This window comes from Vitis riparia, chromosome 16 (assembly GCF_004353265.1).
Source record: "Vitis riparia cultivar Riparia Gloire de Montpellier isolate 1030 chromosome 16, EGFV_Vit.rip_1.0, whole genome shotgun sequence".
Lineage (NCBI taxonomy): Eukaryota > Viridiplantae > Streptophyta > Magnoliopsida > Vitales > Vitaceae > Vitis > Vitis riparia.
The window spans coordinates 15,320,762-15,392,850 of NC_048446.1; the positions used below are offsets into that span (position 1 = coordinate 15,320,762).

Sequence of the window (72,089 nt, forward strand, 5' to 3'; positions counted from 1 at the left end):
TCATATTTATATTATAATTGTGTCAATTATATAATGAGTTTAATAAGTTAGAATCATCTTGATAGTTTATCACTATGAATTCATATTAATTCAACTTAATTTATTGATAAATGGTTGAACTGTGTTGTGTTGTTGGTGAAATAAACAAGTAATGTTTATTTTAAAGGCTTTTATAGACATGATATGTGTTGTATAAGTATGCTAGAGTACTCTTGTTGGATTCACTAATTGATGTTAGCTTTGAACATTTTTCATGGTCTCGACTTTGATATATCCCAATTCGACTTTAACAATTCGTTGTGCATCTACATTAAAGACCTTTATAGTCATACATCATCTTTCCCTATGTTTTTAGAATTGGACTGGTCATTGAATTAAAAAAATTACATATTTTACGGTTCATTGGTCGGACCGACGGTTGAACCGTGGTTGAACCGGTAATGTAATAAATAATTAAATATATAATTTATATATTATATAAAATTAAAAATAATTATAAAAATTAAAAAATATATAAAATTACAAATTTTAATAATGTTTGATTTTTATATTTGGTATATTAAATTAAATGATAAAGTTTAATATTTTAAATTTTATTAAATAGAAATATGTAATATTTAAGAATGAAGATATATTTAGGATGAAAAAATTTATAATATTTAATTTTATCTTTTTGTCTTTGTATTTTATTGTTTTAAAATTATTCTATTAATTAATTTATATTATTTTTTATAATTATTGTTATAAAAATAAATATGAATTTAAATATTTACATTTTTTAAAGATTTTATATGATAAAAATTTGAAATAAAAACATTAATATTAGATTTTTATTATATATATATATATATATATATATATATATATATATATATATATATATATATATATATATATATATATATATTTTAACAACATTATGGTGCAATGCTCAATGGTTCAAGAGGCAATGTTTTACCTCTTAACAATCTCATTCCCAATCATTGGAAGCACATGAATTTTATGTGCTCCATGTATTGTATAAATACCTTGCAACATGAATTTAAATATTTACATTTTTTAAAGATTTTATATGATAAAAATTTGAAATAAAAACATTAATCTTAGATTCCTATTATATATATATATATATATAACAACATTATGGTGCAATGCTCAATGGTTCAAGTGACAATGTTTTACCTCTTAACAATCTCATTCCCAATCCCACATTGGAAGCACATGAATTTTATGTGCTCCATGTATTGTATAAATACCTTGCAACATGCCTTTAAGCCAAACAAGCCAGCAAATTGGGCCTAGAGGCATGACCCAAATAAAAGTGTTATATTTAAGCCAAACATGCCAGCATATTAGGCCTGGAGGCATGGCCCAAATTAAAGTGTTATAAGCTTTCTTGTCATTGGATTGGGCCTAGTGGCTTGAACCAAAGATGGCTTTATAATTAGTTTCAATTTTGAAAGTATTGGACATGAAATGAGCCTGGTGGATAGATAATGGGCCTCTTAAATAGTAAACAAATATTTTTAGGATTAAGGTATGGCCGATTTGCAAAAAAACAGACGGTTTGTCTGGTTCGACGGTTCAACCGTCGGTTTGAACGGTTTAATGCCGGTTTGATCACAAAATGGTTCATTGAGATGGATTGAACCGGAAAGTTCATCGGTCGATCCGATTCGGTTTTTTAAACCATGATCTCTCATTTATATATATATATATATTTCTCCTTGATTAAAGACTTGGTCAGGCATTAGCCACGAAAAAAGTAGTCATGGTTGTCTTATTCCATACCATTATGAGCATGAAATCATCCTTTTTGTTTTAGTTTTATCATCTTTGAAATTGTTCATCACTAGGCCTGAGGGTATGTATTGGTTTCTATCTTCCACAATTTCTTTAATGTAGCCATAGGTATGATATTCACAATCTCCCCATTCTCTGTTATAACTCGATTAATTATTCACCTCTTCCCCATGCACCTAATATACAATGGCTTTAAATGTGAAGTCATCTGCTTTGTATAGTTTTGGGATAATTCAACCTCCTCTGCTCTTCTATAATTTATACTGGGGTCTTGTGTTACTCAACTATCTCACTAGACTCTCTTTCCTACTGAAAAGTATTTGGTAACGCCATAGCCATATTGCAAATCATCTTCTACTACTCGTGCCTTGTCTTGCCCCTAAGTTCTATGACACTTTCCTCCTCCATCTTTTCTTTACTTTACACCATGTTGTTTTGCTCTCCCTCTCCTCTCTCTCTCTCTCTCTCTCTTGTCCCTAAGTTTCTATGACACTTTCCTCCATCTTTTGTTTACTTTACACCATGTTGTTTTGCTCTCTTTCTCTCTCCCTCTCCCTCTCTCCCTCTCTCCCTCTTTGTGTAGGAGATAAATGCAATTGATTAGATATTATGTGCAATCAAGTACATTAATAGGAGATAAATGCGGTTGAAATCAAGTACCTTAAAGCATACCATCTCACTAAAGGGATTAAATGCTACTTAATCATTCTAACCATCTCTTTATTGAGGTTTCACACTTGCCCATGACATGACATGAATGCCATCATGTGAAATTGGGTTGGTCCCACTAAAGGGATTAAATGCTACCTAATCATTCTATCTCTTTATTGAGGTTTCACACTTGCCCATGACATGACACGACTACATTCATGTGAAATTGGGTTGATTGTTCTATATCTTAAAGTTATATTTGGTTCTTGAAAAATTAAAGAAAAAGTACGAAAAAAAAAAATAGAGAGAAAAAATATAAATAAAGAAAAAAAAGGAAAATAAAAAATAGAGTTAAAATCAATAAATTACTTTTATACATTACTTCAAATTTATTCAACTTATTTTTTATCTCTATATAAAGATTAAATAATTTTAAAAACATATATTTTTAACTAATTTTAATGATACTCGATTTGATTTCGTGTTTCTTTTTATGATGAAATCAAATATGAGAAAATCATTTTTTTGACATTTTTTTCCTCAATAATTTCAAGTAACCAAACAAAACCTAAATATTTTTCGTGTCTCCTCTATGTTCGTGGTTACCACAACTAGAAATGGGTTTATATCAATCTTAATTTATGTCTTTCTTTTTTCCAAAGAACTTGAAGTGGGCTTTGTCTATGTTACTTTGAATCTCATTTAGAACACCATGAATCAATCATACCGATCCAATTATTTATTCCTTCCCTTTTAGCTTAAAGTGAAGGAATTTTGAGACCAACTAACCTTTGTCACCTTTATATAAGGAATTTTGAGGCCTTTACGAAGCTTTAAAAAAGATCAAACCTGTATAGACCAATTTCCCTTTTTTTCTTCTTCAATCCAAGCTTAGATTGTCATCCATACCTTATGGTCTATGAAGTGGGAATTAAAGCAAAATAAACATACTCTTCTCTGATGATCTCAAACATGCTAACCTTTATTTGTTTTTTATGTTCAATTTCTATTGTGAATACGTTGGGATTGGAATCTTTATAGTAACTACCTTGTGATGAGATTTTTCTCACTTGAAAACATATTTGATAATTTTAAAACAATTTTTTGATAACATTTTTTGAAATAAAAAAAAATAAGGTGTTTTCTGATAATATATTTTAATTATTTTCAGTTATTTTCTAAGACCATTTTTAAAAAGTAATTATAAATTTTATAGAAATGATTAAAAATAAAACACTATAAATAAAAAATATTTTTTTAAAATATTGAAAAACACCAAAAACAAGTTTCCAAAGGATTTTTATTTTAGAAAACATTAGAAAATTATCTTTGGAAACCGTTCTTAAAAGTTATTTTTTAGAATTAAAAAATATTTTTTGATAATAGATTTTTAAAACATTCCCAAATAGAATTATGTTATAAAATTGTTCACCTATAAACATTCTAACATGGTCTAATTAATTTAAGTGAAATATTGTACTAAAGTTTTCAGTTATTTGATATTGGTCATATTTTTTTTATTTATTTTTGTAATTTATATAAATTAAACGTAGACAAATAAATAATATTATATAAATTTGAATAGATCAAATATCTCCTATTTTTTTGTGGGGTTTGGCATGGTGGTTGTTAATGAATTATTAGATAAATGATGATGACTTTTTCTTCTTCACAAGTTTTCCTTCGTTATAAATAATTCCTTAAGCTAATTGGTTGTTTTAACACGCCACTAAGCCTCATAACTCATGGAAGGGACTGGTTGGACTGGTACTACCAACGTGGGAAAAGAATCCCATGAGTATTTTTGTTGTCGTTTTTGCGAGACGGGCATTGCTTGGAAGCATCATGTCAAGACGCCGATAACCCTCACTCTACAAGAACAGGTCCGCATGCTTGCTTGTATATTATACTTGCATATCTTTTTAAAGTCGTAGTTTTGAAAATGATTTAATAGGGATTTTAATAATAGATTATTTATCTGCACATATAAATATTCAAGTTATGTTTGAATTTATAAAAATTTGAGGGAACATGTACAGAAAATAAAATCGAAAGAAAAAAGAAGATGAAAAGAAAAAGTGAAGAAAAAAAATTTTAATTTAAGAAAATGTTTTTATACGTTTCTTTAAACTCATTTTACTTCTTTTTATCTATTATAATAAGATTAAATAATTTAAAAAATATATAAATTCTAAATTAATTTTAATTATATTTACTTTTTTTTATAGTAAAACCAAGTATAAAAAAAAATTCATTTTCTTTAATATTTTTTTCTTTTCCTAATATTTTTCGGAACCAAACATAATCATATAAATCCTTTTAAAATATGATTTTTATTTTTTAAATGGTCACCTCTTCATTCTAGTCTTGATCTTGTTTTGATTTTGTTTTTGCAGACAAAGATGGGACTAATTAATCATGTTGGAAGCTTCTTCATCACAGACATCATGTGAGATAATTATACGTTCTTCATATGATGAAATGTTGTATGTTTTTTTTTCATCCTTTAAAGAGATTTGGATATCATTTGCATCTTAGAGGTTAGATTCCTCGTTTGTTTTGTTTTGTTTTGTTACAATGAAAATAGTCTTAAATTGTATTTGTCTTTGACATTTTGAGTGAGGGGCATGATAATTTTTATTTTTTATTTTTAAAAAAGCAAGAAAAAGAAAAGAAAAGGATCCTTAGCTAATGAGGAACTTTTGAAAATAAAAAGTATAAAAGAAATTGTTGCCCTCTTTACAAATATAACTTTAATTTAAAATTTTAAAATAAATATAGTAAAAATAAAAAAATAAAATTACTCTCAAATATTCCTAATGAAGTTTTAATATTTGATGATTCAAAGTCATATTCTTTTAATGATATATTTGAATTTAAATGAAATCATTTTTATATATCTTAGATAAACTTAAAAAACAAAACAAACTAAATATTTTGTAAAACTATTTAATATTGATACTTAATTTTCATTTTTTTTTCATATTAACATTATCATAATCTATTTTTCAATTTTTTTTTAAAGTACTCAAACTATCTTTTTTCAAAATCTCATATATTTGGACAAAAAAATTTACTTTTTCATTTATTTACATGAAATTATTTTATAATTTTGTATTCTATATTTTATCAAGAAACCTTTTTAATGGTTCATTCTCTTTAGCTAGATTTTTGGGATTGAATTTTATAATTTAAGTATATAATTTTAACTATAAGAGATGATATGGTTTTTTTTTTTTTTTTTTTTTTTTTTTTTGCAAGTTATTCTAATAAACCTACTTTAACTAGGATTGGCAATTTTGATAAAGAACCATCAACCAACTTGAAAATTACATGAATTTTAATACGTTCTAGTCGTGTTAACTTATATAACTTATTTAATAAACACATTGAATTTGGGTAGTTTAATTCATCTAACTCGTTTAATTTGTATACTTAATTATGTCAAAATGACTTGTTTAATCCATCTAAATTTATTAATTTTATATATTTAAAAATTATACAAATTCAAACTATTTTTTATTTGTAAATATCATGTAGTTAAAAAAATAAATAAATAAGTAAAATTGTATATATTTCATTACAAAGATTAAAAATATTTTATAATTTAAATATTAAATAAAATGACAAAAAGTATAAAATTGAATTTTAAATTTATCTTTTGTATAAATATATGCTATAGTTAAAATTAACTAATAAAATTAATTAATTTTAAAAAATAAAATTTAAAAGTTAAAGTAACAAAAAAATACTTAAAAAATAACATTTTTCTTACTTTAAATATTTTAATAGGTTAAATAAATTATATAATGGATTAAAATAGTGTTCATGAGGTTAACAAGTTAGAATCATGTTAACATGTTATCACTAAAAACTTATATATAATTCAATATAATCTATTAATAAACGGGTTAAATGTGTTATGATGTTCATGTATTAAACGCATAATGTTTATTTTTAAGATCTTTATAGTCATGATATGTGTTGTATAGGTGTACTAGAGGAGGGATCTTTCTTGTCTGATGGTCACTTCAAAATACATTTGTATTTAGTGATTTTTTAAGAGAAAACAATTTTTTTTTTTAAAAAAAGGCACTTCTCAAAAACATATTTTAATTAGTGTTTAATTGTTTTCACTTATTTTCTAGATTTTTTTAAAATAATTATAAAAATGTGGATAATGACCGTAAATAAAGCATTATAAATATTTAAGAAATGTTTAGAAACATAGAAAACGGGTCAGATAAACTTCTATTTTAAAAAACATTAGAAAATTTTTGTATTATTTTTTTAGAACTCAAAAACTGTTCTTTGATAATAGTTTTTTAAAACATTCTCAAACGGGGTCTTATTTTTCAACTTTAAGAAAGTGGAGAAATAAAATAAGAACTCGTTCCCTCTCTTTGCTTCCTAGCAATCTAAACATTGGAATAGAAATTTAGGATAAATTAGAAACAAAAAAAAGACATTTTTGAATCTCCCACTTGAACTAACCAAAGGAGGTGTCTACGCAGTCCACAGTTACGGCTTCGAGAACCAGAACTAGAGCCTAATAGAATGATTGTCCATGACCACGGACACTTTCAAGCTGCCAAGATCACCTATATCTATTGTAGCAACTGCTTCTCTCAACTTGGCTGGAAAGTTGTAAGAATTGATATTTCTCTCTTGTCAATTTCTATTCTATCTTGTTACTTGAAGCTTATCGTATTTCATTTTCATATTACCTTTTCAGGTTGCAGTGGAAGCAGGCAGTGACTACCATCCATTTCAAGAAGGCCAATTCGTATTACCATTGTAAATTTCTTAATCATCAACTTACAGAATGCTTTGTTGGATGTTAGGTCTTATGGCACATGATTAATGACCTGCAAGTATGTGTGCAGGGAGAATATCCTGCTATGGAATGGGTATAACTTTCAACTACCGCAGGCACCAGCCTTCATGTTGCATTGAACAAGGATCATCCTATGAAATAACAGGGCTCGCTCTTAGCATAATATGATTGTTCTTTCTTCCATAAGAAATGGGTATACATTTAGAGCAACGTACCAGTAATTGCTACCAGCCACTTAATTTTATTAGAAGCACTATAACTGGATTGATCTAGGTTTTATTTCTTGGTGTAGACTCTCTTTGTTTATATTTCTTCCTTCTATAGTTTGCATATTGGCATGGGCAACCTTATGCGAAAATAAGCTTTGATTGATTGCACTTCAATTAAACAAAAGTGCTTTTTTTTTTTCTCTCTATGTTAATGTGTACAAATGGTTAAAAAAAATCGCAAGAGTGATTAGGGCTTGCCGTTGTCTTTATTAGAAAGTGATTAATTTGAAGAACTCTTGAATCTATGATGGACAGTACAACTGTTCTTTTAGAAATTGAACCAGATTGAGAGGAGTTAGTTCTATCTTGAGATATTTTTTGTGTTAGAATTTCTTTTTGATAGGATATTCAGGGTGTAGGAAAACATTTTGAAAATTTTGGTATTGTTGATGTATTAGGTTTAGTTAGCAACTTTGTTTCATCTCTTATTGGCTAGATGCCACATACCATAAATATCTGATCATGCATTTAGTGTAAAGCTGATTGACCAGTACCCATAAGTCAAAAGGCATTTTGAACTTTTGTACAAAAGCTGAAATCCATTGGCAAGCGAACCATGTGGATAAGCTGAAAACATGTATAAATAGTAAAAGCCATGTAAATACTACAAACACACTTGAATGAATCTTCACACATATTCAATGCCTATGAGATGATTCTTTGATCAAAGATGTTGTAAAATGCGACATGATTTCGACATGCTCCACCATTGTGGAACTTATCAACATATATATTCAAGACCACTCTCAACTAAATATGATAGCTGAAACATCTTGCCCTTTCTCTCTAATGCATGAAAAGGTTTATATTCTCATTACATAACTCTTATACTATAATATTGAATCATTTGGACATGGACATCTATATCCAAATATATTCTTAGGTTATCTAGGTGCTCATGAACATAAATGAACATGTGTGGCTGCTATGAGAATCTCTCCTACTTTACCTCTTGGTGAAGGTAACACCATGCATGTGCAATTGACATGGTTGTTTCATTATTGTCATAGGAAGGGGTGCATATTTTCTTCAAAATAGTTGTGACAAAATGATATCTTATTTGCTCCCACACACCCTACACCCCACCCCCTCCCTTTGAAGTTGTCCTCCGTGACATAGCACCCCTAATGTTAATGCACTTGCTCAAGTTAGAAATAATGTTGAAGGGGCTTATTAGAGCCAAAATATGTGTTCCAAAGGCACATATATGGTATGAGTTATGCAATATGAATGACTCAAATAACTCATTTTAGTAAGAATTGGTGCCAAGACCTTAGATATAACGCTAACAATTATTTTGAGCTTAATTACAAAACAAAGAGATAAAAAAAATGTAAAGAAGATATTCACTTTGACCAAGGTAGAGAAAGGAGATCAAACCGTTAACAAGAGTAGATTTGAGATTTGTGGAGGAAGATGAGGGCCAAGAAAAACCAAAAAAGGAAAAATATGAGCATGAAAAATGTGAATCGAAGGCTATAGAGATGGTTGGAAAGAATGAAATCTTGTGAAAAATGAGTTGAAGCAAAAAATCAAGTGAAGAAGTAAGGTGAGTTAAATTGATCAAGAAAATCAACCCTAACTTTGCATTAAATTCTAGGCAACCTCTCATAATTTTTATAAAGCAAGCTACATATGATTTTGAAGCTCAAGAAGTCAAGAATTCAAAGTTTTAAACAATTCACAAATCAAATTTGAAACAAGAAAGATATAATAAGTTGAACTAAGTCCACAGAAGAGACTATCCATTTCGAAATGAACATAGCTATTTTGAAATGAGAAGCAATTTTGAAATAGTAAGTTGTGCATCTCAAAATGCAATGGCCTATTTTGAATTCTCCTTATTTTTTAATTGAACACAATCAATGCCTATTGTCCATTTTGAATTCTTTGTTGGATATTTTGAAATTTGGCTATATTTTGAATTCAAGTTTTGTATAAAATGTGGTTATTTCAAAACCTTACCGTTTCAAAGTCAAATATCAAATCCAAATCAACCATTGTACCTTGTTTTTCCATTTTCAAATTAATAATTTGGTGATTTCGAAATTTTCTTTATTTTTGAAATCAACCTCTAGACCTCAATTGTTCATTTTCTAAAACACCAATTGTACGTGGTTTTGAAATTATCTCACTGGACCTTGCTTTGCCATTTCGAAAACACAAAAGGCCATTTTGAAGTTGCCTCCATTCTCAAAATCAAGCACTGGATCTCAATTTGAAATGTGTCGTTTAGGTTCTTAATGTCATGTAATTTTTTAATTTAAGCACTATTATTCATCTACTAGCAAGTTTTTCATTTCAAGAAGTGGTGATCATGTCTCAATAATTTCTAAGTCAATTTTCCTCAACTTCTAGATTTTTAAGGTGCATGATGCATCCACCTTAAAATTTTCAAAACTCAATTGAGTTGTAAAGTTGAAAAAAAAAAAAAAAATTGATGCATTTTACAATGAAAATTTTAAAGCTCAAGTCACTCGCACTATAAAATACATAAATAGATCTCATGTGGAAATTGGGAAATCGAGGACCTTACTATGAGGGTAACATACATGCATGAGTTTTACCATCACGGACACACATATCAGTCTTACCCTTTCATTTACTTGAAGTCCATATGCCCTTTTATCACCAGAGATGATTCAAACTAGGTGGCCACAATTCAAGACCTTCTTAGAAAGTTAAAAGACTTAACTAACTCCCTAAACAAACTTGAAATAACTAGATATAAATGCAAGAAAAAAAAAAAGAAAAGAAAGGAAAAAGAAAACAAAAAACAACCTAAATCTAAGGGTCTATTTGGTTGTTGTTTTTTAAATTTGTTCTTAAAAACAATCTTTGAGAACAATTTTTTGTGTTTTTCAGAAAAAATAAAAATAAAAATTGTATTTGGGAACTAAATTTTGGAAAACAGTTTATGTTCTCAAAAAAAAAAAAAAAAAAAAAAAACATGTTTGGTTGAGTTAATAAAAAAGTTTTTTAGAACAAGTAAAACAAAAAATATGTTTGAAAGTTGTTTTTTTTTTTTCAATTAATAAAGTGTTTTCTTCAAGTAACTTGATATTATAAATATATAAATAATTTTTATATACACAGTTCCTTTAAATTTTAAAAATTATTTCATTTTAAAATTTTTATATTAGTTATAATTTTCTTAAATAAATGATAACTTTGTAACCATGTGTAACTATATTAATTTCAATAATATTTATATTTGTACATATGGTAAACTCCATAATCATTTTAAAAACATTTATTTTAATCATAAATGGATTATACTAATACTTGTTTTCATTAAAAAAATCATTCAAATTATATGTATACTAACATAGTAAATATTAACACAAATAAATACTATAAGTATTATGATACCAACATCATATTTTAATATAATATATTAAAGTTCTAGAGTTTATAGATGATAATTTTTTAGATAACATATACATTCACTTAACAACAATTAAAATAAGAAGAAGAAATATGATAAATAATAATAAAAAAAAAAAAAAAACACATGACAATGCTACAACCATGACAACCAATAAGAAGAAGATGATTTTGAGGATTTGTGCAAGCATTGGGTATCGTAAGTTGACAACTAGTTGAGGTTGTTGTGGATTATACTTGTCAACCCATATAAAGCAATGAAGATGTTTCTACAATACATAAATTATTAAAAATAAAATAAAACATGACGTATATATTTCACTAATATCAATATGTTTTTATGTGATAATTAAATATATTTACATGATATAATGGACAACGATAAAACCAACGACCATTGTTCTTCTGTGTTTTCAACATGAAAATATGCATCCGTCCACACCCACAATAACACATGGATCTTTTGTCCATCCTACTTATACAATTATATATTAAATTTATGAACAATATTTAATCATTAGAAATTACAACAAACATCACATAACACTAATGAGAACTAGTTAAGTTAACAAATATATATAAATTCTAACAAAACACTAAAGTATTGAAAAATATTTAAAATTAAAAATAGGATAAGTCATGGATTGACATTGATATAATTTGCCCACATCACTTGAGCAATTTGATCTCTACAAGCTGCCATAACTATTGCACTCTCATCTAATAAATCAATTGAATGGTTTGTGCTACTTGTGCTCTCTTTTTCACCTTGGACTAAAAGGTCTTCTACCTCATATTCTCTAAACAATTGATCATTCCGGGTTGATAGTCGAATCCAATTATGAAAGGTACATCATGCAACAATAATTGATGGTTGCCTACTTGGCTTATAACAAGGCATCATCCTTAATATTGGAAATCAGGTCTTCAAAACACCAAAACATCTTTCAATAATATTCTGAAGAGATAAATGTCTATAGTTAAAAAGTTCTTTATACCTGATAAGTTGATTATGTCTACCCTAGTATTCTTGTAAATGATATCACTCACCTCGATATGGTAGCAAAAATCCAGATATACAAGGATAACCAGAATCAACTAAATAATATTTTCTTTCACTTGGCCAAGGAAAATTGACTTTTGGTCTAGTCAATACATCCAAAAAGACACGTGCATCGTTTGTTGTTCCTTCCTAACCAGTATAAACAAATGTAAACATCATGTCAAAATCACATGCACACATAACATTTTGTGTTATAACTATTTTTCTACCCCTAAAACTGGTTTGTCTATTAGCTAGAACCCATGCACTAATATGAGTGCCATCAATTGTAGTAATGCAGTCCTACAACAACAAACATTTATTATTATTAAGGAAATAAATTAAATAATGGTCATGAAAACTATTTATATACATGAAATTCACATTTATAAACATTTTTTATAAACTCTTACCTTAAACCATGGAAAATATTTAGGATTACTAGCAACATATGAAGACACCTCATTGGTCATATTGGTAGAATGTATGAGAATTTTTCCTAGTTGACATAATGCACGTCTAACTTCTTTAAAATGTCGAGCGACAGTCTCTATGGAGTATTGCAAACAGTCTGCTACAACCCTCATTCTCACATTATGTCCTATGATTAGTAAGAACATAGAAACTACCTTTTCAATTGTGACTAATCGTGTATTCTATAAGTTTTCATGTCTCTTAAGATGATCACAAAGGTTCATAAATGTTTCTTTATCCACTCGAAATAGTTCATAACATGTCTGAGGATGACCTTCTATCATATCTCTTACAAATTGTGCACCACTTAACATTGATGTCCTTTGAGGTGTCTTGCATAAAAATATTTCCTCATACTCATTCATTATATGAGCAATAAAAATTTCATCTAAATCATTGTCCTCTTTAGAAGATGAAGTTGACTTATATAGTGAACCATTGCTTATGTTATTATCATCCATTGGTTACCACACAAAACAAATTAACTCACAATATAAAATAACATGAAATGTACGTTAAAGTAATTATAATATAAGTTTCATAACCATAAATAACATTCATACAATGACAAACTAAAGAGCATGGTAAAAGATTCTAACCAAAAGAGAAATAGTACATATTACAATGTCATCATAATAGTTATTCATCCAAACATTCACCTTCAAAGCCTATCAAGTCATGTCATTTTCCTCTCATCAGGCATATTCATAAATGTCTATTTCCACTTCGACATTGTGAATTTCTCAACAGCTTTTAAATATTTTTCATTTTCCAGAAATTCAATGGTTTGTAAGGCTGTCATGCACCTTGTTATGCTAAAATCATTAGTTCTAGCTTATATCTTTCCACTAGTAGCTTCATAAATAAAGTCATTATCCAGCACTAGTAGCTTCACTACTAGTTCCACTCTTATATCTTTCCACTCTAGCCAACAATGCCTTAGTTCTAGCTCGAGATGTTTCTGTTCTAGCCTTTGATGTCTCAGCCCAAGCTTTCAAAGCATCACCCATTTGACTTAATCTGGACTCTTTCTTACCTCTACGCTCTAATAGAGAATCAGGTGCACGCTGTTCAGAATGGGTGGTCACTCTTCCTACCATCTCTGGTTGTAGATGATCATCAGGGATCTCAATATCCACATCCACATGCACTCCACCATGTTCCAAATTGTCATCCATCTCATCCTCATCATCAGTGTTTGGTGGATCTTAGGTGGAAGAGTAGTGGAGGGCACCGGTTGCTGTTGATGGATTAAAGATCAATCCTAACAAGTTGTAGTTTGGGCATCCCTTTGAGCAGAATCTTTTTGCATTTGGGTGTGCCTAATAGAGGGAAAAAAACTCACTCTTAGTGTATACCAAATATTTAAATTAAAAAGTAACAAGTTTAAAATTGTTTTTACCGAATGTAATTTTGTCAGGTTTTCTCTAGAGCATGCACCGTGTTAGTTTCAACATCCTAACCAAATCCAGTTTGCTATAAAAGATTAGAGAACTCACAGTGCATTGCACGTAATCTATTAAACTTTTGTTTAAGCTGCTTCAAATTGAAATTTCTTTTCCCTTGATTATTGACCTCAAGTAAGATGCTTCTCCATGTGTTGATACTAAATGTATCACTATCCATGTCACCTTTATTAACTTCATTTACCATGATGTCAATAAAAATTTTCTCTATATTACCTCTCCATATTCCTGCATCCTTAACATCTATTATCTCAATTGTCATCTGTACAATCCCATCACAAATAAGAACCCTATGAAGAAACAACTTTTAGAATCAGTGATAGAATTTAAGGGTATGTTTGAATGAGAATTAAGATTGTTGACGTATAGTGTATAAAAATATGAAAGAAAAATAAATAAAAATAAAAATAGATTTGATATAAATTAGATCATAGATACTTTTTTTTTTTTTTTTTAGTTTTTATAAAATTTGAAACAAAAATTGAGGAAAAAAAATGAAAGAAAAGTAAATAGAAATGATAATAGTTTGATTAATTTTAAAATAAAAATATATTTTTATATTTTTTTAAAATAAATCAAACAGATAAAATAATTTTTATTAATAGTTTTTTCTTGATTTAATCTTTAATTTTATTAAAAATTATAGTATATTCTATTAAGATGAGATAAAAAGCTTTAAAAACAATTAATTTAATTTTTATAACTAATTTTCACCCAACAAGCTTGTAAATAAAATATATAGGACATGAAAATAAATGCAAATATATCCATTTGAGATGTAGAAAAAAGAATGCAAAGAAACCATCAAAATAAGTTTTCGTTTTCATATAAAAAAAAATATTCTAAATTTTATTTTTGGTAATTAATCTAAATATAATTTTTATTAATTTGGATGATTGAAGTCAAAGCAGTTAAGTTGTTATTTTAATAAATTTGCTTTAACCAATAATTGTTTACATTAACACTTTGTTCATTACTATTTAAGTTATGAATTAGGTGAAGTTTGAAGATGGTGTTACTTTCCAAGGGATTCCAACGCTTGGCTGAAGATGGTGTTCTTATTTGTGAAGTTTAAAGTTTGAAGATGTTTTGACCAATATATGTATTTTCTCTTTATTTATGAAATTTTATTTTACCAACCAATTTTATCCATACAAATGACCCTCATGTCCCTTAAATTTTATATGATTTGACCAATCTTTAATTTTATTAAAAATTATAGTATATTCTATTAAGATGAGATAAAAAGCTTTAAAAAGAATTAATTTAATTTTTACAACTAATTCTCACCCAACAAGCTTGGAAATAGAATATATAGGACATGAAAATAAATGCAAATATGTCCATTTGAGATGTAGAAAAAAGAATGCAAAGAAACCATCAAAATAAGTTTTAGTTTTCATATAAACAAAAATTTTATTCTAAATTTTATTTTTAGTAATTAATCTAAATATAATTTTTATTTGGATAATTGAAGTCAAAGCAGCCAAGTTGTTATTTTAATAAATTTGCTTTGACCAATAATTGTTTACATGGACACTTTGTTCATTATTGTTTGAGTTATGTATTAGGTGAAGTTTGAAGATTGTGTCACTTTCCAAAGGATTCCAACACTTGGCTGAAGATGGTGTTCTTATTTGTGAAGTTTGAAGTTTGAAGATGCTTTGACCAATATATGTATTTTCTCTTTATTTATGAAATTTTATTTTACCAACCAATTTTATTCATACAAATGGCCCTCATGTCCCTTAAAAATATCTCTGAATGAGGGTTAGCGTTCCAATCTTGAAAAAAGTCTTACCCAAGATTACCTTCTTATTTACATGTTACTACCCTCTCTCTCGTCTCTCCTCTTCTTGAAAATTGAAAAGAAATTTCACCTGCAAAACCCTCTCATTAAAGATGAATTTCCCAACAACTCGTTTTCATTCTCTTCCATGTTCTTAAGCTGGTTTTTTGTTTTTCTTGAACAAAACAACTTAAGAAACGGGAAAAATGATTTTTTTTTTTTCTTTCTCATTCCCTACTTTTCTCAGCATCCAAATGGGGAAATACAAACGAGAAAAATCAGAAAACTAAAAACACATGATAGAAAAAAAAAAAAAAAAAACTAAGATCTCATTCAAATAATAGAATTCAGAAACAATCTCATTCCAAACAAAAATAAGATTTCAAAACAAACAAAATAGCTTCTACAATACCAAAAAAAAAAATCTCTTTACCCAGATCTAATATTTTTCTCAACAAATGTTACCAAAATAAGCCTATTTTACTAAATCTACCAAAAATAACTTCAACACGTGCGGAAATAAAAGGAAAGCATAGATGTGTTGGTGGAATTATCTTCGTTTCGTGCTACTGGAGATGCCACCACTGTGATGGTGGAAAGGAAATATGAGAATGGGGAGAGAAAAAAAACACGAAGAACAACTATTCTCTTATGCCTTTTTTTTTTTTTTTTTTTTTTATGTAAACAATAAAAAAAACGAGGAAAACAATATTTTTTTGTTCTCTAAAAGGTGTCATTTTGAGAACACAGAGAACAAGAAAAACAAAAACAACTTTCTTTGTCAAACAAGTTTTTAGTATTTTTTTGTTTTTAAGAACAGAAAACAGTTCTTAAAAACAACAACCACGCTCTAACTTCACCTATTAGTTAGGAAAACCAATGCTTCAACACGTACCAAGATCTCCATTACGAAAATAGAAAGTCACCTCTTAAGGCTGGATTCTCTCTATGAAATACTTCAAATGATGACCAATGACTTTGAATTCATTATCAATCCTTGGATTTTGAATGGTCACTATGTCCTAGGGAAAAATTTCTTTGACCACATATAGGCTATTCCATCTCCATCTAAGCTTTCCGAAGGTATATGAAGTTTGAAATCATACAATAGTGCCCTCTTGTGCTGTTTAAACTCCTTCCAACAGATAAGGTTATTGCCATGATAGAATTTGCTTCTTTCCCTTATATTTCTTAAGCATAAAATGCATAACTTTTACGAGGGTATGCCTCAAGCTAATTAAGATCATATGTTCATTTAGCTCTAAGTTGATTTTTTTTTTATAGCCTAATAAACATGATGTTCAAGCTCCACAAGCAAGTGACAAGTCCTGCCATACACAACCCAAAATGGAGACATGCCAAGGGCAGTCTTGTAGGTTGTCCAATATGATCAAAGTGCATCACTCAACCTAATAAACCAATCTTTTCTTGCTGTATCGACCACATTGATGATGAGAATGCACTTAATCTCCCAATTTACTAGCTCAGTTTAACAATTAGTCTAAGGATGAAATGAGGTAGATACTTTATGTTGCACTCCATATTTTTGCAAAAGATTGACAAATAGTCTACTCGTATATTTTAAAAAGAAAAAGAAAAAAGAAAGAAAGCAAGAAAGAAAAGGGGAAAAAAAAACTAACCTCTTCACGATCAATTGGTAAAAGTCGGTAGCTTATTATTATTTGGATATTATAGCATTACCCGTTTAGAAAATAAATGCATCCTGATTCTTAAATGGACAAAATCCATGGCAACTACTTTGTCACTTCGCCATCAAGTAAAAAGCCAACCACTCAACCAACTGTTACCAAAGAAGAGTAAAAGACTACCCTTTACTCCAGTCAATAACCTGTGCTCTTGATACCGCCGGGGACACTTGGTCCCCCGAGAAGCACCACAAACTTTGACCAACTGATTCTTTACTTAATAACTAAGGTATCTCTGCATCAACGACGGAGCAGAGAAGCAACCCCAATACATTCACACTACGACAATAATTTCAGGGCCATGTAATTATTAATGCACCACCCAAAACCATGCTGTACAAAAATAATTAAAATTTTATACCAAAAACATGGACATTTTCAATCCATCTTGATACAAAAATTCTTGAATATCTTGTTAATGTGTTATTTTACGGAGAAGCAGATAGAGAAAAACTTGAAGTTGGTTGAAGTATTATTACCAGTCCATTCTTCAGGACTTATATTAAGATAGCAGTAATAGTTAGCAGATGAATAAACACATCCAAGATGTTTCTTTCATAAATGTTAATGATAAGACATTATTTATAAGTTAAAGTTGGAAATATAAATAAATTAAAAACCTTCTAGATGGTAGGAGTAGTGTATATCCCCTGCCAGCACAGGAATCATATGTATGTGGATACTAGTGATGCCCATGCTGCTTCTACAACGTAACTTTTCTCAGCAGTTACTACTTGACATTGAGTTGCCCACCTGCCAACTGCAAACCACACTGCAGTTTTCCAGACACCATGCAGAGACTCATTTACACCCTCCATTAATTTCTCTCCGAATATCAAGGTGTCATGCAGAGTATTTAGTCCCCCATCATCCATAGATACCTCAGAAACCTTCTCCCACTGTCCCACACCACCTTCACCTCTCTGTTCCCCTTTTTCTCTGTCATGGAGACTCTTTCAAAGCTCAGTCATGACCCTCTTCCCAAGGCTATCACCACCACGACCACCTTCCATTCCGGTCTCTTCTCAAAGCTTCTGCACTCAACCCTTTGGGAACTTGTAAGGTTTTCTGTTCTTCTTCTTGTGACCTCCATTCAAGTTCTTTCCCTTCTACATGGATGGAACCCCATCTTCCACCTCCTTTCCCTCACTTGTTTCTTTCTGGTCTTCATTTTGAAGCCTCTCCTCTCAAAGCCCCATGTCTACCTTGTAGACTTCTCATGTCTCAAACCACCAAACTTTTGCAGAGCTCCCTTCTCATCTTTCCTTGAACATACCTCCATGATCGGATCCTTTGACAGAGAAAGCCTAGATTTCATGGCCAAAATCCTCGCTTCTTCAGGACTAGGTGAACAGACCTATCTCCCTCCAGCTTTACATTACATTCCACCCATGACCGATCTCCAAGAATCCATCAAGGAAGTCCACATGGTACTGTTCCCTGTAATGGAAGACCTTCTGTCCAAGACTAAACTATCTCCTCGAGATATTGATATACTTATCATAAACTGTAGTGGTTTTTGCCCATCTCCTTCCCTCTCCTCCATTATCATCAACAAATACTCCATGAGAAATGATATTAAAAGCTTTAATCTTTCTGGTATGGGGTGCAGTGCTGGAATCCTTGGCGTCCATTTGGCTCAAAATCTATTGAAAGTTCACAAAAATACTTACGCCGTTGTTCTTAGCACAGAGATCTTATCGACTGGTTGGTACCCTGGTAACGAGAGGCCAAAGTTGCTCCTCAATTGTCTCTTTCGAATGGGCAGTGCAGCAATCTTGCTTACAAATAAAGAAGAAGCGAAAAAAACATCCAAGTATAGGCTTCTTCACACGCTGAGAATACAGAGAGCATTTGACGACAAGGCTTATCGCTCAGCGATTCGCGAAGAGGACTCAAATGGAATCACCGGGTTTACACTCAGCCGCGACATATTGCAAGCAGCCGGAGAAACTCTTCGGTCAAATATAACTATTCTTGGCTCGTCCATGTTGCCATTCTTGGAAAAATTCAGGCATGGAGTATCCATATTCCGGAAGAGATTCATTCACAAATCTGCAGAAGTTTACGTGCCGGAATTTAGGACAGTGATACAGCATTTTGTTCTGCCAACTTCAGGGAGATCAGTGATAAAAGAGATAGGAAAAGGGTTGAAGCTCGGCGAGGGAGAGATGGAGGCTGCTCTGATGACGTTGCAGAGGTTTGGAAACCAATCTTCGTCTTCATTGTGGTATGAATTAGCTTACATGGAGGCTAAGGAGAGAGTGAAGAAGGGTGACAAGGTGTGGCAGCTTGGCATGGGAAGTGGGCCCAAGTGCGGTACTGTGGTCTGGGAGTGCATTAGGTCCATGGTTGGGGAGTCCACTAAGGGCCCATGGGCCGATTGTATAGATAAGTATCCAATCTTAGCCGTCCATCAAGACAATTGATCTGATGTAGTAATGATCATGATCATATCACATGTTACTTTTTATGTTTTGCAAATGGTGGGTTATATGTTTTTAGTCAAAAGAGGAAAAAACGTTGGATGTTATTCACTAGGTATAAATAAGTGTCTTTTTTAATATTTATGAGAGAATTAAGGATGTCTTTAAGTAGTCATACTCTTTGTGTTCTAGTGACTGAATATTCATGCCATTTTGGTAAATCAATGCAATTTGAATTAAAGTAACCAGCAATAGGATTTGCTAGGTTCCTTCGTACATGGATTCATCTGTTGGGCCATGGATAGCAATAGATGGGCAAATGTTTTTTTTGGGGACATTAGCATTTAAAGTATGTTTGATAGTGATTTTAGGAAATATTTCTATCTTTTTATCACTTGAATGATAAAAAATTTTAAATATTAAAAATGTTAAAAATACTTCTTAGAATCACTATCAAACAGATTCTTAGAGTCCTAAATTATTTGAAAGAAAGACAAAGCATTTTTAATACAATAGACATAATATATTTTTCCTCCACTCGATGTCTTATAAATCTTGTCCGATTTCAGCCTAAGAAAAGGACATGGTAGGTCGCAACTCAAGAATTAATTAATATATGTTAATTCCAAAGGCAGATATTCTCTCCTTTGACCATTTTCCATTGGATTTTCAATCACCAACTCTATGCTCTTAAAAGGAGTAGGACAACAAGAGGCAAAGTATAAAAAATAAAAAATAAAACTTGATAAATCAATTTAATGACTTAAATTGATTTTTAATCTATATCAATTTCTCTGAATAATTAAAAGGAATAAAACAGCAAGAGGCATGGTAAAAAAACAAAAACAAAGTAAGACTTAAATGACATGAGGTCACTATAGGGTATGCAACAATCAAGATAGAACTTAAAGATGAGCATATATAAGATCAAATAATTAATTCAAGGGAATATTAGGAACGTATATATTATAACTCATTGAAGCATTGTAAAATGTTGTGGTTGAGCAAATTTGAATTATCATATGCTTACTTCAATGATTAAGACTTAAATGACATAGGAGGTGATAGTAAATTCGCATTAATGATTCACTAAAAATAAAATAAGATAGTATATAAGGAAATAAATTGGCATCAATGTTTTACTAAGAACAAAATAAGATGATACAAATAATTCAAATACATACCAATAGATACATAAAAGACCCTTTTCAATAAAAAGAAAAATAAGTGCATTATTAATACAATTCACTCTTCTATGAAGAGAAAAAATACATCAACCTTGTTAAGTGATCATTTTACGTGATGTTTGTTTTGTGAAAATTTAGGAATACATTTCATGTTATGTGATATCTCACATCAGTTAAGGGAAGAAGTTTCTAGTATTATATATGTAAAAGACTCATCTTAACTATGTAAATGTATTATAAAGTCGTAAGAACCCATTAGACTCACAGTAAATAATATCTACATAAGAGGGAATAATTAATACGAATGATATTGGAATCGATCCTTAACCTTGGTGTGAGATTTTGTTTGTTTAGCCATGCAAGGGGTATTTATCTATTTGAGTGGATCTGTAATCCTATGGAACATAACGAAGACATTGTGTCTACATGAGAGATAAATATAATATCTATACATTGGTATGTAGATGTGTTGTAAAACTATGAGGGCTATTGGGAAATAAAAAAGCTTTGGGCACTATAATATATATCATACTAAGAACTTCTTCCTATCCGATAAGGGACCGTGTTCACCTCTCTTGATGTAAACACAACATCTTTATAGTGTCCTATAAGATTATGAAGCCATTCAAACATTAAAACTCCCTTTCAAAACCAAATAGACAAAATTCTAAACTTAAGTCAAGGATCATCCCTAGTATCATTTATAACAATCTATTCCCTCCTATGTAGATATTATAATTTGAAACTATGATGAAGCATAACACTCTAATTTGTTTCTAGCAAGTAGATATTCTCCCATTGCTCTCCAAGAGTTTTGGTTGAGTAAAATAAGTATGAGTTGTCATTGATTGTAGCCAATGATTCATTCTCATTCAAAAGAAAATTTAGTCTTTAAGCAATGGGAACATTTATTTTGGAGACATCAAGAATGTGGGCTTTTACAATGAGACATCTTACTAAGAATGGCAAAACCTTTGATAACTAGGGGTTAAGAATTACCAAGAATCCCTAGTATCAAGGAATGTGCGATTGTACCATCTCTTAAATCAAACTAACTTTAGAAGGTATTTTGATCTCAACACTAGTATCGTAACCTTTCATTCATTTCATCATTAATCAAATTTCACCCATTGTTTCCCTTTGAATCTAGCCCTAGGCTTTCATGTTTCACCCCAAGATGGCTTTTTAGCCTCTTATGGTCATGTTCTCGTATATATATATATAGACCATAGAAGAATAAGAAATTACCATTCTTGATTTCAAAGAAATTAAAAACAATAGTTTATTTAATAATAAAAAGAAAAAGAAAACAAACTAAGAAAAATTTTCAAGGTCCTTTTCTCCCCCTCACAAAAATCGTCAAGTCATCTCTAATTCCTTAAAAAAAAAAAAAAAAATCAAGAACTCTCTAGAAAACCTAAAAATTGAGTTTTTATGGTTTCTATCAAAAACCCAACACATGATATGTTCCATTTAGTCACTTATCTTATAAATAATTACCTAAAAATGACTAAAAATAATAATAAAATCATAATTTCTAATCATGTGAGGCCACTTATGGTGGATGAAGTGTCAAAGATGCAATTCCCACGGTGGAGGAGGTGAAACATCAAAGTGATAGTTTGTAATTTTGAAATTGGGGTCATTTCAAAATGGATTTTGAAATTATAAGTTGAATTTTGAAATCATTTTGAAATGGTCCTTCAACTCTGCGGTGTTGTCTTCAAATGACCATAACTTCATCATTTTAGTTCCAATTTTCACATCATTTGAAATATTGGACTCTTGACTTTTTGAGCTTCAAAACCATATGTGGCTTACCCTAAAAATATTATGAAAAATATTTTAAAAATAACATCAAAGTCAAGATGTGTTACTCCCAAGTTTAAGTACCAAATTCTATTTTAAGTTTGATTGCATTTGCTTCCAAACCCCTTCCTCATAATTTCTTGTCATCTATCTCACTTTATAACATTTATTGATAGTATTTCATGCCCATGACTCTCTCATTTAGACCTTTCTTAGACTTTTCATGGTCACTAGTTCGGAATATCTCGCTTATGCATATTTAACACCTTCTACTTCATTTGTTGAGAATGATTTTTGCATTTAACATTCTTATCATACCTTAAACTTGGAATTAGGCTTAAAATAGAAGTTAGTTTCATAACTCAGGTCTTAGCATCAATTTGAGTTAAGTTAAATTATTTGAGCTTTTTTATATTGTATAAATTGCATCATATATGTGTCATTGGAGTGCATATATATTTTGGCTCCAATCACTAAGACAAACAAATAGAGTCCTGGACAGAGTCAAGGATGAGCTCTAATACAACTCGTAATGGTTCACTCTCTTTCATGAATATATTGTCCGTTTTACGCCTAATAAACCCTCATGACTTTACAACATGTTTACATAGTTAACAAAAGTTTACTATATATATATATATACATATGAGGAACTTCTTCCCTTATCTGATATAAGATATCACATGTTCCCTAAATTTTTATGTTTCATTCACTTAAAACAAAGATAATTTAGAGAAGAAAGAATTTGATCTTTTTTTTTCCCTTTTTTAATTAAGATCAGAAATCATTACTTGATTAATGGAAAATCAATAGGAAAACATTAATAGTATGAAACCGTAATAGAGCATAACACTCCAATTTGTTTCTAATTGGTAGGTCTTCTCCAATGGCTATCCATCAAGTTTGGTTGAGTCAATAGATGTGAGGTGTCATTGATTGTGGTCAATGGTTCATTTTCATTCAAAAGAAAATTTAGTTTTTAGGCAATGGGTGTGTTTATTTTGGAGACCTCAAGCATGTGGGCTTTACAAGAGACCTCTTACATATTTGGTTTAACAAGGGAGACCACAAGAAAAGTATTCTGCTTCAAGACTTTGAAAGTAACGAAGTTGGTTGTAATTGTTCATGGCAAGTTCTTTATTGAGTCAATGGATTAGATGAGAGAATGAGGAAATAGCAATACTAATGACAATAATATCATCTACATAGACAAGCAAGAGAATGATGTTAGTACCATGATTATACATAAATAAAGAAGAATTAGCTTTAGCCCATATAAAACCAATTAAATTTAAACACAGAGAGAATCTACCAAACCAACCACATGATGCTTATTTTAAGCCATAGGGGGGTTTGTGAAGAAGGCAAGCGTGATTTGAAAGATTTGGATGCGCAAATTTAGGAGGTTGTTCCATGTAGAAACACTCATGAAGAAGGGCATGGAGGAATGTGTTGGCTCTTAACATCCAATCACCTTAAATGCCACTAAAAGTGGACCTCAAGAAAGATTATTACTCAAATAGTGGTGGCTTTAGCAATTAAACCGAAGGTCTCACCAAAGTTAAGGCTTGGAATTTAACTGAAACCTTAGCAATAAGTTATGCTTTGAACCTGTCAATACTTCCATCCTCTTGATATTTGGTATGATAAATCACCCGAACCCAATGATATACATGAGACAAGAGTTTCATGTCTTTTTTTTTTTTTTTGTTGATAAGCAACAAGTTCTTCCTTCATAGCTACTGTCTAGTTTGAAAACTGAAGTGTTGTTCTTAATGGGTGAAACATGGCAGTTTTGGTTAAGGACTAATGGGGAATAAGGATAAATAAAGACATAAAATGAGCGTAACCAAGGTTTAGGTAAAAGAATGAGAAGAAGAAAAACTCTATATAGTTTGGATTAGGTGAATGTAGGATGAAAGTTTGTGAAGGTACTGGCCATTCTTTTGGTATCCTTTGGTCATTAATTAACTAAGTTTATTCTACTATTACGTTCACTAAAACCAAATAAAAAAGGAGTAAGGCTTCACACATTGTTTTTCAACCCTAAATTGATTCATTGATTTGATGGTAATTAAGGATCTAAAATGAATAAAAAATTAGATTTCAAATACAATTTCAAGTTATAGAACTAAGTTGACGATGACCAACTATGGACCCTAAAAGCCTTAAGATCACTCTTAAAAAAGAAAAAAAAAAAGAAAAAAGAAAGACTTATTCTTTCTAATCCTATGACTGAAACTAGATTGTGGAATCCTGAGTATTAAATCAATAGAATTTAAAATAAATTATTTATATGATTTTTCGAAATAAATTTAATTTATATTCCATAACCAATCTTATCATAATTTTAGGTTAGAAATTTAAATTATGAAATTGCTTTAGGCTAATATTAATAGTATTCATACACTGAATCTTAAAGACAATATCTAGAGTAGTAGCCATGATAATTTTCTCGTTGGCTTTTCTTATTCAAAGTTATCACACATTAAGCATATTTAAGAATAACAAAGATCTTGGTGGATCAAGTTGTCGATACCTAGCAAGGTTAGAGAAGATCTTATCATTGTAGTTATTTAATATATATAATAAAATATTAAACAGAAAAGTTTCCATTAAATTAGTAATTTTCTATATTAATAAATTAATAAAAAAAAACTACATTTTGTATTAATAAATTAATAATAAAAAAAGGTATATTTATACATCTTTCAATATTTTTTTATGGATATTGAAGGGTTAAAAACGATAGATTCTATTTTAAAGTTTTTGCTCTCATTTGTTTATATAATACTAATGTTTACTATCTTATTATATTTATATTTTTTTATAATAAATATTATTCTCCGTAATCTCTCATTTATGTATTACATAATGCTAATATTTGATCTCTCATTTGGTGTATTCATATGTCTTTGATAATAAATAATTATTTGTATTTTCCCATTTGTTTTCATAATATTAATACTTAATGGAACTTTGAAAGAGTTAAAAAAAATACAAGTTGTAATTAAATTGGTGATTCTCATTTGTTTATGTAATATTAATATTTTTTTGATATAAAATAAATTATTAAATTTGTCTTTATGTATTTTTTATAATAAATTAATTAATAATAATAATATTTAAAACATAATTTTTTTTAATATTTTATAAAGAAAAGAGTTTACTTGAGTGAGCAACTCTCTGTACTATTAAATAATTGGTATTCTCTTTGGTTAGTCATGCTCATTAATTATTTTAAAACATCATTATATTTTAAATTTAATCTAACTATATTTAAAGAGATGTGTTCAAATATAAACTTTTTGAGTAATTTTTTATTACTTAAAATATAATCAAAATATTTTCATTAAATAATTGTCAAAAAGACAAGAGAGAGAGAGAGAGAGAGAGAGAGAGAGAGAGAGAGAGAGAGAGAGAGAGAGAGAGATGTTATTTTTAAAATATTGAATAAATAATTGTATACATTGCTGAAATGGGTGTCTATGAGACATTGAAAAACCTATCCATATCAATTTTATTTTTATTTTTTTTATCTTTAGTTGCATAATAATTTTTTTTTAGGAAATTGAGCAAAGTTTAATATTTATGTGAAATTAAACTTGTGAATGATAATAAAACAATTACCTCTTAATTTTTAGCATTTCAAAATACAATAATAAAAATAATTAAGGTGTATTTAAAAATATTTTTAAAAACAGTTTTACAATCGTTTTTTTATATTTATACAACTATTTTTAAAAAAAAATAAGTAGAAGTAACTTAAAAATAATTAAAATATCTGCTAAAAAATATACAAGTTCTCAAAAAAAAACAAAATTGTGAAAAACAATTTCAACTCTTGAAAATTTGAAATTACCAAACATAATTTCTGGCTCCCAGTTCTAGAAATTAATAATGATGGCATTGTATTCCCAAACAGGCCCATTCTTTAAACCAAACAGGCCCTCAGAGTGTGGCAGACTTGCAATTGCCTAGAATGTTTACGAATAGGACTGGATAGTGACAGAAAATACAAACAAAGAATCACTGACAAATGCTTCTACTTGCTATTGTTTTTGTTCTGGGCCTGGGCTGGCTTTGGATCGATCGGGTTGGGCCGGACAAAGCAAGACAACGTCGACTTTCAACCAGGCCCAACCCTATGGACCTTAGTACATTGAGCTTAACCAACCTGATATTTCATTTTTTTTTTCCCTTTTTTTTTTGTCATTGGAAAGCATTGGATATATTTATTAAGGGAAGGAAGGGTTATTTTTCTTTCATTTTCTTTCAATGTACGTTGAAAATATTTTATAAATCATAATTTTTCTTTTCTACTTGTAAATGGGTTTTTTTTAATATATTTTATTTAGTTGACAATTTTTTTTTATTACAATTTCTTTGGATCTTATAAGGAGAATTTCGAACTTCATCAAATTCAAATTCAAGTTATTCAATAAAGCTTTTGGAATTACTAGTATAAGAAATAGAAATAAGGGAAATTGTAATAAAATTAAATTTTGATTTTCATATCAATAAATTCTTATTCTAAAAAATTATCCGAACACATAAAATGATATTGATTTGAGTATTTCTAAAATAATTTATAAAGAGAGTGATCAAGTTTTCATGTTTACATTTGATAGGACAAGTAATTATTTCATATGTGTTTGATAAATCAACTTAATTTAAGTTATTAAGTAGATTAAATATGCTTGGTTAAATAATTTAATTACATGGTTTAAAGTAAAAAAAAACGTAATTAAGTTATTCTTAAGTCTATATTTTCATTTTACCATTTTACCCTTATTTGCTCTAATTACATCTCCACACTACTTTACAATATCTACTGTTACTTAACTTTTTTTTACCATAATTATAATCTATAAGGATAAATATATTAATTTAATAATTTAAAATTAATTTTATAAAACAACTTTAATACTTAAAGTAATAATTACATAATAAGTTTTAAATCCTTAAAATAATTTAAGTGAATAAGTAATAACCATTAAGTTTTATAATATTTATCTTGATTTTACACTTGAATTATAGATGCTTTTCCATTTTAATTAAATCAAATAATCAATGGGAATGATTAAATTCAAATGATTGCGACTAACATCCCATCAAGAACCCAAAAACATTTCATGCTTACCTTTCTAAGCTAATTAATTGCATGTTCTTGTCAAAATTATACAAATGGAATTTTCTTGCACCATGCTAAAGTTGAACAAAATGTACGTATTCCTCTACCACTCAAATTTTATTTTTTACTTCTATTTTTAATTTTTTTTTCATCCTCATAAAAATCTTCTTTTAATTTATGAAAATAAAAAATAAAAATAAAAATAAGCATTAATATTATTACAAAATAAAGGAGTCAAAATCTTAATAAAAGCTCTTTTTCTTTTTCTTTTTTTAATTTTAATGTGAATAAATTTATTATTATTATTATTATTATTTTAATAAATAATTCAAATACAGTATGACCGATAATGAAATAGATTTTTTATTCTCATTCTCTATTTCAATGTTTCAAATTTACTCTAATAAATTATCATTTCTTTCCAAACTCGAAAATAATTCAATAATATTTATAAAGTTATATAATAACACCTTATTTTATTTCTTGATAAATTAATTTATTAATTTAATATTATTTAATAATTTAATTATTTAAACTCTTAAATATATCTAATAAAATAACTTAATATTATAAATAAAATTAAAAATAAGTTTAGTAGATCAATGTAAGGAGTAAATACGACTTGAGGGTATTTGATAAATTAATTTATTGATTTAATTTGGATATAATTTAATTTAAATTATACTATATAAAGTTTTATGACATGCCTTTTTAAAATAAATTCACCATAAAAGATCGTTCAGAGCTTTCGTACATTATAATTAATCCTATATGGCTGTATTTCTACATGATTTAATGCATTATTAGGTGTGTCAACCTGCAATTAAAAAGGCAGCTGAGAAATATTTATGCAAACCTGTCAATAGTCCTTCAGTACAATAAAAAAATTATTTTCTCTAATTTTTCAAATTCAGGTTAAATTCAAGTTCGTTGTATTAAACTCGGGTTGCATGATTCATAATCCATCAATTTTTTTTTTTTTTTTACATATTTATACCAAAATTTAAATAGTAAATAAGAAAAAAAAATTCAAGATAAAATGATATAATTATAATTTGATTTTTTTTAAAAAAAAATCAATTATTATATGGGAATAATTTATATTATAAATATTATAAAAATATTAAATTAAATTTGAATTAGATTTGACTTTTATAAACCTTGGTTTAAAACCAATTTAAATTGAGTTCAGGTAAAAAAATAAAAAATAAAAAAAATAAAACCTTAACTCAAATCTAATCCAAGTATTGAAAATAATTACTCGAATCTATTTAAATGTCGGGTTGAATTTAGGTTGGGATGAGTCGTCCCGCTCAAGTTGCACCACTAATACTATGCACAAATAAGAATAAAAATAATTTGAGAATTGTTATGAGCAAGATTAATTTAGGCAATAGATAATTAGGAAAGGAAGATGGAAAATTGTAAGTTGCATCTACAAAAAGCACCCAATTGAAGTCCCAACCTCCCAACCAAAAGAAGATGGTGACCTTAAAGGCCATTTTGGTGTATTTAAGAAGGAACAAAGACCATTGCTGTGGCTTTGAATGTTGATATTAACGTTTCATGTGGCTGTTGAACCCCTGCCATGCAGTAAATACGTACCTAAGAAAAAGCAGAGTGCCCTAAAGTTGCAACATATGGGGTAGGACTAGGGTATGGTCCCTTGACTTTAACGGCTCTCTTCTCTTCTTGATAAATGCTAACATCACTCTTTGTCCGCCAAGGAGACAAGGTAACATGAAAATTTTCCCTCATTGGGAAGTGCTTTCAAAATAATTTAATAGAAAGAAATTATTTTTAAAAATTTGAAATGTTATTGATCTAAGTTTTTTATATTTTTTTAAAAAGTGGATTCTATCTCTAATGCTTTATTTTTTTATCCTAAGAAAATAAATTAAAATTACATAAAAATATTTCCAGAAAATACTTATTTGACGTTTTTATGATTTTCAAACCATATTTAAGAACCGCTTCCAAACATATCCTAGAAATCTTTCTTGAAAACAATTCCTTTTACAAATCTAATTTGTTTGTCTTTCTTTATCTCTTTATTCAATTATTCAAATTTAATCATAAAATTTTAAGATACTGAAAATGTACCCATCAGACCTTAATCTTCTTGACTCTAAAAAGTGCATGATAAAACAAAAATCTATTTGGAAGCTTAAAATATTTTTATCATATTTTCTATAATTTTAAATATTTTTAAAAATATTTTTTTTTTGAAGCACCTTTTTTCAATCATTTTCTTGTATAATTGTTATTTTTTTTTTAAATAACCCTTAGAAAACCATTAAGGGAAAAAAATAAAAGAGAGCACGAAATAAAAATGAAAATAAAAAAGGAGAATCAAGTACCTAATATAAGAATCCATTTCAATTAATGTTTTCATAAATAAGAGCAATCAAATATTAATAATATTGTAATAATATTTGCTTTACTTAAATTTTAGATATTTATTATTTATTTCTTTTTATAATTCACAATATATTATTGTGTAAATTTTTTAAAAGAAATGATAAAACTTACCACTTCCTACCAAATTCCCAAACTCTTGATGGCATCAAAGTTAGGAAGGAGGTTTCCCCAAAAGTGGTTGAAACTAGTAAAAGGCTCTACCCACCCTCAAAAACCATGTCTTCCTTAAAAAAATAACCTTGATATCTAAGTCATCTCTTAAACGAAGAAGAAGACCTATTGAAGAAATTAAGGATGATAACGGAAGCAGAAGTCCTATTTTACAATACCAGTTATGGATTGACAATGATGATTTGTCATTTCATGAGTTCTTAGAACCATGGAAGAAGACATTTTTAGGATGATATTTGGTATTAACATAGTATATGAAGTTGAAAAATATTTAAGAGACTTTAAAAATATATGTAAAAATTTTGTTGTATTCAAAAGTCAATTTCAGACCAAAACAAAGTTTGTCAATTCGTTCATAGCTTTAAATAAAGATAGGAAAAAAAAATCCCACTTATTATGGTCACTAAACCACCTTATATTTCTTAGTCAATTCATAGTAGCTCAAACAATCACTCACCACTAAAAAGGAGGAGAGAAAATATTCTTAGAGCATGCATAAGTTTTTTATTTCAACAACATGATCATGGTCAAAATGGTTGAAGAGGTAGAAATTTCAATTTGAGGGGAAAAGGTAGAAAAACCTATTGAAAAAATCAAGGATAGCGACAAAAGCAAAATTCCTATCATACAATAGCAGTTATGAATTAACAATGATAGATTTGCCACTTTATAAGTTCTTAGAACCATAGAAAAATGTATTTTTAACATGATCTTTCATGTTAGCATGACAAATGAGGTTGAAGAATATTTAAGAGACTTTAAAAATATGTGACAATCTCGCTACATTCAAAAGACAATTTCGGACAAAGACAAATTTTATCAATTCCTTCATGGCTTAAGATAAAGACATGAATTTTTTTCCCCATTTACTATGGTTATTAAACGGCCTTATCCTTCTTTTAGTCAATTCATAGTACCTCTTTGAGGACATAAGTAATCACTCACTACCAAAAGGAAAAGAGAAAACATTCTTAGAGCATGCACAAATTTTTATTTGGACAACACAATCATGGTCAAAATAGTTGAAGAGATAGAAATTTCAATTTGAAGGAAAGAGGTTTTACAATTCTCAACCAACAAAAAAAAGTGATAATTTGATATTTTTATCAAGTTTTTGTCAAATGATATCTTCACTATGCTTCAAGAGAAGTTAGGCATTTATATTCATTTCTATTCTAACTTGAGGGGAGATATGAAGAAAATAAATAAATAAAGAAGGATACAAAATGATAAAACACAGAATGAAAATAATAAAGGAAATGAAGAGAACAATGAAGAAGATGTACAAAATCAAAATAAGAATCCAGTACTTCATGTCGATATTTTCATAAATAAAAAACAATCAAATATTAATAATATTTTATTCCCTTAATTTATGAAATATTATTCATTTTACTTAAGTTTAAGATTATAATGTTCCTTTTCGTTTTATAATTCACAATATATTCTTATATAAATTTTTTTAAAGAAATAATAAAATTCACCACTTCCATTGCCAAATTATTAAACTCTTCATGGTATCAAAGTTAAGAGAGGTAGTTCAACTCCGCTCTTCTATAAAAGTGGTTGAATGTCATAAAAAGTTTAATGTACTCTCAGAAACCATGTCTTCCTTAAAAAAAGAAAAGAAAAAAAGAACCTTAATATCCAAGCCTAAATCAAATCATCCCTTAGTTCATGACATGGGTGTTCTTCATCATCATGAGAGTGGAGAAAAACTTGTTGAAGAAATTAAGGATGATAACAAAAGCAAAAGTCCTATCTTGTAATACCAATTATAGATTGACAATAATGAATTTGTTACTTTATAAGTTCTTGGAACCCTGAAAGAAGATGTTTTGAGCATGATCTTTGGTGTTAACACAATATATGAGGTTAAAGAATATTTAAGAGACTTCAAAAATATATGTGACAATCTTGTTGCATTCAAAAGTCAATTGTAGATCAAGACAAAATTTGCCAATTCATTCACAGCTTACGATAAAGATATGAAACATTTTTTTCCCACCTACTATGGTCCACCTTATCCTCTTTTCAGCTAATTCATAGTACCTTTTCAAGAACAGAAACAACCACTCACTATCAAAGACGAGAGAAAACGTTCTTAGAACATACAAGAGATTTTATTTAGACAACACAATCATATTCCAAATAATTGAAGAGATAGAAATTTCAATTTGAGAGGAAAATGTTTCACTCCTTCTACATGTTACAATTCTTAACAAAAAAAATTAATAATTTGATATTTTTATCAATTCTTCGCGGAAGTATGTTTTCACCATGTTTCAAGAGAAGTTAGATGTCTATGTGAAAAAATAAAAAATTAAAAGATGATGCAAAATGACAAGGCATAGAAGGAAAATAATGAAGCAAATATACAATATGATAAAAGAAATGCTCAGAATCAATAATCAAGTGCATAATGATGAGAATTCACTTTAGTCATATTTCCATAAATCAAGAAAAACCAAATATTAATAATATTTATTCTCTTAATTTAGGAAATAATATTTATTTTAATTAAAATTTGTTATTATTGAATTACCAAACTTTTCAAAAGCAACTTATTTTCTTTTTTCTATTTTTTTCTATTTTTTACTTGTCAAACATTATTTAATAAATAAATAAAAACAAGATATTGTTTCTAAAAATATATTTATAATTTCAAATGCAGGAGGCTCTCTTTTTCAAAATGGATAATATTTTGACCTTTTGACATGAATATTTTTCACCCTTCTTACTTCACCAAGAGCAACAACCTAATTAATATCACACCGCCTCCATATCATTCAGCCAGAGGTAGCTCATAAAATAGAAGTTACCCATCCAACTCTACCTCACCCATCAATGCTTGATGGGTTGCGACAATTGTGAGGGCCCAATACGGCAATACCCTTCCTAACCTGCAATGTGGGACCTTTGGTATTAGATATTTTGGGTATATATAAATCGCTACCACTCCAAAAGGCACTTGGCCCCATTACTATTTATGGTGGCAGCTACGGGGGCTCAAGCCAGGACTGGACCACATCTTCCACTCACTCACTCACTCACTCACAAGTACTTGTGTTGGTCTTTGTTGAAAATTATGTTTCATGAAGACCAGTGTTCAATAATTAAATGCTCCTTACTAGACTTCAAGTTGGCAGTTCTCTCTTAATTTATTTTATTTATTGTTATTATTGCTATTGTTTTTGAAGTGATAAAACATCGATCCAAAATAACAAAGCTCTTTTGGATTCATTTACTTTAGAAAGGGAGACACTAAAGTATTAAATTATTTTTTTTCAAATTTTAATTTTGTATTTATATTATTGGGTTATTTTCATTCACATTTTTTTCTAAATTGAGGAGGTGAGTGAAAATAATAAATAAAAAAAATATAAGGGGTATTTGATAAAATTTTAAACAATCAACATTTAACTAAAATTTCGGAGGAGGTGAATAAAATTGATCATGTTATTATATCAATAGGATGAGATCAAAGTATAAAATAATGAAAGCATGTATGTTTATAAATCAATGAAATTCAAGTACAAAGCAAAATAACTTAATTTAGGGGGTGTTTGGTACATGAAAATTAATATTTTGTTTCCTTTCCTGTTTTATGGTGAATGAGAAATGAAATTGGTAATTTTATTTCTAATGTTTAGATGAACCTAAGAATTCAATATTAAAATGATTATTTGTTTCCATTCTAATGTTTAGTAATAATAGGAATGAAAATGAAAAGGAGATAAATTGACAATAATACCTTTACACAAAGTTTAAAATATATTTTTTTATTTTTATTTAAGAAATTGAGATATTTTTGTACTAAATAATAATAAGACTAAAAAAATAGTCTTATTATGGGACAAAGAGGCATTAAGGCTTAATGGATGAAATTCAAAGGTAAAATAATAATTTTAGACTATTTTATATTTTCTTATGGGATGAATGAATAAAAATATCACCTATTTACGATGCATTGAAATCCCACTTATAGGTGAGATTTGATTTCTGTCAAAATTATTTTTTATTTCATTTCTATCTTTATAAAATTTATCCAAATATAGGAATGAGAAAGTGAAGAAATGGGATAGATATTTTCACTCTTTATTCCCATGTATCAAACACCCCCTTACATACATGGTATCACTTAGAGTGTGTTTTGTAATATTTTTATTTGAAGTGTTACCGATAAATCAATAATTTGCTAAAATAATAATTTCTCTTGATTCCAAAAGAATTATTTTATAGGGGCTTTACTAGGGTAAATGAGATAAAAATTTAAGATAGTAACAAAAATGTAAAAATAATTTATACATTTTTTATCTTTCTAAAAAAAATAAAAATAAAAATAAAAATTTGATATAATTACAGTTTGATATTTACAAAAAATGTAAAAAAAAAAATAAATAAATATTATTATATAAATTAATATAAATTACAAATATTATAAAAATATTGAATCAAGTTTGGCTTAAGTTCAGGTTATCCAAATCTTAACCCAATACTTAACCTTAGTATTAAAAATGATGGTCCAAACATTAGGATGCAAAATATCCAACATTTAAATGTAATATATCTCTTAGTTCATTTTTTATTCTTTCTATGAATTAAATATGATGTAACTAAAACGTTCGGTTGGATAAATATAATATTTAAATATATCATATTTAATTTAAAATGATATGATAGGATATACATATCATAACTTAAAATACCCTGTCAACCAAACTTGTTGAATTTATTCAAGTAAAATAAAATTTCAATTTTAATAAGTCAAGATGGCGTAAGATTAATATTATTGAATTTGATGATTTAAAATTTATCATTTAATTGTTATTTTAGATACTAAGAAAATTTAATAAAATCAACATAAAATTTTTTTAATACCATTATTAAGTACAATATATATATATATATATATATAAATGGGGAGATAAAATAAGAAGGGATGAGTAGATGGTTATAACATGAATGTAACGATCGTAGATGGTATTGAAATAGACATAACAAAATAGCCCTCATCTTGATGACATGAATGTCATAATAAGATGCTTATATGAACCACCTTAAAGTTGTGATAACATCATATAACAAATCATCCATCTACTCATAATAGTCATGTTATCGCTAACACGATCACACAAGCCAAATGAATATTCTTCTATTACAAAACAATTAGAAGATACCACATAGACCCTATATGAACCACCCGAAAGTCGTGTTGGCATCACATAATAAATCATCCATCTGCTCGTAGTAGTCATGTTATCGCTAACACGATCACACAAACCCAAGGAATATTCTTCTATTATATGAACAGAATATACCACATAGACCCTAGATACATAATAAATATAAGAGATTGTTCTAAAAGAAACCAAGTGAAATTCTAGAGTACCTATATGTATGACACAAAATTATTTTGAATTTAGAGAAAAAAAAAATTAAAGCTAAGTTGCTAATTTTTAGCTTAAAGTAATATTATTAAATAATTTTATTCTAAATATGTTGAAGTAGTATTAGTGTGGTATATTATTTATGAAAGATCCTTAAAAGCAAGTTGAGAACTTTTCTATTTTTGGTTTATTAGCATCATAAATTGTATAAAAGTAAAAGCAAAAGGCAGCAAGTAGTCTTACTTCACTGCCAATATGCCACAAACTCAAGATCTGAAATCTGAAAAGATCTACAAAATTTACAGGCTTTTCTTGTGGGGTATTTTTCTCATTCTATTCAAGTGGTCCTCTTTTTCTTTGAAGCTTTGATACCAAATAGTAAAGAAAAGAAGAAAGGGAAAGAAAGTAGATTCCTTTTTCTCAATTGGGTTGTCAGTCTTTGTCCTGATAATGAAAATGTGTTAGATAGATGAGAAAGCATCATCCTAATGGAATATTCACACAGCAGTTTCTTGTAGTAAAGGTATCTTTTTTTTTTTTTTTAGGACTAGACATTTTTTAAATTATTTATTTTTAACTTATTGAATTTTTAAAAATAATTGACCTAGCGAAGAAACTAAGTGATTATTGGGTAATTATTTTCAAGAACAATTTTTTGTTTTTCAAAACAAAAAATAAATAAATAGAAAAACATGTTTAATAATAAAAAAAACAATTGTTAAACTATTTTTTTTTAAGAACATAAAATAAAGTATTTTTAAATAACATCTTTTAGTTGTTTTCTAAGAATTGTTTTAAAATGGATTATTTTAAAAAATATTAAAAACATTATAGATTTTCAAATAGAATCATAAAACAATTTTTTAAAACTGTTTTCGAAAACAGTTACCAAACACGGCCTAAAAAAATTTAGATTATGTTTTCCTTCACTACTAATAAATATCACAATAACCTTATTTCCTTTTATAAAATTTTAATTTAATTTTTGTATTATGATTCCCATTATTTTTTATTCTCATTCACTTTTCTTTTATTCCATTTCCTAACACTACGTTTGATTCCCAAAAATTTTGAAGGAAAATGTGAGGGAAAAAGAAATGGAAAAAAATAGAAAAAAATAAAAAGAAAATTGTGGACCCCGCATTTCGGCTCAATGCGTTTCCCACTCGATGACGAGCTCGATTTTTATTTAGAAAAATGATTTTATTTGATTATTTGAAAATGACTTGGAGTCGCCACTTATTTTTGTTTTATTTTTAAAGGGTAAACAAAATAAGAAAGAAAAACCCTAAGTGTGACTCCTTATTTTGGAAAAGGTGGTCTGTGAAAAACCGGATCAGGTTCGAGGGTCAGGTTACTTATCGGGAAGGTACGGTAAAGACCGTAGCACCCCTCTAAGTCCCTAAAGTCGGGTCTCTACTAATGAGATGAAGCAATCATGGCAATCAATGAGAAAATCAATAAATACCTAGAATGATTATGCACGTATGAAAATCGGAACACTCAATGAAGAATAACCAAAATGAGAGCAGAGCGTACCTTGGCATCAAACGAGTCGTCATGTGCTATCAAGAAAAGGGGGTTAGTGCACAATAACAATCACGAGATATGTCACACATGCCACTAAACCAAATAAAGAAGCACCAATATCATGTATGACATTTCATTCAATTCCGTTTTTATTTTAAAGGAAATTTATTTGATGTCGGGCCCCCACCATAGCACATTTATTTTGCATGAACCAAATCTGTAAATTCCATCACTAGGAATTACAAAATTTGATTCTTGCTTATTTTAAAACAGTTTAAAAACAGGGGAGATGAAAATTGCATGCCCAAAGGAAGAATGGCATCAACATTTGATTAAAAATGAGACTTTTAAAACCTAAAATCTCTAAAGATGGAAGATGGGGAAGTTGAGGTTATTTGAGAAGTTGGAATTTGGAAAATCATTTAAAAATGGGGTTTAGAAAAATTATTTAAAAAAAATGGGATTTGAAAAACTATTTTTAAAATCAAAGAGGAAGAAAATGAAGGTGACACGTGGCCTCAATGAGGCCATGCAAACCATACCGGAGTGGGATCCTAAACTTAAGGTATCTTGAGCATTGACTGAGTGTTACTCCATTCCTGCCTGTAAAGTAGACCTCCCGGAGTTTTCTGAATATCCCTAATACCCTTTCCCAAGCATGAGCGCATGAATAACTCAATCCTCTACTGATGTTGCTGGAAAACTGAAGCATAGCGACCATCCTTCCCTTGCATTAACATCTCAGCCTTAAAGACCTGAATTCCAACTCGCCAGGTGTCCCAAATCTCTGGGGAGCTTAGTAGATCCGAGCAAACAGTGTGAAGGGTGTGAAGTTGATTATTTGTAACAAGATTTCTATGTATTTCTGGAGGCATTGAAGAACTTCTGCTGCAATCAGTACCAGATGGACTGCTGAATATTATACCAAGGTGCTGCTTGTTTTGCCATTATTGAGATTGATCTGCTGGAACTCAGCTCTCCCATGTTGATTTTCAGCATACATATTGTGTAGTTTCTCTGCCTTTTGCAACCTAGAAAAGGTTGCATTGAACCTCATCACCATGATATTCCGAGGGGCAGATTCCCCTCGGCCTATTTAGGTCTTTCCCCCATCAAAGCTCATATCTCTTAGAATGGTCACAAGTGTATCGATGGTTACAATTATCCGCTCATCTGGATCATTGTTTCCTATGAAACTGTTATGGATAATGATAACAGCAGGCCAATTAATGAGATTCTCCTTCAGAGCCGAGGACTCAGCAGCAGGCAATACCTTAAGAGACATGATGGTATGCATCACCAAGCCTAATATACCCATGAACTCTTTGGAGTTGTAACCGCATATCATGCACTTTAAACTACTAGTTTTCCCTTGCTCTGGGTATATTCTTTGTTGAGTGTGGTTCTCAGTGGAGATAAGAAAATTCTGCCCTTTATTTGCAAACCCTTTGGTGCTTTTCAAGAAGGAGGTTCCTGGCTCATTGCATCTTACACCAATATCCAGAGTGTTCAATTTGCGTCCATAAAAAGTCAAAGAGGTTTACCTATCAAAAGGACTCCCAAAATCTCTCATTAGTGAGATCGTGCTTCTTCGACTCATTCCGCCTACAGTATGTAATCTGAAACTCTTCAGCCAAGTTGGCCAAGTTAAGCAGGTGAGAAAAAGATTTTTGCAATGACAATGGAGTTCTCTGCATCCAAACTCGTCAACACTTTTCTGACATTCCCACCCTTGTTGAAGGATATCATGCATGCCATGAAGGCGAGGTAACAAGAAAGATGACCTACAGATAGGGTCCCAGAACATGCTAAACCTAGCAGCCCTGTACCCATCAAATGGATGTCTGAGGCCATTTGATATCAAAGATGCATCCCACAGTCGCACACCATGGGAGCTTGATGAGAGGACCAGCTAGGTGTCACAAGAAAGATATGACTGGACTAGTGTCAAAGGATACTGATAGCCGCGAAACTCTCTAGCATCGTCTAGTAGACTATTCAAGGCTAGGAACCAGCCCAAAGCTGGTAGCATGCACATCGAAGTGGGCCTGCATGTGGATTCTGGTACCGGGTAGCCAAAAACCACTTTTCGGATCCAAGTACTTGCCCCATTTTTGTAATTCTTGAGTAGTTTCTTCATCACTTCCGTCGGTGCATGTTCATCAAATTTGGGTTTAATATGATTATGCCTGCATCAGATCCAGCAGGTATTGCTCCTTTCCTTGGATACATGTTGAAGATTCTAGCCCATTCAGTGCTTGTTATCCGGACATAATCAATGACTGAGATTTAGCTAGACTCCACCATTGTGTCCCAAACCAGATGCATCATCTCCTCAATACCATTGACACCATTAGGAATTTTTCGGAAATCATTAATTCCAAAAGCCTTCTATGTGGAATTGAAGGCGCAATGATCAGTCCCTACAAGCTGCAGATTTCCAGTTGAAAAAGCAGCTTGAAGGGACTTGTCATGTCCCGATGCTCTAATAAGGGGACTCATTACATACTTTGCTGCGTTGATGAAGCCAGGATCCCAGAGCCCAGAATCATCAAGGACTAACCCAGAAACTACTGGCTCTCCAATAACCCTCTGTCCTGATTTTCGAGCTTCAACTATTTCTTCCATCGTATCAATGCTCATCACATGAACTACATAGAGAGGCATGTTAACAAAACTGGCCAACCGAATAGCTCTAGCAGTTGCCTCTCCTTCTAGCACGGGTGGCCTTGATTTGGACTGTTTCTAATGCTCGTGCCCAATACCGAGATCACCACCTTGGGGTTATCAACTGACTGCTATAATGCTTATAAGGCTTGTATCAAACCCTCATTCGCCACATGAAAACATCCATGACTGCACTTTGGCACTTTCTGGACCCAGCCATCTCCAGAACAGTTAAGCATTGATCATTGGGCAGCACGCCATATTTAGCATTAATCCTCTTTGCTTCTGCTTCACCAAAATGCTCTAGTTTCTCATCAAGGTTCGCACTGATAATTGTAGGCTCGAGCTTTCTCATCAGCATGACATCATTAATTTCATCATTTGTTCCTCCCTCTCGCAAATTCAATTCAGCATCATCAATAGCTATAGCTCCGGCATCATCAGAAGACTTTTGTTTTGTTTCATTCTATCCCGGAAATGCTTAAATCCATGATATCCTTCTGATCATCCTCTGTCAACTCTGTAGCCTTGTACCCATATTCTTTCCCTTCTTCATCTTCATCTTCTGCTTCTCCCAATTCAGAAATATGATATCATCAAGCCTCTAGACTTCGTTTCTTATCGTCATTCATCTTAACAGCTGGCAATACATCCATTCACTGCGGATCATTCTGGCTTGAATTATTGATGACAGCCACGGAGTCTCTCTTGCACTGTTTCCACTGCAGAACCGGATTCTAGGTTTAATGGGTTCATGAGTTTTGAGTGCAATGGTGAAAGGATGGGGAGATAAAGTGAGTTTGGAAAAGGAAAGACGTCGGCAGAGGGTTTCTGAAGGAACCAGAATGACCATGCACGCATGGGTCATTTATCGGAATTGGATGAATGACAAATGAATGGGATTAGTGAAGACATGGGTGAGTGAGCATGAAGTCAGTCATGTACGCAGGATTTCTTGTTCCTGGGAAACGACATTAGTGAAATGAAGGGGGTTGGCAATGGTAGACGAGTAGGGAAAGAGATGGTGGATGGGTGACGAAATAAAATGGTAAGAGAAATGGATGATAGGAGTGTGGTGATATGCATGGGCAGGGAATGAATGGTGGATAATGGGTATTTGGAAATTAGAAGTGTAGACATGGAGGTGAAATGTGATGGGTACGTGGGCAGTGGATATGATGATTGGTTTATTAGGTGATGGGATAGAAGTAGCTGCTGATAGATTGACATTCAACCATAGCATTAGAGAGACCCCACACATGGTGTAAAGCATTCCACTTCCATGAATATCTTCTTAATCCTTGCCCAAAAAGGTACTCCAGCAAACCCCATTCTCCACTGAGCCCCCAACTTTAAGCCCAATTCACAGCCCATCCAAGTCCAACATCGGCAACATAGAGATGGTCACCAACAAGCACTGTTGTGGGAGCAGTAAAACCATCATCTCGGTAAGTAACTCTTTCAGTATCCAGACAAAATCATGTTAGCTTGTTGATATGTTTCACTTATAGCCAATTTAGTATTTGTCATGGACTCTGGATGCTTTAACAAATTCTCAAAGAGATGCTTCTTCAAAAACCTGCTGCTACAGTTGTCTTCTTCTCCTATCATCCATGCGAATAGACCCACAACTCTCTAACTCAAACAAACTGTACCCAAAATCATCTTCATAGTGCAAACAACTCAAGCCTCCTTGAACAGCGGGGTTAACTTCTCTGTTAGAGATACCTTCTGCAATGTATTGTGAGTTTCTCTACAGAGTACCAATACCTCCTCTGGTACCAAATATTTCTAGGCAACTTAGCGGCCATACCTCTGTCAAGGCATAACAGCATCTTAGAGGATTAACCATGGGCTAGCTGTTGTAATCAATGATGCATCTTCATCTTTCCCAAACGCAATATTCCACTCGTTTCTGCACTTCATAACCCTTCTTCCAGTGCGGCTTGCAGAGCCTTCTCTCCCCCTGAAAAAGACATACTCCTCAAGCAGCTTGCTACCTTATTCACCCTCAAACCCACGAATCTGCCGCTTTACCTCATGGAAACATGTCAACCAAAATAGCCCTCCCATCAAGTGACTGATTCATCTGTGATACCCAACATCTCAACCGCACCAACAAGAGAGGAAAAAGGAGCCAAAGCAGAAAAGAAACAAGGGAAAGATAAACCAGAAATAAAGCAAAAAAACATGAACGTATTAGAGCCTCATTTCAGGTGACATCCATGGGCTAATACGGGTGAGGAGATCAAACCAGAGTTACAAAGTATATGAGAAACGTAGTTCCATTAACTCCAAGCCAAAGCACAAGGATCACAACAAAATCAGTAATAACAAGAAGGAAATGATCCAGAAAATCAAGAGATTCCAGCATATAATCGAACCAAACTGATGAGTAATGCAAAGCAAACCAAAATGAGAAGAATATGAGTCAAAACAAACAAGAAAATCACCTCAAACTCACCTACAACTACTCTCTACTCCTCTATTCTCTTTCTTCAAGCTTTCTCTTCAAAAAAATCTCTGGAACCAGCGAGCTCCCTTCCCTCTCCTACTCAAAAATCACCCAACAAAAACTCTCCTCCCTCCAAAATATCTCTCACGGCAGCCTCCAAAACCTCCCATAGTTTGCTGCCTCTCACTTCCCCAAAACCCTCTGTTTTTCTTAGCTTTTTTTTCTCCTCTCTCGTCTGCCTCTAACTTCCTCAAAAAAACCAACCAAAAGCCCCCCTCCTCAAAAGCTTTCTGCCACCTTTCTCTAACCAACCCCCTGCAGCCCACAACCACCTCTGCCAATATCTCTTCTTTTCCTCTCCCGAATTTGCCCCTCTAACCACATCTACAGCAACAGCCACCACTACCTGCCCTGCAGCTGCCAACCTCCACTTCTCATCACATGCAGCTGGCAACGTCCTCACAAAAAAAAATCAAATACGCTCCTCCTTCTAGAACCTTCCTCCAAGTGTCAGCCTTCCATTGGCACTCCAAAAGCACCAATCTGATTCCTCAACAACCAACCATGCATGGACACGTGGCTCCTTGAGATCATGACACTTGGCAAAATTGGGCTGCACAAAAACGAGCCCTAAATGGGGGTCTACAAAAATAAAAATAGATTTAAAATCAATAAATTATTTATATATATTATTTTAAATATTTTTCATAGATTTAACTCTTCTATATATAGATTAAATAATTTTAAAATATAAAAATTTCTTAATAATTTTAATTATATTTAATTTTCTTTTACATTTTTTATAATAAAACTAAATATGATAAAATAATTTTTTTTACCATTTTTCTCCTTTCCCTAATATTTTCAGGAACAAAATATAACCTAAAAGTTTAGCAAATGTTTGAAAAAAGTGGTTTTTTTTTTTATATTGTTTCTCTTTCCAACTTTTAACTTTGATATAATACTTAAATCTAATTCCTCATACAAAATAAAATGAAAATTATTTCTAAAATTTGGGATATTAAAAGTAAATTAATTCACCTTAATTTTTATGAAAAATGAATTTACTATAAATTAAATTCCATAATTTTGTAGATTTTTCTATTTAAATGTAGTCCCTATTTTTATCTCATAATTTAGCTATTTTTTTAAAAAATAAATAAAATAAATTTATATTCATTTCTTATTAAATATTAAAAATCATAAAACTTAGATTAAAAAATAAATTTACTATGAATTTTTAAAACTAAACCTTTTACTACACAATAAAATCAAAATAAACTAACAATCATCAATTCAATTTTTTTTTTTTAATTAGAACTTGAAAACAGAATTTACACTCATCCAATTATCCATAGAATCAATATTCTAAATAATTAAAAAAAAAAAAAAAGATTTGATACTTTTCCAAAAAATAAAAAATAAAAAAATTATGATTTAATTCTAACAACATATACATATTTTAATTACAAATTCATAAATGTGAAAATATGCTTGTAGACCCCCATTTAGGCATGAATCACTTTTTCTCTATTTGTTTTTGCAGATCACATTTTTAGCCAGGTGTCACTATCCCAGCGGGCCATGTATCACATCCTTAGTGGTCATAAGGAATCAACCTCGCTTTTTGAAGCTATAATAGGACTTTGATGCGTGGAGGAACTTTCTGAAAGAGGGTCCCGTAGGCCGTCAGGGGGCGCGGATGAGAGAGAAGGAAAGGTGGCTACGACAGAGATCGTTGGAGGTGACAGCATTGTAGTGGTGCAGGAAAGGTGGTTGTTGTAGAGATGGTTGGAGGGGACAGCATGATAGAGAAGAGAGGAGGTTAACGGGAGGAGGGGGGTTAAGAAAAAGAGGACGGTTTTTCTGAGGGGGGAGAGGAAAAAGAGTATTGGTTGAACTGGAGGAGGAAGCCATGAACAGAGGAGCGTGCAGTTGCTGGGGGGTCCAGGACACAGAGCTGAGAAGGGAGATTTCCAGGTATGACCATTTGTTTTTTTGTATCTTTCCCATTTTTTCCAGACTGTCCAGGTCTGATTCCTAGTTATTTTTCATTTATGCTTGTTGGGTTGTTCTGTTTTGGTGATTACTGATTAAATATTGGAAGAGTTTGCTGTGTTTTATGCCATATTCTGACGAGTATTTTTCCATCTTAACTCACTGGATGTTGGACCCATGGATAAAATGATGAAATGGGTCCGATATGTTGGTTAAAGTCTTCATGTTCTTCTTCTTGTTGCTATCCTGTTATCTCTTTGTTTTCTTTTTCTCCTTGAATCCATACTCAAGGCTCCAAAGTCTCAGCTGCTTTCCGTGAAGCTTCAAGTCATGGCCTCCTTGTGACTAGACTCTGGGTTTTCAGTGACGATGAGAACACGCCTTTTCAGTTTTCTCCTAGCTTTCACAGTCAGCAAATACCCAAGGTCGCATACTACCAGACATATTCGTCGGATAGACGTGGAGGCACATCTGCTGGTGGTCTGCCCATTGTGTTCACGTCCATGCACATGTCTTCACTCTGCATGACCCCTATCCCTATTCTCATGCAAGCGTGTCATCATCTCATCCCCATGTTTTTTTCTTACCCACCATACCCATCGTTCGTCTATCCACCTCTCCCTCTAGGCCGTCATACCTATTTCCTCACTCAAGCTTACAGGAATCAAGCATCCTCCACCACACCCATTTTCCTCTCATTCATTTTCCACCCCGCTCCCTCACTTACATGGAGTCTCACGGGTGCATGCTATCCTTCACTCCTTCACATACCCATAAAAACCACTCACCCAAGCTTCCATATCCATACAACCCATACCTATCCTTCATACTACTCATAACCATGTTCTACCATACCCGTGTGTACACCCTTTTAACCATACCACCAAACCCGTTTCTCTCTCTAAACCTTCATCTACCTGCGGGATCCTCCCTAAAAAAATGCCACGTGGCTCTCTCCCACCTGCGATGCACGGCATAGCTCATTCCACCTGGGGAAGAATCTTGTCCGGCCGATGTCCCCACCTTCTCCAGATGTCTCACATCCGGAATTTTGTCCACCGCCATCCCACCTTCTCCGGATGTCTCACATCCAGAATCCTATCCGGCCAACATCCCACCTTCTCCGGATGTCTCACATCTGGAATTCTGTCTGCCAATCCCCACCTTTTCCGAATGTCTCACATCCGGAATCCTATCCGGCCAACGTCCCACCATCTCCGGATGTCTCACATCCGGAATTATGCCCGTCGACGTCCCCCACCTTCTCCGGATGTCTCACATCCGGAATCCTATCCGGCCAACGTCCCACCTTCTCCGGATGTCTCACATCCGGAATTTTGTCTGCCGCCATCCCCACCTTCTCCGGATGTCTCACATCCGGAATTCTGTCCAGCCGACGTTCCACCTTCTCCAAATATTTCACATCCGGCGCCTGACGTCGGGTGGGAGAGGGGCGATTCAACTTCCCCGGTCAGACATGTCCGGATCCTCTGATAGCGCTTACCCGGAGAGCATCTGCATCCGACAATTTAGATTCCCCGGACAGCTTGGCTCGTTAGAGACTCGTGATCCGCCGGATCCATTTCCAGCCGCAATTCTGCTCCTCTTGATTTTAATAGGCATGACTGTTTTCTTCATAATTCCGGAATAATGGAATTTTTTATATTAATTCATGCAAAATAAATGGGTTTTGGTGGGAGCCCGACATATGTGACTTTATAATTGATTGATTGATTGATTTAGTTGTCATGCATGATTGTTTCTATTCTACCCTATGACATGCTTGAAATTATTCTTTAATTGTGCATTAACCTCACTTCTTGATAGCGCATTGTGGCTCGTCGCCCCGGGTACGTATCTATTCCCATTCTAGTATTTCTATATGCATGCTTTGATTTTCATATGTGCATGGTAGTTCTGGATTTTTACTGTTTTACTCATCCATTGCCATGATTGCTCCTTTTTATTAGTAGAGACCCGACTTTAGGGACTTAGAGGGGCGTTACGGTATTTACCGTACCTTCCCGATGGGTAACCTGACCCCCAAACCCGATCCGGTTTTTCGCAGACCGCCTTTTCCAAAATAAGGAGTCACACTTAGGGTTTTTCTTTCTTATTTTGTTTACCATTTTAAAAATAAAACAAAAATAAGTGGCGACTTCATATAATTTTTCTGAATCAATAAAAATCAATTTTTTTCAAATAAAAATCGAGCTCGCCATTCGAGTGGAAAACGCATGAGTCGAAATACGGGGTCCACAATGCTTCATAAAAACAAATGTTAATTTAAAAATTTTCTAACATTTTCTTAATAGCCAACTTAATTAGAATCATCTAATTACCACTTTCTTACTAATATATAATATATTATTATAATAGTGAATTATGATATTTTGGGTATTTGAAAATATATCAAATTACTTTTTTTTTTTCAAATTATTAATTTTTGAATTAAAATATGAAAAATATAATAATTAATTTTATAGAAGAAGTATAATAATCAATTTTATAAATATGATCTTTAACATGTAAAAATAAATAGATTTAATAATTAAAAGTATTGAGATATTAATAAAAACAAATGACTTATAAGACTTAAGTCAAATTTAGATCTATTTATTCAAATTTCAAAGAGAAAAAAACATATTGTATTAAGATTGGTAAAAAATAGTTATGGGCTCAAGTTATAGAGGCATTTAGAGGCACTAAATGATTTTATGGAGGTTAAGGTTTTCAAAATATTTATTTATTGATACAATATCAATGTCAATGTCAATGATAATGTTAATGGTGCCCCAATTAAGAATGTTTCCAATTTAATATCAAATTTTAGTTGTCACAACTTATTCCAAGCATGGAATCTTAGCCTGATTTGAAATTTGATCATTAATTTCTAGCTATTTTGGAAGTATGCACATGGTTTGGATTATTCTTTAATCATAGTTGGACCTCACATTATTGTCTTTTTTTTTTTTTTAATTTGAACCATTTTTGGGGGGCAAAAGAAGTATTTTTATAATCACCAATAATTATATATCTTATTTATCATATTTTAAATTTCTCTACATATTTATAAAATGACCCTTATGCCCTTGATTTGATACAGAGACATGACAAAATGATATCAAACCAAATCCATGACCAAAAGGATATACAATTTGTCAATTTGTGAGTCATGGAAAGATGTGAGAATAGGGAGAGTAGAAAAAAAGGTTTATGATAAGGATGACTCCTTTGGAATATATTTGAGAACCTGACAATATTATGACAACTAGTTGGGAGACTGATTGTATTCCATATACATTATATGCTCTATCTATTTTTCTTTTAAATATGATATATGAAATGTTCTATGGTTGCTAAAAATACTTCCAAGATATGATTTGTATCAAATGTCATTGCTCCACTCCATTTGGATCATAAAATTTTTGAGAGATAATGGTTTAAAAATATATAAAAAAATAAATTAATTAAGGACTTATTTGGAAATGATTTTAAAAACAATTCTCATGAAATAGTTTTTAAGAAAAAAATTTAGAAGTGTCATTTAAATAAAAAAAATTGTTTGGCAAATTAGGTATATGGATATGTTGCTTCTTCTTCCATCGTTCCAGTGATTGGATTAGTTGATTTCGGAGCTACCAATCACATATATCGAGTGATATATTTCTTTTTTTATCTTTTTCTCCTTTACCTATCAAAAATTCTATTAATATTGCATATGACACTCTTACTTATTACATCTTGGATCCGTCTTCATCTTGGATTCTTCATAATAAATTATATTTTTCTTCATCGAGATAAATTTGCTTTCTATCAATCACCTTGCAACTAACCATCTTCGTATCATCTTTTATTTCTTTTGAGTGTCTTATCTAAGATTAAGGCTGGTTGGGAAAATATTTTAAAATAGAAAAGTAAATAAAAATAATTATATTATATTATTAAAAAATACCCTATATTATAAAACTTTTTTTTGTTAAAAAAAAAAAAAAGAAGCTGCTACCAACCAAAATTTTGAACCTGAAAAATAATTACTTTTTATAAAGTGAACACCAAAAGATTTGAAATTTTATTTTATTTTTAATGGTTTGATATTGTTATAAAGTGCTACATTATGAAACTTTTTCCTTGGAGTCACCTCACCTATCAGAATGAATTATAGGCCTAGTCCCCTTTTCTTTATGAGACTTCACTTTCCAAGATCCCTTTTCAACATCACAGAATAAATTCTTGAATAGCATAAAGTTTCCAACATTAGACACACTCATTAATTAAATAAATTAAATTAAATCGCAAAATAATCCCTTACTTCGTTTTCCATGCAGTCAAACCGGCATTCAAATCTCGTATAAAAACAAGGACTCATTTTATGAGGCATCTTGGGGATCAGACGGTGCTCAGACCTGACTTCGCACATCTTGTGAGTGTAGGGACCACAGCTTAGCAATTCCCAATGCATAAAGCTCTTGTATTGGCATTTAATGGAAATCTGAGGTGGGAGAGTCCCGGGGCCTGTGGTTGTCTGTGTCGTCATACCACTAGCTCAGAATGGATACTCATCTCATCACCGTTGGATTCGTGGTTTCGTTGGGAACGCACTGATGTGATGCACTCTGCTCCCCCAGAACCATACGGGGCCATTATTATATGGAGCCTGTGAATGTCGACATCACACACTGGAAAATCAAGTCTGTGGCATAAATATTCACTGCATGGGATCTGATATCATCCTATGCCATACTTTGGATCTGGAAAGTAATATGAGATAATAAAAATAATATTTTATTTCCCTTTTATTTTGAAATTACCACATTTTGGGAGATTAATGTGTTTTTGTCAAAATTCTGTCACGGGCACGTAGATAAGACTCATTGATGGTAAGTTTAATATTTTTATCAAGTGTGAACCAACGGTGATGAGGATGCCAATTCAAACTACTGACACCAAAACAATGGACCGAACTAGAATTCATGATCAGGACCATGGCCAATTACTTCCACCACCAGCCCCATATCTACTGGCTCGGTTCAACCATGGCATTCATGGCCCAACCACCAAACTTATTGCTCAAAACCACTAGGCAGCACCACACTCTCTCCCTCTTCTTTCTTATTTCAAGCTCCTCGCCTCCATTTTCAGACTCCCCGTTTTTCTATTCACCCTCTCACTCTCTTCTTCTCCCAAAAATATGCCTAGAGTTTCAGTAAAATGGCTCTTTCTGTTCCTAATCACAAGCTCTCTGAGCTTCTCCGCTGTTCTTTCTACAGTCACAAAGAAGGCTTACATAGTTCAAATGGATAAATCGGAGATGCCTGAGTCCTTCTCCAATCATCTTGAGTGGTACTCCTCTACGATCAAATCAGTACTGGCGTCCCAACTCCAGGAAGAGGTCAATGGAGAAGATGAAGAGAGGATAATTTACAGCTATGAAACTGCCTTTCATGGAGTGGCTGCTCTGCTTAGTGAAGAGGAAGCTGAGAGACTAGAAGAAGAGCATGGTGTGGTGGCTGTTTTTCCTGAAACAGTGTACCAACTGCACACCACAAGGAGTCCCGTGTTCCTTGGCCTCGAACCAGCCGACAGTACCAGCGTCTGGTCTGAGAAACTCTCGGACAACGACGTCATAGTTGGAGTTCTCGACACCGGGATATGGCCCGAGAGCGAGAGCTTCAACGATACTGGCTTTACCTCAGTTCCAGCTCACTGGAAAGGCGCGTGCGAGACAGGACGAGCCTTTACCAGGAACCACTGTAACAAGAAGATTGTCGGTGCCCGGGTCTTTTACCGGGGATATGAATCCGCCTCAGGCAAAATTAACGAGAAAGATGAATATAAATCGCCAAGAGATCAAGATGGTCATGGGACTCACACTGCAGCCACAGTTGCAGGCTCTCCTGTTCGCCACGCAAATCTTCTAGGCTATGCGGCTGGGACAGCTCGAGGAATGGCACCGGGAGCTAGAATTGCAGCCTACAAAGTGTGCTGGGTTGGCGGCTGCTTCAGCTCCGATATTCTATCTGCAGTCGATCGCGCTGTGGCCGATGGAGTTAACGTTTTATCGATCTCTTTGGGCGGTGGGGTTTCATCTTACTACCGCGACAGCTTAGCGATAGCAACTTTTGGGGCAATGGAGATGGGTGTTTTTGTGTCGTGCTCCGCCGGCAATGGCGGGCCTGATCCGATAAGTCTTACTAATGTATCGCCATGGATCACCACAGTTGGGGCTAGCACCATGGATAGGGATTTTCCAGCTGTTGTCAACCTGGGGACTGGGAAAAGTATAACTGGAGTTTCACTGTATAAAGGGAGGAGAAATCTCTTCACCAAAAAACAGTATCCTCTGGTCTACACGGGCAGTAACTCAAGCAATCCTGATCCGAACTCGCTGTGCCTGGAGGGGACTTTGGATCCTCACACTGTAGCCGGAAAGATCGTGATATGCGATAGGGGGATTAGCCCTCGGGTCCAGAAGGGTCAAGTGGTGAAAGATGCCGGAGGAGTAGGCCTAATTCTCACTAACACAGCTGCAAATGGGGAGGAGCTAGTTGCGGATTCTCACCTTCTTCCAGCAGTTGCTGTCGGTGAAACTACTGGGAAATTGATCAAACGTTACGCATTGACCAAACCCAATGCGACTGCAACTCTAGGATTTCTTGGGACTAGATTGGGAATCAGACCGTCTCCTGTGGTGGCAGCATTTTCATCTAGAGGGCCAAACTTTCTGTCACTTGAAATTCTGAAGCCGGATGTGGTGGCACCAGGAGTCAACATCCTTGCTGCTTGGTCCGGCGATATGGGGCCGTCGAGTTTGCCTACCGATCACCGGAAAGTGAGGTTCAACATACTGTCCGGAACTTCCATGTCATGCCCCCATGTAAGTGGTATTGCCGCATTGCTCAAGGCTAGGCACCCGGATTGGAGTCCAGCAGCGATAAGATCAGCATTGATGACAACAGCCTATGTTCATGACAACACTCGCAACCCTTTGAGAGATGCCTCAACCGGCCAGCCTTCAACCCCGTACGACCATGGTGCTGGGCACATAAACCCACTGAAAGCCCTTGATCCTGGTTTGATATATGATATCGGACCACAGGACTACTTCGAATTCCTCTGTAAACAGAAGCTAACCCCAATCCAGCTGAAGGTGTTCGGCAAGTCAAAGAGGTCCTGCCGACACACCCTAGCCAGTGGAGGGGACTTGAATTACCCAGCCATCTCAGCCGTCTTCCCAGACAAGGCGTCAGTTACCACATTGACCCTTCACAGAACTGTCACCAACGTTGGGCCTCCCATGTCCAAATACCATGTTGCAGTTTCACAATTCAAAGGGGTTGCTGTGAAAGTCGAGCCAGCCATGCTGAATTTCACCAGCAAACACCAGAAACTGTCGTATAAGATTACCTTGACCACAAAGTCTAGGCAGTCTTCGCCAGAATTTGGAAGTTTGATATGGAAAGATGGAGTACACAAGGTGAGAAGCCCAGTTGCAATCACATGGCTGCCTCCACTATAGCCCATGCTCCTAGATATTTGACATGAACCTGGATGATGGGCTCTACAATAACCCTATGCTTTGTGTGATGGTCCCAGGATTCATTCGTTTTTATTGCATCGAATGCTTGTCTTTTGCTTCTTATAACAAGGGTCCATCTTGTCGCGTTCGCACAAGAAGACAACTGCAAGAGCCACCCAAATTAGGCACCAATATTACCATGCATTTTCGTTTGCTTCCATGATCATTAAGCCTATCCTGACAGTTTTTCACTTTTTTGTTACCGAAAACAAAAATGTATGAAAACCTATTTTGTTTTCTAGTTTCCAAAAACATGTTTTTGAGATTTTTTTTCAATTGTTCTTAGTTAATTTTGGGTTGTTTTAAAAAATAATTATATATATATATATCAAAAATGATTGAAGTTAAAACATTACAGAAAAAATTTATTTTTAAGAAATATTTGAAAATATAGGAAATAGGTTGAGAATATTTCAATTTCACAAACAAACTGCTATAATAATAAAAAAAAACTACTTTGAAATCTATTCTCAAAAATTAATTTTTGAAAATGTTCTAAATATACCCTAATTCAACATTGTTTTGATGCAACATTCTTATCAGCATAGGACTCAAAATTGTCTAGAAAACCATATGGTCCAAATGCATTATAAAACATTAATGTAAGTTAGAAACCAGAGGGTGTGCAAAGGGCAAGGCTCTTCAACACCTTTCCACAAGTCCATTAGACTAAGGTAAATAGGCTAGTAAATAAACTTACTAAAGGTGTTCATCTTTTTCCACATGGGACAAGCTAAAACACTTAAAGCACTTTTTCATATTTACACTCTCCCAACACCACAATCCCCAACCTAATAGCTTTGGCCTCCTACACGAATAACGCTACTTCACTAACAATACGTTTTATAGAGATTTTAGGAAATATTTTTAATCTTTTTAGCACTTAAATTTTTTTTTTATCAAAAGAGTTATTTTTAAGTGTTAAAAAAACTAAAAATATTTTTTAGAATCATTGTCAAACAAACTCTAATTTTCAGATGATAGTTGGATACATATCAAAGCCTAAACCAAATAACAATTGGGTGGATTGGGCTAAAGCCCAACCCATAGGCCTTAAACCATAGTTGGTGGCCTTTCCTCTACTTGAGTTTGCAACAAGATATGGAAAGTAAAAACCTCCTTTTGATTTGTTTATGCCTGTTTGTTTGATGCAACTATGGTATTTAGGCCCTTTTTTATTAGAAGATAGAAGTTTTTTTTTAAAAGTAAAATAAGAACTTATATACTTGTTTTACTGTTTTATTAAAAAAACCTACATTTAAAAAAAGATTTAATTAAAAAAATGCTATTTTATATTTTAAATTATGCAGAAAATTATTTCATGGTTAATAAAATTTTAATAATAAAAATGGAAGGTTACCACAAACAAGTCCTTACTGTTACTAAAGCGCTTTCTTAAAAAAAAAAAAATTGTTTAAAAAACAATTGTTATTTAACATTTTCTTAGAGATATTTTGCAAATTGATTTTTTTTTTTTTAATCTCAAAATCTTTTTTTTTTAAATTTTTTTGATGATTAACAAAAAGGGACAATTGTGGTTAGGGATAGATGAACTTGATAATTGGGCCAACATCAGCACTGAAAGTTTTAGAAACTGGGTTTCAAAAATTGGGTTTTAGAAAAACCAATATTTCTCATTGTCTATTAGGAAAGATGATAAGTCTTTGTACACTGATGTTTTCGTATATTTATATCTACAACAACCTAACTAACTAACTTCCTTCTTCAAGACGTTCTTAACCGGCTTCTGTTTGTTGTAGCTGACCTTGGTTTGTTGCACCTGATCTCGGTTTGTTGCAGCTGACCCCGGACAGTTACTTTCTTGTTGATCAGCTAGGTATCGTCCATCAAGCACAATTTGCAAATTTGAGCTGAAAGGTTTGAGGAAGATGTTAAATTGTTGTGAAGATTATTTTTACGTGTCAAGTATCCAAAAATCCCTAAAATATCATTCCTTTGTTTTTGTTTTTGTTTTTTTTTATGAACAAATGAGATAGTAAACATTTTAAATATTTTAATATCTTAACTAAAATAGAAAAATTAAAATATTTTAATTGAATTTTAGGATAGAATTTTATTATCTCAAAAGTTTTAAAATTTGAGATAGAAAAATAAAATTAATTTCCTCAATTTTTTAATTAATGTAAGTTATTTTAAAGTTTTTGTATTTTACATGAACGTTATTATTGCTTCGTTTTCTTCTTCTTCTTTTTTTTTTTCTTCAAATTTTATCTTAAAATTCAATTAAAATATTTTAGTTTTTCTATCTATTTTTAAAATGTTTACAAATCACATTAAGGACAATTCAAAGGATAATTTTTTTCTTTCATTTTAAATTTTATGTTAAAAATAACAATTTATTTTCATATTTATTGGATTCTTTAAAATTTGACAATAAAATTTAACATTTGTTTATTGTCATTTATTAAAATGTTTCAAGTGTTCTGGTGAGGGAAAAAAACAACTAACTTATAGAGGAACACTTGAATTCCCTTATGATGGGTTGTCTTGTACACTTCTTGTATAGTTAAACCTTGTACAATATAACAACAGCCTTATACAGTTGTTCAAAATCCATGTTTGTGTTTCCATTGGTTTAGTAGGAATGCATAAACCAATTGCTTTGGAAGATAATTTTTGCTTGTAAGTATTATTCAAATATTTGATGGCTAAAGATAATTTTTCTTATGCATTTTATATCTTTAACATCAATTATGCATAATATGTGTTATCCATTATTATATTCATTTATCCCTGAAGCAAAATTCTCCTTGACAAAAATAAAAGGTTCAAGAAAAAAAAAAACCCCAGAAAGAATAAGTGTGAAAAGGATTTAAGTGGAAATAATTGAAAAAAAAAAAGTAGAGAGAAGAAGTGTGCCAAGAGGATTTAAGTGGACATAATTGAAATAGCAACTTTACCTTTTCTCTTCGGTTTTATTTTTTAAAAGAATACCATAATTTTAAAAATTATTTTTCAAAATACGACCATTTAAAAATATATTTCCAAATCTATGGCACATTGTGTCAGCAAAATACCACATAGATATTGTGTCCTGAAAGCACAACTTTAGTGCATTTTGTTGAAATTGTGTCTTTGAAACATGACTTCAGGGTACAAGTACTAAAATCATGTCTTCAAGTCACAACTTCAATGTAAAATGTATAAACTAATGAAATTGTGTTTTGAAGACATGATTTTAGTATATTTTATTGAATCATGTTTTCAAAACACAATTTTAGTATATTTGATTGAAATTGTGTTTATCATGTCTTAAAGATAAAACTTTGGTGTAAAATTATTGGAAATTGTGTGTTGAAATTTAAATTGTGTTTTAAAATAATAAAATCATGTCTTAAAGATATAACTTCAGTGTAAAATAATAAAATCATGTCCTCAAGACATGATTTTAGCATAAAATAATGAAATCATGTCTTTAAGACATGACTTTAGTCTAAGATATTAAAATTGTGTATTTCAAGATAAAATTTTAGTGTAAAATAATGAAATCGTGTCTTTAAGACATGACTTCAATGTAAAATAATGAATTCATGTCTTCAAAACATTACTTCAATATAAAATTATAAAATCATGTCTTTAAGATATGACTTTAGTAGAATTTCCTACCAACTACTTTTTTTTTAGGCACTAAATTGCCTAAATACATCAATAATTTCTTTGTTTCAGCATCCAATAATAATTGATAATAATAAGGATCAACCAACATCAATTTAACTTAATAAGCATAAAATATATATCACTAACTTAAATGAGTAAAAAAGATATCGAATATTGGAATTGTGGAAAGAAAGGGCACTATAAGAATGAGCATAGGGTTGCCAAGAAGGATAAAGATGGTGACAACAAGACCAATGCAAATGTTGTGTTAAAATAATCAAATGATGCTCTTATATGCTATTTGGAGAGCAAGACAAAATAGTGGGTGTTGGATTTAGGGGCATCGTTCCATGCTACCTCAAGTAGAGAATTATTTCAGAATTATGTCTCAAGTAATCTGGGGAAGGTGTATCTAGGTTATGACTAGGCGTGTGGTGTTATTAGCAAAGGTGGAGTGCAAATCAAATTGAATGGATTTGTATAGAATATAGACAATGTAAAGCACATTCCAAACTTGAAGAAGAATCTCAATTCTATTGGACAATTGGTGAAATATGGCTATGTGACAACTTTTGCAAGTAATACATGGAAAATCTTAAGGGAAACAATGATTATTGCCCATGGCAAAAAGAATGGTACTCTTTACATGACAATAAATGGTTATGGGTCTATTGTGGTTGTTGAGGGCAAAGAAGATTTGAATCTATGGCATTAGAAGCTTGGTCACATGAGTGTTAGAAGGGTTAGAAATTATGCACTTGAATGGGAAGCTATCAACTTTGAAGTGAGTTGACATTGACATGTGTGAAAGTGACACACTTGAGAAACGAAGAAGAATTAGTTTCAAGAAAGTTGAAAGAACTCCAAAAGAAGCAAAATTGGAGTTAGTTGAGACATATGTTTGGGGACCCGTTTTAGCTTCATCTATTGGTGGAAGATCTTATTTTTGTTACCTTCATTGATCATTTGAGGAAAGTGCAAGTATACTTTATGAGGCACAAATCAAAAGTAATTGATGTATTCAAAAGATGGAAAGCAATTATGGAAAATAAGACAAGTACGAGAGTTAAGAAGTTATAGTTCGATAATGGTGAGGAGCATAAAGACTCTAAGTTCAAGAAGTTTTGTTATGAAAATGAAATTAAATTGAAGAAGCTTGTGCCAGAGACACCTTAATTGAATGGTATAACATAACAAATGAATGATTGAGGGAGCCAAAAGCATGTGTATATTGGTAGGGTTGACAAAGCGGTTCTAGGCAGAAGCAATCAACACAGTAACTTACTTGATCAATCAGGGACTATTAGCACCATTGGAGCACAAAATACTAGAAGAAGTGTGGACTATAAAAGAGTTAAAACTTTTTCATTTGAAGGTATTTGATTGTGGTTCATATGTACATATTAGTGATCATGGCATAAACAAATTCGATTCTAAATCAATAAAATGTAGTTTCATTGGTTATGGTGCTAATGATTTTGGTTATAAGTTTTGGGATAACTAGAATAAGAATGTGAATAGAAGAAGGGATGTCATATTCAATGAGAAAGTTTTATATAAGGATAGAGATACAATATAGTCCAATATCTCAATATATCCTAAACTTGTTTACTTTGAGCCAAATGATGTCCCACCGAATATCATGGTAATAAGAGGGGTCAAAATCATTAGATTGAGAAAAACACTACATAGGATGTTGATCTACCATAGGATCTAGTTTCAGTTCCTACATTGAAGAGATCTAGCAGGTCACATGTACCAAATAGGAAGTATTTGAATTATTTGTTACTGATAGATGGAGATAAACTCGAATGTTATGATGAAGCATGTTGGGTGGAAAATACTAGCAAGTGGGAGCTAATGATGAAAAATGAAATGAAATCTCTTATTCTTAACCAGACTTGGAAGCTAGTTAAGTTATCAATGGGCAAGAAAAATCTTCATAATAAATGGGTGTATCAAGTTAACTAAGAGCATGATGGTTTCAAGAGATATAAGACTAGATTGGTGGTTAAAGGGTTTTAGTAGGAAAAAAAAAATTGACTACACAAACATCTTCTCTCCAATTGTGAAATTGACTATTATTCAGTTTGTTTTTAGCATTGTAGTGGCAAAGGGTCTACTTCTTGAGCAGTTAGATGTGAAAACAACTTTTCTCCATGGTGATTTGAAAGAGGAAATATGTATGTAGCAACCAAAGGGTTCCGAAGTGAAGGGTAAAGATAAGCCGGTTTGCAAATTGAATAAGAGCTTTTATGGTTTAAAACAAGCCCAAGACAATGGTATAATAGGTTTGACAATTTCCTACAAAATAATGAGTATGTGCAATGTAGACCATTATTGTTACTTTAGGAAGGTTGGTTCTAATTATATCATTTTGCTACTTTATGTTGATGACATGTTAGTAGTTGACGCAAATTTAGATGAAATCAATAGGTTGAAGAAACAATTGTCCAGTGAGTTTAAGATGAGAGACTTGGGTATAAAAAATCAAATACTTGGAATAGGATTAGTAGAGACAAACAAACGGACACTTTGCAGTTATCTCAGATTGAGTATATTTGCAAGGTATTGTAGATATTTAACATGAGTGATGATAAAGTCATTAGAACACCACTAGCAAATCATTCAAGTTATCTAAGAAGTATTGTCCACAAACAGATGATAAAAAAGACTTCATGGCTAAGGTTTCATATGCCTCAATCATTTGAAGTTTGATGTATGCTATAGTGTGCACGAGACTAGACATTGCCTATGCAGTGGGAGTTGTGAGCAGAATTATGTCAAATCTAGGTAAACAGCATTGGGAAGCAGTGAGATGGATACTTAGGTACTTACAGAGTACTATAGAAAAGTGTTTATGCTTTAAAAGAAGTGAGTTGAAATTATAAGGATAAGTGGATGCTAATTTTGCTGGCAAATAGATCGTAAGAAGAGCACTACAAGGTATGTGTTCACTTTGGGAACTATTGCTATCAGTTAGATTTCTCAATTGTAAAAGATTGTTGCTTTATCTACAACTAAAGCAAAGTATGTGACTATGATAGAAGCTAGCAAAGAGATGATTTGGTTGCAGAGTTTGTTGGCAAAGTTGGGATTCAAATCAGTGATGAATGTTTTGCATTGTGATAGCTAACCTGTAATACATTTGACTAAGAATTCAACATTTCATTCAAGGACAAAGCATATAACACTTTGTTATCACTTCATCATGTTTTTACTTGAAGATGAGGTGTTAACACTTGTAAAAATACAAGGTAGCAAAAATCTAATTGACATGTTGACCAAAATAGTGATAACAAAGAAACTAGAACTATGCGTAGTTTTAGTGGGTCAAATGTGAGGACAAGTTTTTTTAGTGCACCATGCCTATTAAATATTGAAGGAGAATATTTACTTGTGTTTTAGTTTTCAAGTGGGAGATTGTTGGATTGTGAAGTTTGAATCATTTTTGTTGTGCTTCGCTCGGCATACTAGGGGTCAAGTTCCCCACTAAGGTCGCACAACACCCTTGACCGAACTTCTCTGTTATACCAAAATACTTAAGCCTAATATGTAGTAGCTTTGGCTAAGAAAGATCAAAGAAAAATGCGCTACGACTTTTGTAGTATTATAGGTATCGTCCTCAAGGACTAGCTTATGGGATTTGTCAATACTAAGGTAAATGAATTACTTTTGTTTGGATCCTAAAGTGAAAAATGATATATGAATAATGTGAAACTAAGTAAAAGAAATTAAATTAATAAAAAAATGAATATTGATTTTAAATTCAATTGATTCAAGGTCGAGGTTTTCCACAATCCAACTCAGAGTATAGAAGTTAGAGAAAACAAAAGTCTTTTAAGTAATATGATCTTAGGGTTCTAGGATCCTTGGCCACTCGCGATTAACTTGAATTCTATATATAACTCAAAATTGCATCTAAAGCCTAATTTTTCATTTTTAAAATAAATTTCTAAAACTATCAAATGAATGAGATTAATTACCGATTTAAGATTTAACTTTTTAACATTCCTATTCCTTATAATTTTGTTTTAGGGCAAATAACGATAGGGAAAACGATGATAACTAATGATCAAGAGTTACCAAGAATCGCTAATATCGGGTAAGAACCTACCGTATCATTCCCTAAACTAACTCATAAGGATAAGATAAAAAAAAAAATTAATAAATTGTCACCCAACCAATAATTAATCTCATTGTTATAAGAATTTATTCATTGTCTCATTGTCAAGCCCCAAGTTGGCTTTTTAGCCTCTCATGGGGGTGATGTCACATTCACAATCCATAATAGGGTAAAAATTCATAATCTGAATCAAAAGAAACTAAAAACAATATATTTAATAAAGAAGAAAAGAAAATAAACCAAAGTTCTCGTCTTCTTCTACTTTCAATGTCAAACTCTCCGAAAAAATATTCAAGATCTCTAAACCCTAAAACTAAGAGAGTTTATATAATATCATCAATAACCTAACATATGACACACTTTCATTGGCCACTTATTACAAAATAATTACCTAAAAATGATTTAAAAAATAATAAAATGGTGATTTCTAGTAGTATGGGGTCCACTCAGGGCGGATAAAGTGCTCTAGACGTAATTCCCGAGGTAAAGGAGGCGAAACATTAAAGTGGCAGTGAGTGAATTCAAAATTGGGGTCATTTTGAATTGGATTTCGAATTCATAAGTTAAATTTTGAAATGGTCCTTCAATTTTGAGCAATTGTCTTCAAATGGTCATAACTTTTTTATTTCAACTTCGATTTGCACACCATTTAAAGCATTGGACTTCTAACTTCTTGATCTTCGAAATAATATATGGTATGTCTAAAATAGACTCCAGTAAGTACTCCAAATTTGTCCTCAAAGTTAGAATATACGTTGCCACCAGATTTTGAGTTCTAAATTTCCATGCAGTTGAATCTTTCTTCATGTCTCATTTACCATGTTTTCTTGTCTTCCTTCTTACTCCATAATGGAAATTTCTCATCTTCCAAACTCATGATATCCTCGTCTTGCCTTCCTCATGGTCTATGAGTCTTGACTCGCTTATTTCCTCATTTAACCCTTTCTTGATCTTTCAAAATCTAAAGTAATTCAACTTACACATTTTTCTTCCCTTGAACCTAAGACAAATATCCAAAATACAAGTTAAACTCATGGGTAGGACCTTAGCATCGATTTAGGTCGAGTTAGGTGATTTGAGTGTCTTTTGGTGCAAAAATTATATCGAATATGTGCCATTAGAGCACATATTTTGGCTCCAATTAGCCCCATAGAGAAACTTTTTTACATGATAAATAACAAGTTTGCCCCCCCTATTACATACTCAACCCTCTTATTTTTTTTAGAGTTTTGTCTTTTAGAAAGTGTGACTACAATTGAGAAGTGTTGCGAATGTAGGGTTATGAATATAAAAAAACTTATTAGATATGGACAAATATGCCGAGAGAGATTTGAGATTAAGAATAAATTAATTATTTTGACTTAATACTTAAAATTAGTTTTAACTTTATGTTTTAACATTAAATTATTTTACCAAACATTTTTAATCTATTTTATAACTTAAATTAAATTATTAAATCATTAAATCATTAAATTGATTTATCAAATTCCCTCTTAACTCCAACTTAATGAATTATTTGAATAATTGAGTACAAACTCTTTTTTTAACCATAGTAAATTGTTGGATTGATTGATTATAAACTCAAATTACTTTCTTAGATCATGTAGGAATTTTGATGATTAATTGACTTAAAAATTACTTCCACTTGTCCTATACTCTTAGACGATGATATTTTATTTTAATTTGTTATTTTCAAACCTTTAATTTATTATATTGTTTATAATATTTGTTTGCTAAAGTTTTAATTATATGAGTCCACCTTAATTATTTTGTACCTTGGCGTTATTATTTATAGTGTCATTTTATATCCCGAAACTAAGAAAAATAAGATGTTTAGAAAAATTTAAAATATATTTTTAAAAATTAGAAAAATCATTTATAATATTTAAAAATTACATAGTCTTGTTTTCTCAAAAAAAAAAAAAAAACACTTAGGTAGAAAATACATTCACTAAAATTACTTCGACGAGAAAGTTGAAGTGGTCAATGGCCTGAGCCGGCCTGTTTTGAATTCAGATTCAAGTGGGGTTGCATTTCAATCCAGCGAATCGGCACTAAAATTGACTGAGGAAAAATCAAGTAGAAAACGTTTATTTTTCAGAAAAAAGGAAGGACGGTGAAGGACACGTAGATGGAAGCGAGGGGGTGGTCGGTGAAGGTCCGTTCGGATAGGTTGGGCACGTGACACGAGAAATAGCGAGAACCCGACACGTTAACATTTCTCTTCAACTTTTGAAACAAGTGTTCTCTACTTTCTCTGCGTTCTTTCTGGGGGTAGAACCGAATATGACTGACTGCGGCGAGTACGGTGGTAGGTACCGGAGATATACTAGACAACCTTGAAAGACAGAGGTCACGATTCACCGAACAAGAGTAAAAAGAGTAGTGTCGCCGCTGCAGAATTGGCTGCTCTCTAACGCCATCGTGAATATGAGCGCCAGAGAGAGCGGAGGAGGGAATTCCAACGTCACCGTGGAAGGGAATCAGAATCTGGCGGATGAGGAGGGGAGTAATCCTGCTCCATCAGCGACGTCGTCCGGTGACGACACAGAGTCGTCGTTGTCCATCCTGACGGCGCCGTCGGAGGCGCCGCCTCCAGAGCCGGTTTTCGGAATGATGACGGTGTCAGGAAGAATGCGGGAAATGGAGGATGCGGTATCCGTGCAAACGAACCTTTGCCGGCCGGAGATCAACCGGGGGCTGCCGGTGCATTTCTTCGGCGTCTACGATGGTCATGGAGGATCTCATGTAAAAGCATTGTTTCATAGTCATTGTGGATGCCATTAAAGTCTGTCAATTGCTTGAAGTACATGAATTAATATAATTTAAATAAACGAATATTTGCATGTAGGTGGCGAACCTGTGCAGAGAGATGATGCACTTGATATTAGAGCAGGAGTTGATGAGCGTGGACAACACACAGGAGGGTGCGCATGGTGGTGTACCAGGCGGCAAGGAGATTGAGAATAAAGAGGGGTGGATGAGAGCCCTGAAGAGGTGCTTTCAGAGAATGGACGAGGTGGTCCTAAACTCCTGCTTGTGCAGAAACGATTGGCGGCAGTGCAGGTGCCGCGGCATCATGGAGGTGGAAATGACGGGGACCACGGCGGTGGTGGCTATTATCACCACTGACCACATTGTTGTTGCCAACTGCGGGGATTCACGCGGCGTCCTCTGCCGTGAAGGCACCGCCATCCCTCTGAGCTTTGATCACAAGGTTTGTCACCTCTCTTCCCTAAACGTTAGTGCTTTCTGTTGACACCTGTTCATAATTCTTCAACAAATTTTCAAAATTTACTTTTTATTTTTATTTTTTGTTCAATTAAATTACCCTTCTGAGATATCGGTGAAAGAATGTCTGGCAGAAGGTTGTGGAAAATATGACATGGTTAAAACCGAAAAATTATATATTTTTACTTGGATTGTTATTAGAATAATCTTGTTATTCTTATCATGACATGTTTGAAACCTTGAAATAAGGAATGATAATAATAATAAAAAAATTATTTATTTTTATATTTAAATTACTTATGGGAAATGACAATAAAAATAAATAAATTATTTTAATAGAAATAAAATTTGTTCTTTTATCATAATTTTAATTTAACCTTCACTTAAAGAATCCAAACAGATTTACTTTATTTCCCTTTTTCTATTTATTTATTTTTATAACAAAGAAAGGAAATTTAAGTTTTTCTACATACTGGGTGCAACTTCAGCAAGTTTGATCTCATCCCACCTAATGTTCGGATGGATTTGGGCAAAACATTTTTAATGATTGAGTTGAGTTTGGGTTAAATCTTCTTTAACTTGAACTCAATTTGGTTTAGACTCTGAGTGAAACTTCAACAATCCCAACCTAACTCAAACTCAATTTAATATTTTTATAATATTTATAATATTTATTATATAATAATATTCATTTTCTGTTTATATATATATATTTTAAATCAAATTATAATTATACTATATACTTGTTCATTTTTAAAAAGATATATAAGTTTTTGTTATTGATATCTTGAAGTTTTGTATTATTTACTATTTAAATTTTGGTATAATTTTTAAAAACTATTATGGATTAATTTTGAATCATATAATCCAATCCAATTAATCTTAATTAAAAAAAATGAGGTTAGACAGGTTGTAATTAGTTAAATATTAAAGACTAAATTGAGTTGAACTTAAGTTAATTGTTTCTAAATCCGAATTAGACTTCGATTAGCCATCTACTCGTCCAACCCACACTAACACCGGCTGCACTCCTAGTGCCAAACTTAAATTAACACATCATGATAACAAGTGGACATCTACTCATGAAAATTACTAATTTCACTACATATTCGACGTAATGATTTGACCATGTTAAATTCATTCTAGCATTGGCATAGATCACTGCTATGTGGTTCAATATTTTTGATAGCTAGCCTAATAATTTTGTACCACTATTCAAGCCAAATGTGTCTCATGGTTGATGGAGTAGCGTGGCAATGCACCATCTCAACGGTAGACGACAAACCAGCTAGGTTAGGGGTCATCAAAGTGTCTAAATAGAGAAAAAGGCAGTGATTCCATAACAAAGATTATAATATTGAATGCGAGCAAGTGAAAGCAATGATTCCCCAACAAAGATTATAATATGGGAATTGACGTAAAGTGTTTAAAAGGGATAACAAAGCAGAGACTCACGACAAAGATTATAATATGGGAATTTGGGGATTGAGGTGTTTTTTCATGGGAAATGTCTATATACATATCAAAGCAATGACTCCACAACAAATATTATAACATGGGAATAAGGAAATTGTGGTGTCTTTTTATATGGGAAGTGTCTAAATAGATGATAAAGCAGTGATCCCATAAAGAAGATTATAATATAAGAATTGAGGTGTAAGATTATAATATAGGAGTTGAGGTGTTTTTTTAATTATTAGTACTACTTCTTTTATGAATGTATGTGCCAATAACCATCTCAGCTTTGCTTTCAGCCGGACAGATCAGATGAACTTGCTAGGATAAAATCCTCTGGAGGCCGAGTTATCATTATGAATGGAGCACGAGTTGAGGGAATGCTTGGAATGTCTCGAGCAATTGGTAATGTATTTTGAGATTGGTGTTTGTTTTTTAGCTGAATAGAAAAAGTCGAAACATTTGGCATTTTCTATTCAGTTAAAAGTAATCTGTTGACATCGTTCAATATGATTAAACTGAACCTATTGATAACAAGTTTATTTTAGTTGTGTTGGACAATGTCAATAGGTTACTTTTAAATGAATATAAAAAATCAAATATTTTGATTTTTTCTATTTAACCAAAAAACAAACACCACTTTAATTTTTATCAGCATGAGAAATCTAGTTTTATTGCATGGTCGTCGTTTAGAAAAGCTTTGTTGAAATTGATAATTTGTTCGCTAGCATTTAGAAACTTTAAGAATCTGAAACAGTTCATCACATCCAATTGATTTCAATGAACCAAGTGAAGATCATGTAATGCTGACCAAACGGCTTGGAGTGAAGAAACATTACGAGTGTTGATGGAAAAATTAACAAAAGCAAAAGAAACTGAAAAAGTGAAGAAAGAAATGTTGTGGGAGCCGATGCTTTAATCCATAAAGTTGGATCCAACATAAAGATAAAACATAATCATAGATGAAATCATATAAGAGGCACTGAAGTGGTTTACTCAATCATGCTTATGTTTATGGTATGAAAAATTATAGAGGACCAAAAAAAAGACTGATACAATTATTGAGCCCTGGTTGCATAGATGCCTCGACTCTTCTTCATATTCCTACCTACAATATAGGCTTTATATGTCCATAGATGGCCTACAATATTTATATGGATATTATTGATAACATTTTTAAATATTATGTTTGTAAAAATATATTAATATATAAAATACTATATATAATGTTCTTATTAGAATGAAGGATTAAATGCACGTTATACTTTTAACCTTTAGTGTGTTTTGCATTTTATCCATTTATATTTAAAAGTCAATACTTTAACCTCCAATAAAAAGTCAATAAGTTGTTAAGTGAAGAAACAAAACTAAAATACAATGAAAAATATTTATTGTCTAAGTTCGAAATTGTCAAACTTTGTAGTTGTTTTGGTGAAAAAGTTGCTTCTATTGAAACAATATCTTTGCTTTTATAATCTCTCAAGATAGCCACGTGCCTTTGCTTCGGGAGGCATGCCTCTAACAAAAAACATTCCTTATTTCATTTTGTATTTTAATCCCATGTTCTCATGAATACGAGTCATTCGTTTTCTCGAGAACACATAGCAATTTCATTTAGTCGAACATGGAAACTATCCTGGTTTGTTGAGCACACAGGTGTTCATGCTCAAAACCTTTATCCATTACAAAAATAACGTATAAAAATTATAAACAATCATGGAAACATTTATCTAAAATAAAAAATCAAAATTGGTAGTTATTATATTTCGAAGGCATTTGAGAAATTCCAATTGGAAGTTACCAACTCAAAATTGGTTTTATCAAATTTCAAATTAATACTTGAACTAGAATGTGAAAAAGAGTGATCCTTTATTTAATTTTATGAAGTGTTTGTAATTAGGGGCAAAATATTGGTCTTTAACAAGTTCGGGGTCAAAATATTGGGTTCAAATGTGAGGGGGTAAATTGTAAAACACACTAGACATTAAGAGGGTAAAATGTATTTAATCTTGAATATATATCAAATTTCCAATTTAAGAAACTTACCACCAAGAAAGAATGAGCTAACGAATCTGTTTGTGGCATTTTTCTCTAAAAGGATGGAATGAACTGCTAGGTAGATGAGTCAACATTTGATGCTTTTACTCCTTTTGATTTGTTTTACAGGAGACAGGTATCTAAAACCATTTATAACATCAGAGCCTGAGATAACATTCACAAAAAGAGAGGCAGGAGATGAGTGTTTAATTCTGGCAAGTGATGGCTTATGGGATGTTTTGCCTAATGAGGTGGCTTGTGGGATAGCTTCTGGGTGCCTTCGACGAGAGTCTCATGCCACTACTGAAAACCTTAAGTCGGAGGATTGGAAAGAAAGTGAAAGCACTGGACAATTTTACCCAAATCATACTACACAGGCTGCTGCGCTTCTCACCCGCCTTGCTTTGGGACGGCAAAGCCTTGATAACATTAGTGTTGTCGTTGTTGACTTACAAAGGAGTTGAAATGAAGGTCGAATGGAGTAGAAGTGGATGGAATTGTCCATGTTTGATTGAAACTAATTTGCATGTTTAGGTTTCTTTGTTCTAGACGAAAAACCTTTATGATCATTTGGACAAAGGAGATTATAGATGGATAGCTTGCAAGCATTATAATGGCTCCATTCAACTTATGGTATTATTAAGAATGACAATTTTACGGGTAAATCGGGTCACCCGCCCTGCCCCATCCCTATTGGGATGGGTATGGGAATATCCTATTTGGGCATATAACGGGTTTGGGGAGTATATAAAAACCCGAATGGCGTTCGAGGCGAGGATGGGTTTTGTTGTTAATGCCCCCGCCCAATATATGAATTACCAATTTACCCTTATAGCATTAAAAAATACCTAAAAAGTCCTTCATATATATAATCATTTCTTCCTCAAGATCTAGGATTCTTTCCCTCGTAAGACAGTAAGAGAGCTTTCGTTTTCTCTTTTTTTTTCCCGTTTTCTCATTTCTTCCTAAATTGCTTCTTCCTGTTTCACTCTAAAAGCATAGTTTTTGCTCTAGAAACCAAAATACCAAATTCGTAGACAACAAATAATTAGGGTTTCTATGGATTCCTCATTTTCAAGTAAGAAAACCCTAAGTTTTGAGGCTTCGTTAGAAATGTCTTATTTTTCATATTTTTTTGGTTTTAGTTGATGGATTTGAGATTTTTTTCAGTTGTTTATTTGTAGATCTGTGCATTTTGTTCTCATATGTGCAGTTTGTAGTTTTGTTGCACAACAAATGCTTGATTAAATGTGGATGAGGAGACAACACAATATGGGTGTCATCGAAGTATGAATCATTTTGAAAGAGGTTCTTTGTAGCTTAAATATGAGAACCCATATAGTGTTCGTTGAAATTTCAGAGACCCAAGTTCTGTAAAAACATATTCTGTAAAAACATGATTCCTGAAAACACATTTGGGATGGGGATGGGATTATCAGCTCTTTTGTAAATGGGCATGGGGGACACCAACTTGCCCCGTCTCAAGTTTGGGATGGGGAAGGGAAAAAATTATATAACCGAGACTGAAATGGGGTAGGGGTGGCCCGTCCCATACCCGCCCCGTTGCCATCCCTAGGTATTGTTCTTTGACTGGATCATGATGAATGGTAGTGTTGTGTTAATATATAGTGTTGAGTTACAATAATGACATTCGATTGTACAACTAGCATGGTCAACAATATATATATAAAAAATGAAGACATGTCAATAAAAGACTTATTAATTTATCAAAATATAAATATTCATGTCATTTAAAAAAATAATTGTCATACAACCATTTCTATACATCCTTGAATCTTTGGCTAAAACATGCCCCTACAACATTTATCATTGAAGGTCACAAACTACCAAATAAAAGTCTCAACTCTCCATCTTCCATCCACCTTCCATAATCTTTGAGCATTTCTTTTAACTTGGAAAAGAAAAGAAAAAAAGAAAAAAAAAAACGTTATTTGTTAGGAAACTCTTGTTGGACTGTGAAGCCAGAATCAATCTTGTTATGTTTAACTTGGGAAATAAAATAATTTTTTTTTTTGTTGATTAAAGAATATGTCTCTATTATATATTTAATCATTTTATGTCTAAGGTTTTGTTTTTAGAGAGTATGATTGCAATTGAGTTATTTTTTTAAGAGCTTCACCATCGTAGCTCCTTTCTTTCATTCTGATTAGTGATTTGTTGAGTGTTAGAAAACTTTATAGATGTAGGGATCACATTGATCACCGAACCAAGTTAAAAATCTTGTTTTTTTTTTTTCTTTATTTTGGTTAACAATTCTTATAAGTTTTCCATCTATCATCAAAATCTTGAAACTTCTTTCAAAGGGAATAACTACAAATAAGTGAATACCTTGATCAACAAGATACAAACATGTAAGAACAAATTTAAATGGATCTAGAAAAACACCCAATGCTTTGTTGGTAGAGTTCATGAGCCGGCATGGAAGAGTTCATGATACTATGCAAGTCAATGCTTGATCTGTTAAGAATTCAAAACCAAAGCTTGCAAGTCATCAATTATTTTAAAGATCGATGAAAATAAAAAAATGTTTGTCGTTAGGGAAGTCTTGTATGCTTCCATCTGTAATCAAAATCTTGAAACTTCTCAATAAGATACAAACATGTAGAACAAATTTTAGCAAGTTTAGAAAAGTACCCAATGTAGGTAGAGACAATGAGCCTACTTGTAGAAATTGAGGATATACGTACCCTATATATATGTCAATTATCCATTATTGAGGACTCAACCAAAACTTGCAGTAATCCATTATCACTTGGTCTCGAACATGGTTGGAAGATCATTTTCACAAGTTTTTGTCGTTATTGTCTTGCTTGTATTGTGTACCAAATTTGGGCATGGATCCACTTTGAGGATTGGCGATGCTAAAGTGGGATGCATAGAAAGAGAGAAACAAGCTCTCCTTATGTTTAAACAAGGCATTGTCGATTATTATGGCCACCTTTCATCATGTGGGATAAAGAAGATAAGAAATATTGTTACACATTATAAGAGAAATAGAGAAGAGAAACAGAGGATAAAAAACAGATGATAAAACGGGCAAAGAGGCCCTCTCTCTTTCTTAGTCTCTTATTTTATTAAGAGTAAGAACCAAGAAATTTATACAATAAGAAGAAACCAACCCTAACAACCTAACCTATTATTCAATGCTACGTGGCACAAGAATCTCTTTAGAAGTTTCAAAATGCTTTTTAACACTTCCCCACAAGCTAAGCGTTGAGGGAAAGATGACGTTTATCTTGTTACAAAGTTTGTAGAATGAGGATGATGAAAGAGGCTTTGTGAAGATATATGTTTTTTGAGCATAGGCCAAAACATGTTAACTACCAAGGTTTTCTCTAAAACTTTGTCACAAACAAAGTAAAGATCAAACTCAATGTGTTTCATCCAAGAGTGTTGAATTGGACTAGCACTTAAAGATACAATGCTGAGATTATGACACAAATGAGCAATCATCAAACCTAATGAGCAATCATCAAAGATACCCTACTTAGAGAAACAAAGTGAGGAAAAACCAAAATGAGCAATCATCAAACCTACACTATTACCCATATGGATCTTATTTATGCCATGATACTCAAAACCAAAATTTAGATTACTAAGGTCATTTGTAACATGATTTGTTGCTCCTGAATCTGGAAACCAGTTGTCATCATTAAGCAATTCTAAAGTAGTTAACATTTAAGTCATTGGACTTGTGTTTTTACCAACATTGTTGTTTATAGGGACTGGATTATTTGTGAACCTAGAGAAATTTGGGTCAAAACAATGGTAACATTTCTGAATAGTGTGTCAAAATTTTCCACACAGTTGATATTGTGGCTTAGAACTACCATTCCATGAATGACCTCCTCCACAACCAGTATGACCTCGTTCTTTATTATTTTGAAATTATTGTGCTCCCTAATAGGATTGAGAAACTCCTTGATTAAACCTTTGAATTCATTATTGAATCATTTCTATTGATTTTGAAAAATAAGATTCACAGATAGTTGAGATCCGTTAGAGTTCATCGAATGCTACTCTATTTGTCTTTCTTGGGCTAGTAGCAACCCTCGTACATCTTCCAAATAGTGAGAATCTACTCTAAAAGTAATGACTGAAATCACATAATCGTATTCAATGCCAAGACCAACAAGAATATAGAAAATCTAGTCTTTTTCTAAGATTTGATGCCCAATTGAAGCAAGAGTATCAAAATACGTTTTCATTTTGAGAAGATATTCTCTCATTGGTAAGCCTGATTTCTTCAGACTTTGGATCGACAATTTGTATTGCATAATCTTAGCTTTGCATCATATTGCAAAGACTTTGTCAAGGGTTCTCCAAATATCATTAACAGTGTTGCAACCTACCATTTGTGGTAGAATACTCTCACTCATTGAAGATAGAATCCAAGAGACAAGTAGTTAATCTTGTCTCTGCCAAATCACATACTCAAGATTCATTGACTGCAGACTTCCATTGACACTAGATGTCATCTCAGATGGACAAATAGAGGTGCCATAAATAAAACTCTCTAGACTGAAGCCTCATAGCAAGAGCTTGTTGTTTCCAAATGAGAAAATTTTCATCTGTGAGTTTTACCATAATTAGCTGACTTGAAAGACTAATGACAGGATTGAGAGGAAATGAAGAATCAAATATGGTTTCTAGTGAAGTTACCATTGTAGAGCTTTGAGCCGAAAACTCTAACACCATATGAGAGAAACGGAGAAGAGAAACAAAAGATAAAAATAAAGGATAAAATATAGAGGATAAAATGGTAAAAAGACCCTCTCTTTTTCTCAGTCTCTTATTTTATTAAGAGCAAGAACCAAGAAATTTATACAACAAGAAGAAACCAATCCTAACAACCCAACCTATTATTCAATGCCATGTAGCATAAGAATCTCTCTAGAAGTTTCAAAATGTTTTTTAACACACATGGAAAGGAGTACTGTGTAGCAACCGCATGGATTACATCATCAAGCTTGATCTTGGTGACTAGTCTTTGAGAGGTAATATTAGTTCCTCCTTGAGTGAATTGCACCACTTGAATCATTTGGACCTAATAAGCTAGAACTCTTTCAATTGGGGCAATATATCGGAGTTCATCAGTTCCTTTAGCCAACTAAGATACCTCAATCTCTCCTACAATGAGTGGAGGGGACCATTTTCCAATCAAATAAGAAATCTTTCAAATTTGAAATTTCTTGATCTCAACAATAATATTTTTCTCAAGTCTAACAACCTTGAGTGGCTTTCTCGTGTTTCTTCATTGAGGTACCTTGACTTGAGTATGACTGATCTTAGTGAAGCCATCCATTGGCTACAAGCAATCACTAAAATGACTTCCCTAACTGAGTTATACTTAAGTACTAGTGATCTCCCTCTCATCATCCCTCAATCGATTTCTTATATGAATTCTTCT

The 72,089-nt window shown here is 31.9% G+C and overlaps 4 protein-coding genes across 4 annotated transcripts; all 4 read left to right on the forward strand.

Annotated features, from left to right (window-relative positions):
• The first annotated feature begins 4,191 nt into the window (after window positions 1-4,191).
• On the forward strand, window positions 4,192-7,628 carry LOC117932937. Its single transcript, XM_034854262.1, has 5 exons — window positions 4,192-4,337; window positions 4,851-4,903; window positions 6,969-7,101; window positions 7,190-7,251; window positions 7,341-7,628. Exons 1-5 carry the CDS (start codon window positions 4,200-4,202, stop codon window positions 7,408-7,410), a joined length of 456 nt encoding a protein of 151 aa, XP_034710153.1. The 5' UTR covers window positions 4,192-4,199; the 3' UTR covers window positions 7,411-7,628.
• A 10,698-nt stretch (window positions 7,629-18,326) lies between these two features.
• LOC117933108 (3-ketoacyl-CoA synthase 5-like) lies at window positions 18,327-20,025 on the forward strand. Its single transcript, XM_034854495.1, has one exon. It carries the CDS (start codon window positions 18,369-18,371, stop codon window positions 19,851-19,853), a length of 1,485 nt encoding a protein of 494 aa, XP_034710386.1. The 5' UTR covers window positions 18,327-18,368; the 3' UTR covers window positions 19,854-20,025.
• A 29,633-nt stretch (window positions 20,026-49,658) lies between these two features.
• LOC117933836 (subtilisin-like protease SBT1.3) lies at window positions 49,659-52,351 on the forward strand. Its single transcript, XM_034855386.1, has one exon. It carries the CDS (start codon window positions 49,804-49,806, stop codon window positions 52,129-52,131), a length of 2,328 nt encoding a protein of 775 aa, XP_034711277.1. The 5' UTR covers window positions 49,659-49,803; the 3' UTR covers window positions 52,132-52,351.
• A 9,755-nt stretch (window positions 52,352-62,106) lies between these two features.
• LOC117934163 (probable protein phosphatase 2C 75) lies at window positions 62,107-67,289 on the forward strand. Its single transcript, XM_034855798.1, has 4 exons — window positions 62,107-62,683; window positions 62,787-63,152; window positions 64,921-65,026; window positions 66,788-67,289. Exons 1-4 carry the CDS (start codon window positions 62,366-62,368, stop codon window positions 67,120-67,122), a joined length of 1,125 nt encoding a protein of 374 aa, XP_034711689.1. The 5' UTR covers window positions 62,107-62,365; the 3' UTR covers window positions 67,123-67,289.
• The last annotated feature ends 4,800 nt before the right edge of the window (window positions 67,290-72,089 follow it).

Coding starts and splice junctions, on each gene's coding strand:
- LOC117932937 (XM_034854262.1), top strand. CDS start 4,200: ATGGAAGGGACTGGTTGGACTGGTACTACCAACGTGGGAAAAGAATCC. Junction 4,338..4,850: donor CCCTCACTCTACAAGAACAG/GTCCGCATGCTT, acceptor TTGTTTTTGCAG/ACAAAGATGGGACTAATTAA. Junction 7,102..7,189: donor CTCAACTTGGCTGGAAAGTT/GTAAGAATTGAT, acceptor TTACCTTTTCAG/GTTGCAGTGGAAGCAGGCAG.
- LOC117933108 (XM_034854495.1), top strand. CDS start 18,369: ATGGAGACTCTTTCAAAGCTCAGTCATGACCCTCTTCCCAAGGCTATC.
- LOC117933836 (XM_034855386.1), top strand. CDS start 49,804: ATGCCTAGAGTTTCAGTAAAATGGCTCTTTCTGTTCCTAATCACAAGC.
- LOC117934163 (XM_034855798.1), top strand. CDS start 62,366: ATGAGCGCCAGAGAGAGCGGAGGAGGGAATTCCAACGTCACCGTGGAA. Junction 63,153..64,920: donor CTCTGAGCTTTGATCACAAG/GTTTGTCACCTC, acceptor CTTTGCTTTCAG/CCGGACAGATCAGATGAACT. Junction 65,027..66,787: donor TGGAATGTCTCGAGCAATTG/GTAATGTATTTT, acceptor TTTGTTTTACAG/GAGACAGGTATCTAAAACCA.